At 45.0% G+C, this 70,708-nt stretch overlaps 2 pseudogenes; both read right to left on the reverse strand.

Annotated features, from left to right (window-relative positions):
* Positions 1–24,074: 24,074 nt before the first annotated feature.
* On the reverse strand, positions 24,075–24,157 carry LOC112930118 (U4 spliceosomal RNA; annotated as a pseudogene).
* A 4,042-nt stretch (positions 24,158–28,199) lies between these two features.
* On the reverse strand, positions 28,200–28,655 carry LOC112930018 (large ribosomal subunit protein uL23 pseudogene; annotated as a pseudogene).
* Between the last annotated feature and the right edge of the window lie 42,053 nt (positions 28,656–70,708).

Here is a 70,708-nt window from a genome sequence, read left to right on the forward strand (position 1 = left end):
TTGGTAGGCTTTGTCTCAGCCCCAGCTTATGAGCAGCAGGAGCCGAAAGGCCCCATTTCCGTCTGTCTGCCTGTCCATCTCTTTATTCTGTCATCAGCTTCTCCCCTTTTTCCCTTTTCTTTCCCTCGAGCACCCCCATCATGTCTTCTCTTCAACATCTGTTCCCTGTGGTCCCCACAGCAGAGAGGCCCAGACTGGAAGGAGACCTGGGCCTGGGGCAGTTGAGGCTCTCTGGAGCTGGGAGCCGAGGGAAATGGAATGGAGCCCTTCTTTGTTGTTCCTTCAAGCCTGAAAAGTTCCACTGAGCCTTCATGAAAGGCAGGCAGCCAAAGGCCTCAGGAGAAGGTAGACTCATTTCCTTATAAATGATGTGGTTATGAGGGCGGGAGTTTCACATGTGGCTTTTTGCATAATCAAGTTATCAGGTAGTTAGCCCATTAGAGGGCTCATAAAATCTTTGGCTTCTCTGACTCATGGCACGAAACATCTGTGAGATGAGCCAGCAGAGATGGAGCTCTGAAGATGAGCCTGCCTAGATGGTCTCAGGTGGGGATACTCTCTGGGGTTTATGTCATGAAAACCTAGGCTTTCAAATCAGCCTAAATTCAAGTCCTTACCCTCACTGCTTGCCAGCTGTGTGACCTTGAGCAAATAACTAACCCTCCCTGAACCTTTATTTCATTAGGGCCATGGTATTTTATTTATTTATTTTTTTTTTTATGATAGTCACACAGAGAGAGAGAGAGAGAGAGAGGCAGAGACACAGGCAGAGGGAGAAGCAGGCTCCATACACCGGGAGCCTGACGTGGGATTCGATCCCGGGTCTCCAGGATCGCGCCCTGGGCCAAAGGCAGGCGCCAAACCGCTGCGCCACCCAGGGATCCCGCCATGGTGGTTTTGAGGTAGAAAATTGGCCTGAGCAAGTGCAGCTGGCTGCTTTGACAGATTCCCTAAGGAGGGCAGTACCTGGGTGTGGCCACCAATTTCTGGAATCTGATCCTCAGACTTCCCTCAGAAATTTAGAGGTTGGCACTTTGGCAAGTAGACTCACTGTATCAGGTCCCTAGGGCTGCTATAACAAAGTGCCACAAACTGGGTGGCTTGAAACCAGAGAAAGTTATTCTCACAGTTCTAGAAGCTAGAAGTCTGAAATCAAGGTGTCAGCAAGGTCACGCTCCAAGGCTCTAGGGTGTCCTCTTGGGGGTAGAGTAGTCACCATTGTTCCCTTGCCCAAGGTGCTAACTTCTCTGTGGAGGCCAGGGGCAGGGCACAATGACGCATTTGTTGGTCCTGATGACATATGGAAGGGTTGGGAGCCCTCAGTGCAGGAAGAAAGGAAGGAACACTATAGAGTCTAAGCTAATTAGGGAGGATATTTGGGCATCCTCGCATTCCTTTGTGTCCCCTTGAGATGGCCTGAGTCCTCAGCATCCTGGTGAGAACACCAGGAGTGAGTGGGAGCAGCGCACTCTGGCAAGTGCTGCCCCTTCTGGATCTCTTTCTCTCTTCTGGGGATTCACCCCTCTGCTCATGTCTCTACCACTTCAGGCTAGGGAGGGATTGAGTGCACAGAAGCAGGAGGCAGAGCTGGTGGGGACTGGTGGAAGGTCCCTCAGGACCACAGTGCCTACCTGAAGGGGCTGCTTCGGGAGCTGGCTGAGTGGATGCCAGGTAGTTTGGAAGAGTGGAGCTCTGTCTTGATTCCCAAGAGTTAAGCCTCAGAACAAGTGGGGATTTGGAATATCATAAGTTACCTACAAGGACGGTTAGGTGGTATATAGGGCCATGCCCTTGGACAATGCTGTTGAGTCCTGAGCTGCCCATATCCTACTCTCCTTTCTATGTGTAGAAGTCCAGGCTCCCCAGAGAAATGGACCAATTCAATATACATAGACATACGGAATGGAAGAGGGTGTGGGGGAGAGGTAAGGGGAAGAGGAAAGGACTGGTTCATGAGATTTTGGAGGCTGCTGATAAGGCCAAAATCTGAAGGGTGGGCCACCAGGCTGGAGACCCAGGGAAAAGATAATGTTACAGTTCCAGTACAAAGGCCATCTGCTGGCAGAACTTCCTCTTGTTCAGGGAAGGTCAGATCTTTTCTCCAGTCAGGCCTTCAACTGATTGAACAAGGCCCATCCACATTACCGAAGGTAATCTGCTTTCCTCAAAGCCCACTGATTTGAATGTTCATATCATCTAAGAGCACCCTCACAGAAATATCCAGAATAATGTTTGGCCAAATATCTGGATGCCCTATGGTAAGCCAAGTTGACATATAAAATTAACCTTTCTAAAATGACTTCACCAAGCAATAGGAATGGTAGCTTTTGGTAACTGAGGACTTACTTAGCTTTTATTGGGGGCCTTGTGCTTACTACCCAACACTTACCATGTGTCTGGTAAGTTTTATGTTCCTTTCACAGAGGAGTCAATTGAATCTTGTCCAGTGTAAGAGCAAATGTGGATGATCTGCTTAGATCTCTTCCCTGCCAGGGACCCCTTCCTCCAGCTGCTGCCAGGGAGATAGCTAAAAACTGACACCTAAGAGTCTCTCTGGAGGATGGCTTGTCGCTGATGGGATTGCTTTTTATCAGCACCTTCTGGGAACCTACACCCTCCTCTCCTATTGCCACGGCTCCCAACCTCCAGGGATGGACAATGATTAGTTGATATAGGGGTACAAAAGTGTGGCCTACTTACCTAAAAGGGAGACATTGCTGGACCATTTACCCACCAGAGCTCCCTATGGGATCAGTCAGAGGTTAGACACCAGCTGAGACCCTACTCTTGCTGAACATCTTCTCCTACCTTGTCCTGCCTCCCTCCCTCTCTCCCTTTCTCTTGAGATTGTATCCTCAGTAAATCATGTGCCCAAGAATCCCCATCTCAGGTTCTGATTCTAGAGATTGCAATCTAAGATACCTGATAGTGAGGGATTTAAAGCCAGGTCAAGTCGACTTCAAAGATGGCTCACTAAACTCCTGCGTTGTCCATAGCTGGGAGTGGTAAGCTGGCCGGGGTGAATGCATCCTTGAAGGACTCTGGTCTCATCTGAGAAAAAGAGAAGAATCCTAGCCTTTAGTAGGGTGGTGACTCTGTCACACTCCTTCCCTCATTTGCTTATTGTCCCTTGCTGTTGTCTTATTCCATAAAGCCTGGCACCAGCAATGAGCTGCCCAGTTAGGTACCTCCACCAGGCCAGGGAGGGGCAAGTTGAAGTCTAGGCTTGTGGGTAAAGAGAACATGGGTCTCTGGGTCTCATGCCTAAGGCTTCTCAGAGCAGAGGATCACAGCTTTCAATAGCAGGAGGCCAGATGTGCAGTAATAGGAATGTACTGGAAGTCCTGAGTTACAACTTGGGAGTGGGTGTGAGCCAGACCCGGGTGGGCAAGATGCCTGGTCAGCAGGCTCTGGGACTGGGCTGTGGTCCGAGCCCCCATTCACAGCCCCCTGCCTATGGGAATGCTGAGTCATCACCCTGGGAAGATCTCTGCTGGATTTTTCCATAACTTAGAGGTTTGGGAGTGCTCCAGTCATGCCTGCTCCAGTTAGAATATTGCCTTCAGCTTTCCCAGGAGGCTTCCAGCCCACTCTAAGAGTCAGCTGCTCAAGGATAGCAAATAAGTGAGAACAAGCTGTCCCAGGTAGAGATGAGAGAGTCTGGACCCAAGAAAGTGGAGCCAGAGCCTGGCAGAGAAATTACCGAAGGTACGGTTGGAAAGGGGGGCTCGCTGGCCCCCAAAGAAACTTCCACTCCACCTGGCTGGAGGAGACAACAAAGAAAGGGGTGCTCATTGGCTAAAGGTTGCTGCTGCTTCTTCTTCTTCTTCTTCTTCTTCTTCTTCTTGTTCTTCTTTTTGAGAGAGAATGAGAGAGAGAGAGAGAGAGAGAGAGAGAGCGCGCGCGTATGCATGTGCAGGGAGAGTGGGGGAGGGGAGAAGGAGAGGAAGAGAATCCCAAGCTGACTCCCCGTTGATCTCAGAGTCTGATGTGAGGCTTGATCTCATGACCCTGAGATCATGACCTGAGCCAAAATCAAGAGTCTAGCACTTAACTGACTGAGCCACTCAGATATCCCTGGCTGAAGGCTTCTCTTAACAAAAAGAGACATGTTGGGCTCTTCTCTTTTGTTAAAGACCTTTATTACTGCCTTCTCTATGAAAGAATATAGTGTGGGGGTTTTGGTGTCACGTAGACCTGAATAAAAAGCTCTGTTCTATCCTTATAAATTATGTGATGCTGGGAGGTTCACTTAATGTTTCAGAGCCTCAGTTTCCTCATCCAGGAAATGGGTGGCCATGGTCATCAGACAGGCTTGCTGTCTGAGATGGGGCAAGTCAGAGGAAGGAAGTAGACCATCAAGAGGCAGAGATAGCTGGATGAAGAATGCTAAGGAAAAATTCCTCCAACTTTACCATGAAGGAGATAATTTGCTTCCAGAGCCAGGGTAGTAGACATAAGGCCACCGCTCACTCACTCCAATGCTCAAGGCAGACATCACTAGGTATATCTGTGAACTGTAACCCCAGATAGAGCCTCAGGTAGCTTCTTTTGTTTGATCAGCGGTGGCACTTGAGATACAATGTATGTGTCATCCTTGCCCTAAGGTCAAGATGGCTTGACAGCCATCACGTAGGAGTCCCCGCGTGAGTATGCAAGGAGGAATTTAAAGGGGAGAAAATTTGTCTTTAAGGTTTCTTCTAGCTAAAATGCCTGGGGATGGAGATGGTTCTGATTGAGCAGCCCAAAGGGTCTATTCTTTTCAGGCAGCTTGTGTTACTGGGCAGAGGTCAAGCTTGGTGTGGACCTTCCAGATGACCACTAGTTTGGCAGGACTAGTCTCATCAAAGATGGACTTTTAGGCTTTACTACCCTCAGAAGGAGACCCTGAGACAAAGGAGTGTACAAGTAGTACAAGAGTAAAGTAGCTTATTTGCAAGATGATCCCAGGACCACCTACAGGAAATTCAGGAAGTGAGACAGGGAGGAGAAGGAAGCCTGTGCAAGGTGGATTTTGAAGTAGGTTGTCATTGTAGGTGCCTAGAGCTTAATCCTGCTGAGGAAAGGCTGGGGGACAGTGCAGGGCACACATCTGTGTTACGGCATCCAAGGGGCGAGGGAGCTGGGTTATTTATATGCCAACCCCCACCAGTCATTAGTTGAGAGCTACTTGGGATAGGATGTTAACTCCCTGGTTATAGATGGACAGGGTGGAGTCAAGCAATCAGAGAAAGCTCTCAGGCAAAAAAAAAAAAAAAAAAAAAAAAAGAGAGAGAGAGAGAGAGAGAGAGAGAGAAAGGAAAAAAATCATTGGTACTGGCAGTCAGAAGTGGTAAGAGTCAAAAGCAGTTATCTTCTATTCATGTGGTCTCCAAATCCCACGGAGCTCAAGCGAGTCTATTCATTGCAAATCAGATCAGCCTAACTTTTTCCAGTGTGTGGTTCTCTTTAAAAAGCCAGACTCACCCTGCCCCACTCTGCTCCACCCCCTAGGGGCATAGAATGCATTGTCCCTGGACTGAATGACCAGAACCCTAATGATTAAAATAGTAAATATTTATTTTACATTTACCATAGACCAGGTGCGGTGGTAATTGCTTTATAAAAATGATCTCATTTACTTTCACGACAGCCCCATGAAACAGGTGCTATTGCTTTTTTATTTTTTAGAGAGGAAGCGGGGAGGGGCAAGAGGAGAGGGAGAGAGAATCCTAAGCAGGCTCCATGCCCAGTGTGGAGCCCAATGTGGGGCTTGATCTCACCACTCTGAGATCATGATCTGAGCCGAAATCAAGAGTTGGACACTTAACCGACAGAGCTGCCCTGGCGTCCCCAACCGGTGCTATTATCATCTCTGAAGTTCAGATGTTAAGTAGCTTACCCAAGGTCATATAGACAGTGTTGTGTACTGAATGATTGTGTTCCTCCAAAATTCATATGTTGAAATCCTTACCCCCTATGCGTATCTCACCTAAGTGGCACTACCCCACAACAGCTCATGCTGCCTGCCCACACTCCACCTACACACCCAGGCTGGGCTCCACCTCACCATTTCCCAAAGCCTCATCCAATCCCTGAGCTTTCGCTGGACACGCACAGGCTGTCAGACTGTGGGCCAAAGTGAGCTAGATCACTGAGGTGGGGAGCAGAGAGAGCCCAAACAATGCCCTTAGCAATCTCTTCAAGAATCCAACATGCAGATAATGAGCTCAGGGTAGGAAGATGCCAGACTTGATTCTCATTTTAGTGTGCACCTTATGCCCTTCTGTGTCTCCTGTTTGGTGCCTGTGACAAGGCTGATGATATTGGGGCACTGGGGATGTGCAAACTAACAAAGCCCTACCCTTGTGGAGCTGACATACTGATGATAGACAGACAACAAACACGTCAACCAGTAAACAGACTGTGTCAAACAATGGTAAGTGCTCTAGAGAAAAATAGAGCTGGTGGGGCAGCCCAGGTGGCTCAGCGGTTTAGTGCCACCTTCAGCCCAGGGTGTGATCCTGGAGACCCGGGATCGAGTCCCATGTTGGGCTCCCTGCATGGAGCCTGCTTTTCCCTGTGCCTGTGTCTCTGCCTCTCTGTGTGTGTGTGTGTCTCATGAATAAATAAATAAAATCTTAAAAAAAATATAGAGCTGGTAAAGTTGATAGGGTTGAAGGAAGGTAAAGGAGGGAGTCATGTGGACATGAGAGGAAGAGCTTTGCATTCAGGGGAACAGCCAGTGCAAAAGTCCAGAGGCAGGGGGATCCTTAGTGTATTAAAGGAACATGCATGGTGTGACCGAGGAGAAAGGGAAGGGGTAATGACAGGAGAGAAGTGGCAGGGGGAGATCACTGAAGGGCTTGGCAGACATTAGAAGGATATCTGTGGCTTTTGTTTAGAGTGGGGCAGGAGTCATGGGAGATTTTCAAGCAAAGGCAGAACATGGTCTTGCTTAACCTCCACATGGGGCTCTGTGGTGAAATCACCCAGGGATAGGGATTCGGGGTGGAGAGAGAAACAAGGAGAGGGTTTCTGCACCAAGCCAGGTGATAGGTGATGGTGGTCCAGACTGGCTGGTAGCAGTGGAGGAGATAAGTAGTCAGGTGTTTGGAAGGCACGTATCATGGGATTGCTGATGACTTGGTTGAAGGATATATGATTTTTTTAAAGATTTTTTTAAGACTTATTTATTTATTTATGATAGACATACAGAGAGAGAGAGAGAGAGAGAGAGAGAGAGAGAGGCAGAGACACAGGAGGAGGGAGAAGCAGGCTCCATGCCAGGAGCCTGACATGGGACTCCATCTCGGGACTCCAGGATCGCGCCCTGGGCCAAAGGCAGGCGCTAAACCGCTGAGCCACCCAGGGAGCCCTGATTTTTTTTAAAGATTTATTTATTTATTTGAGAGAGAGAGAAAGAGAGAGAGAGAGAGAATGTATGTGAGTGGGAGGAGTGGCAGAGGGAGAGAGAGAGAATTCTCAAGTAGATTCCTTGCTGAGCAGGGAGCCTGACTTGGGGCTCGATCTCATCAACCTGATACCATGACTTGAGCCAAAATCAAGAGTCAAATGGTTAACTGACTGAGCCACCCAGGCGCCTCTTATGATTCCTTTTATTTTATTTTATTATTATTATTTTTAAAGATTTATTTATTTACTTATTTATGAGAGAGAGAGAGAGAGAGAGAGAGAGAGAGAGAGACAGGAGGAGGGAGAAGCAGGCTCCATGCCAGGAGCCTGATGTGAGACTCGATCCCAGGACTCCAGAATCGCACCCTGGGCCAAAGGCAGTTGCTAAACCGCTGAGCCACCCAGGGATCCCCTTATGATTCCTTTTAAATGAAGTTAAGAACAGGCTAAACTAAGCTAAGATCAGAACAGTCATTTCCTCTGGGGAGGATGTTGGGATTGACCAGGAGGGGCATATAGGACCTTTCTGGGGTGATGGAAATGTTCTATATTTTGATCTGGGTGGTGGTTTCTCAGTATATAAGCAGGCCTTTAAAACTTATTGAGTGGAATCTTTAAGATGCATGCATTTTACTGTGTGTAAATTAAACTTCAATTTAAAAAAAAGGCACAATGAAGAACAAATGACCTTTGAAGTTGGGGTCTATTTGGAACACCCAGCTCCTTATAACAGATCCTAAAAGGATGGAATAGTGTGGGGGTACTTCTCACCTTCTTGTTGCACAATATCGAAGCCTCCCCTTACACTTGGGCACCTCACGCTGCGGACTTGCTTTCTCCAGTGACGAGAGAGTGCAAGTCCAGAAACAAGCTCGGCCTCTCTGGAACACTTCCCAGAGCTCTGAGTCTGAGATGAGGCCACAGAAAGCAGAAAGCGCAGAGAACACGGCCACAGTCGGAGACAGAGGTGCCAAGAGTGGCAGCGCCCAGCTACATTCCTCCAGTGGTCAGTCCTTCTAATCAATCCCATAAGTCACTCTGTAATCTTCTAATAAATCCTTCTTCTGCTTGGGCTACTTTGAGCCATTTTTGTGGTTTGTGATCAAGCGCCCTGCCTGGTAAATGCTGTGTGGAAAGAGCCCAGGGCTGAGTCAGAGAGACCTGGATAGTGTCCTAAGTCACTCTGGTTCATCAAGTCCTGCCACACTGGTGATCAGGCAGCCAGAGGGAGCTTATCCCATGACCAGCCCAATTCACGAGGGAAAGCCAGAGGGCAGGGAGAGCCCCCTGGAAGGGTGGGGAGAGCCGCTGAGGGCAGCTGCAGGCCAAGCTGGCCCAGCCAGGGAGTCCAGTTTCAGCTTGGTAGGTGTAGACTGTGGCCTACCAATCTCGCTGGACGTAGGGGCCTGTCCTGAACTCACAGAGCTGGATCCTGACAATCCAGACGGAGTACTGGGCAGAAGCAGCTTTCAAAGAAGGAGGGGCCCATGTCCCTACCTGCGGAATGTCACCTGGGGCAAAACCGAGCCTGGGTCTCAGCAAGAGAAGGAGACCAAACCCAAGGTGTGAACTGTGCCTTAGAGCGAGCTCACGGGGGCATGCATGTATGCACGCACACACTAGCCTCCTCACACACTGGCCTCCTCACAGTGGAGCACAGGAGGAAAATGAGCACTACGACAGGCCCACTGCTCCGTTTACAATCCTGGCAGTCATGACTAATCCCGCACTGAACTCTTAGCATAACCATTCCCAGAGCTGGGATGTGGGTAGGTGGCCACAGGAGAGAGTCCCGTCTGATGCGGAGCCCCGCACTGGAAGGCACCCGAGGCCGTGGGAGACAGCAGTGTGCATGTGCATCTGAGCCCTGTGGTCCTTGCCACCTCTAGGCTGGGAGACCTTGTCAAGTCCTCTGAAATTTCCTGGGCTCTGTGCCACAAACCAAGGCACAGTACATGGAAGCGTTTCGTCAACTTTTCTGGACTGTTCACTTCTGAGTGGTTTTATGGCTTGGTTTTGTTTTTCATTTGAGAGACATTAGCCACTTAGGGATGGTGTCCCTGAGGGACCTATGGAGGACCTAGGAGGGTGCATGAAGGGAGAAGATGAAGACTTGGGGTTCTGTTTGAGTGGAAGGGTTGCCTAGGAGGTGGAAGGAGTAGAAGGATCCAGAAAGAGAGAGGTCTTGGCCTTCTCGAGTCCCTCCAGCTTGGGAAGGGGAAGGCCTAAGACAGCCTCAGGGCAGGGCATTCATTCATGGCAGCTCCCAGCTCCGTGCTCCCTCAGATATCGGGCTCAGAGAGCCGGAGTCAGTGGGGGGAGTATGGTGGGAAAGGTTAGTCTCCCTGCTTAGCCTTCCAATTGCACACTCCTGGGTGGTCTGGACCTACGTCAACACAGCTCCTCCACTCCTCGCTTCATCCTCTTCCCTGCTGCTCTGAGAAGTCCAGTGGCGTCACTGCTTCCAGATGTGGCCTCCAGATGTGGCTTGGAGTCGGTCAGGCAGATCAGGGATGCAGAGGCAGCCACTAAGCTCCTGGCTTTTCCTCCTCCCTCCTTCTCCAATGGGGCCTGCTCAGTGCACTCCCTCCCCTGCCTTCCTCTCACCACTGGGTCAGGGTACCAGGGACCTAGAGGCACGGATGGATGGATAAATAAATACCAGTTACGAATAAACCTGAGCCAGACAGATGCGTCTTTATTCATGTTGGAAAGAGCTTATAACTAGGGGAGTGGAGAACTCTCAAATATTTCCGTTCTGAGCAGTCCCAGTGGCTCCGGGAGGAGGAAGTGAGCTGTCTCCTTGGCTGGGGACCTGCCAGGGCACTGGGCTCTGGGCCAGCCAAGGCCTGAGAGAAGCTGCTGAAAACCTCCCCCTTAATGGAAACAGCCTGGCCCCTTGTGTCTCACTGGGATGGAGCCCCACTACAGGGGGAAAGGCAGCTGCTTTATTAGTGGCAGGCCATGCAAAACCAGGTGGTGCTGCTGGGAGCGAGTTTTCTGGTTGCATGGACCCGTGTGTATCAAAGTGTGCTGCACTCAAATTCCCTAGGGCTCATGTTCAAATGCAGATTCTGGCTCGGTCCATCTGGGATGGGGCCTGGGATTTCTTATTTCTAACTCGTTCTCAGGTGATTCCAATGCTGGTTGGTCTGTGGGCCACATTTTGAGTAGTAAGGCACTGGACCGGAAGCATAAAAGGGTAAACAGGGAAAAATCTCCTATCCTCGCCTGGCACAATGCAGTGCTCCCTTCCTGTGGCCAACCACTTCTCTTGGTTTTCGTGTACATCCCTCCCAAGATATTTTATGAATATGCAAATAACTCCATATATTCTCTCCTCTCTTCCTGCCCTGTCCTGGGTATTATCTGATACAGTCGTCTTCTGTATTTTGCTTTTTCACTTAACTGCATGCCTCAAAGGTAGGCCCCAGTTATGTCTTTTTTGAAGTTGCACACTTTTATTATATACCATAACTTACTGAGCAAACCTCTTGTCGAAGGACACTTGGTTGTGTCCAGTCTTTTGCCCTTGTGGACAGCAGTGCAATGGATACCCTGGTATCCTGTTACTTCCTCCAGGTGCGAGTCTATCAGGAAGGCAGAGGCTTGCAGGTGGAAATGCAGGGTCAAAGTCAACATGCTTTTATAATTTTGGTGAATATTGCCAAATCAACCTCCCTGCAGAGGTTGTGCTCACAAGGTGTAAGAGGGCCTATTGCCCTATTCTCCCAATGCCATGTATGAACAAATTCCTGATCTTTGCCAACTTGAAATGTAAAAAATATCAACTGCTCTTTTTTTTTTTTTTAAAGGATTTTATTTATTTATTCATGAGAGACACAGAGAAAGGCAGAGACACAGGCAGAGGGAGAAGCACACTTCCCACAGGGAGCCTGGTGCAGGACTGGATCCCAGGACTCCATGATCATGCCCTGAAGGCAGCCAGCTGATCAACCACTGAGTCACCCAGGTGTCCCAGTAACTCTTCTTTTTGAAACTCTCTCCTCAAGGGAATGCCTGCCTGGCTCAGTCAATGGAGCACATGACTCTTGATCTCAGTATGGTGAGTTTGATCCCCACATTGGGTATAGAGAGTACTTAAGAAAATAAATTTTTTGTTTTAAGATTTATTTATTCATGAGAGACAACAGAGAGAAGCAGAGATATAGGCAGAAGGAGAAGGAGGCTCCTGATGTGGGACTCAATCCCAGGACCCCAGGATCACAACCTGAGCCAAAGGCAGATGCTCAACCACTGAGCCACCCAGGTGCCCCCCAAAATAATTTTTTTTTTTAAAAAAAGGAAAAGCTTTCTCTTCCTTTAGCTTCCATGGCTCTCTTCAACTATTTATTTATCAGTGAGTCCATGGGTTGATCGTCTCTGGGCCAGCACCCAGCACTAATCAAGTGCTGGGGACCAGCAGAAAAGTTCAGTCTAATCCCTGTGCTCTCCTCTGGTAGAGGAAGATGCACAATTAGATGGTTGATAATTTCTGATGAGCATGAAGAGTACTGTGAAAAAGGGGTGGATTCTCAAACTTCAGCAGAGAGTACTTCTCTCTAGAGAGTGCTTCTAGAGAGGGCTTCTCAAACTTCAGCAGTGGTTGTTGCATCAACCTGAGGATCTTATTAAAATGCAAATTATCAATTAGGGGGTGGGGTGGAGTCCTGGATTCTGGAGTTCTTTTAAGCTCTTGGCGAAGCTGGGCTGTTGGGCCCTGGGTGATGTTTTGAGTAGCCAGGACCTAACTAAAACAAGATTGACAAACTTTTTCTATCAAGGACCAGATAGTAAATATTTTCAGCTTTGTGAGCCACATGGTCTCTGTTGCAGTTCTTCAGTTTTGCCTTTGAAAGCAGCCTTGGACAATACTTAAATGAGTGGGTGTGGCTGTGTCCCAGTAAAAATTTATTTACAAAATAGGCAGTGGGCTGGATTTGGCCAGTAGGCCATGCTTTGCTGCTCCTTGCCCTAGAACACCAGAAGCATCCAATGTCTGCTTGTTAGAGTGATGAGTAAAGGGTGCTATGTGAGCAGTTGCAGGGGCCTGAGCTTGTCTTGGGGTCAGTGGTGCCTGAAGGAATGGTGTATTAGTCAGAGTTCTACCAGGAAAACAGAAACCAGGTAATTAAATGCAGAGAATTGGTTACATAGGTAATGGAAGAGCTGAGAAATCATCCAGGGACAGTCCAGAGGTAAGCAACAGCAGGAAGCTGCTATGACTCTGGGAAGGAGGAGGAGAGAAGAGGTAGTGTTACTGGGGCTTGGATGACCCAGTGGCAATGGGAACCATGGTGGGTTTACTGGGAGCAGGAACCATAGACGAGATTCAGCTGTGGTTGGAGACCATGGAATATCCTGGCTTCTTCTTTTTTCTTGCCCTCCCATCTCCCACCCATTGGCCAAATCTAGCTGTGATCCAACCTATACAGGAGTCTCTATGGGCCAGCCCCCATCATATAGAGCTGAGTAGGGAAAGTCAAGGCATGGCCTGAGGCCAACAGGCCAATGTTCAGTCATAGGGACACTTAGAATGAGACTTGAAGTGTAGGTAGTTTCCAGGCACATGAGGAAGGAAGGACGGGTATTTCAGGCACAGAGAGAAGTCCTAGGGTGTGCAGGGGTGAGTGTGTGGGAGGAGGTCAGCAGGAATGCCACTCCCTTAAGCGGGCTGAGATTTATGGTTTAGAACAGGATTTGGCAAACATCTTTGTCACATAGCTTTCTTTGTTTTGTTTAAAAACAAAATGTAAAAATGTAAAAGCCATTCTTAGCTCATAGGCCACACCAACACAGGCCACGGACAGCTTTTGGTAGTTGGCTGGCCTGTTTTAGAAAGATCCACTTTAGAAGGATGAATGGGGGTGGATAGGAGGCTGATAGCAGATAGAGAGGTGGGAAAGGAGGTGGTGGAAGATGCCAGGCAGCCCAACGTGGAGTCATCATGGTGGAGAGAAGGGATGAGGTAGAGATTCAGAATGCACAGGATATAGAAGGAAGTTCTGGCCAGGCCTGGAGGAGCTTGCAAACTGACACAGTGAATATCCCCCTGCTTAGCTTGGAACTCCTGGCTCCCTTGCACTTCCCTACTCCACTCCTCAAATCCTCCCCAGTCCTTTGTTTAGGGTGATGATGGAAGAGCAAGTCTTGCTGCTTCTTAGTAAGCCAGGAGTCAGGGCTGCCCAGCTGATGGTGACTCACTGACTGCTCATTCTAGAATATTGGTGCTGAGCATCTGCTATCCTCAGTTTCAGGACTTGGTGGCCATTCCGGGATGACTATGAGTGAGACCTCTCTGTGGCTTTTTGATCCAGAGTGGATCTGGGAAGTCCCTTGCCCAGTTGTGAGTCCAGACACCTGCTGGTAGCCCCTTCCATGATCTTGATCACAGGCTAATTGTGGCATAGACAGGACTGGAATGATGTCTTAGTTTGAGGTCTTCAGGAGGGAGAGACAAAGATTTGAGTGCAGGTAGTTCAAGCACTGAGGGGGAATGGGGAAGTGAGACAGGAAGGAAGCAGTTATGGAGGCAGTTCCACTGTGGGCAGCATGTGCTTAGTCCTGCTGGAGAATTCTGGACTCAGAGTAGAACATGTACCCCAGAGTTATCCTGTCTGAGGGGTGAGGCAGCTGGGGTATTTATCCATCAATTCCTATGAGTTACAGATGGAGGGATCTCCAAGGCATGCTAATTCCCTGGCACTTGCAGTCTGCTACCTGGCTTTCCACAGCTCAGGAAAGAAAACTCTCAGGTGTAGACCTGAGTAGGAAGATAGCTGGAGCTTTCTGAAGTGGTAAGGCCCCGAGGAGATGAGCGTGATGCCTGTAGAAATACATTATAGATAATTATCCTCTGTTTTTGACTGATGGGGAAACAGAAGCAAAGCGACAGCCCACATCACATAGCAGCTTTGTGACAGTTGGGAGGCCAGAGCTCAGAGCATGTGGGTCCAGCCCCTGCCGTCATGGGTCTTCTAAGCATGAAAGGCCCTGCCCTTAGTGTCTTATAGGCCAACTCCAGTTGCCCCACTTGCCCACCTGCTACATTCTCTCCCCCTGAATATTCCCCACATCCTTAGTCTACCCAGAGCCCAGAGCCATATCTAAGGAAAGGAAGAGTTGTAGGACATGCACATGTGTCAAGACTTGGCTTCCTTACCAAGTGCCTATGTGGGGCTTATGGAGCCTAGGAGGAAGGTAAACAACAAAGTGGGGCCAGGAGTTGGGAGGTGGCCAACTGGTCAAGCTGTGGGGGCAGTGTGTGCTGAGCAGAGGCAGAGACAGAATGGAATGGAGTCAGTGTGGAAGGCTCTCAAGGGGAGTGTGAAGTGGGTTGGGCAGGTCTGAGCCCCCTATCCTTTGTCCTGGTTACTTGGGACCCGGGACCCTTTGTATAGTAGGGAGCAGACATCCCGGACTTAGCACAGAAGTCTGTGTGCATTCAGAATTGAGCATGAGTCAACCACTTGGTCATCTGTTCATTCAAGGATCACTTATGGGGGCTCAGTACATCCCAGTCATTGTGCCAACCACTTGGAGAAAACATGGAGGAATCAGGCTATTGGCTGTTCTCAGAACCTGTTGTATCTTGTAGGGGGAGTAGATCAGCTTTCTTTCATCTGAATTCTCTATTCTACATTGAATCCTGAGTTGGATAGTGGAAAACAGTACAGCCCTCAGGGAGCCCTTAGTCTGAGGGGGGGATAAACTTTCAAATCCAGATGTGGAGTTGCTCTTTGCTCAGGGAGGCTTAGAAATAGTTTTGTTCCTGAAGTCTTTGATACCCAACAGGAGGTAGGGGTGATTGGAAGCTCCACCTGAGTAGCCCAGCAGAACCCCCATGAAATCCCATCCTATTCCTAAACCTAGCCTATGATTGATGATTATCAAAGATGGGTGTACCCTTTCCCTCCTTATGCCCTCACCCTTTGCAATGTGGCTTTGCAGCTTCTCCCATTAGTAATCTATTCTTCACTCTTTGAATTTGGGCTGGTGTATCAGGGTTCTCTAGAGAAACAGACCCAAAAGGATCCATCCATTAATTGACCTAGATCTAGATAGAATTATCTAAAATTAGATTATTAGTCTAAAATTAACCACCAGGATTGGCCTGTCACTTGCTTTGGGCTACAGAATGTGGTGAAAGTGAAGAATTCCACTCACTTTCTTGGCATTCTGCCCTGCACCATGTAAACAATCAGACTGACCACTGGAGGACGAGGGACCATGTGGAGCAGAGATGACTCATGTCAGCTGGTGCCAGGTGCCACTCCATCTGGCAGCTGACTGCATATGTACAAGGGAGCCCAGCCAGGATAAAGTTACCCAGCAGAGCCCAGACCAAATTGCTGACCCACAGAACTGTGAGCTAAATAAGTAGTCGTTGTTACCATTTAGTTTCTGGAGTGGTTTGTTACAAAGCAAAAACTAACTGATACACAGTCCAACTTCTGCGGTGCCCTATCAGCCTGTCATCTTGGCTGATGGAGAAGACACAGAGGCAAACAGAGGGCCTGTTTCAGGTTATAATAAGGCTCTGTGGGTGTCTATATCCTTGAGGGCATGCATGCAGACATTCTTCCACCCTGATATTTAAATATAGCTCAGCCAAGCACACTCTGGCCTGGCAGGCTCCTACGGTAATACACCAGCAGAGGGGGTGGGTGGCAACTGGCAGCTGGCAGCCAAGAAAGTGCGTGCTGGGGGTTGAGGGTGACCAAGGGTGGTGTCTGCCCTTGGCAGGGAAGAGCTTCAGGATGCATCATAGGATAGAGCACAGGAATAGGCTTGGAACCAAACCTGGGCCAAATTCTGCTTCTGTTGCTCAGCAGCTGTGTGTACCTGGTAAGGTACACTGTGTGTCCTAGTAAGGTAAGATGCCTTGCCATTCAGAGCCTCAGGTTCTCCAAGGATGAAGTTAGGTGTTGGGGGCCCAAAGCTCATGTAAGTTGGGAGTCCTCTTTAAGCAGAATGATACAAGACTAGGATTACAAAATTGTAGGGCCAGGCAAGTGAGCGTAAGCTTCGTGAGCTTTGCAGTAAATTGCTTCTGGCTTCCTCACTAGTAAAATAGGAGAGTTAATAATAGCAATTGAACAGAATTGTTTTGAAGGTCAGATGAATACACTATATATTCATATATCATATATTCATATTATAGTGGGTGTCCTAGTGGGTGGCATCCAGCAGGAAGACAGCTTTGCATGCAGGAAATGGCTCATGTGGCAGCTGGTGGGTGGGCTACCATGAGGAGAGGTGAGTGGAGATGAGGAGGAGTGGAGTGAGAGAAATGGTGTGGTATCTCTACTCCTACGTGGCCCATGGACTGCCCTGAGGCTTGCAGAGGGGGAATACAGGCAGAGGCAGGAGCTCATTTCATGAGGGCCTTTGGAAGGTCCTGGGGCCTAAGTGAGGTTATAGTGGGTTACTGGACACAAAGTTTCCTTCTCTGGCATAAGAGGCTGAAATGGGAATTCTTGAGCAAGTGATTTATTGAGGATATGCTCTCAGAGAAGCGTAGAAAAGAGGGAGGACAGCAGGACAGGGCAGGAGAAGATGCACAGCAAAGATGGGGTCTCAGCTGGCATCTAGCCTTTCCCTGATCCCACAGAGAGCTATCGGGTGTGAACGGACCAGAGGGTTGTCCCCCCTTGAAGCAAGCAGGGCAGGCTTTTTTCAATCAGTTGTTGGGCAGAGGGTGAGGAGTATGATTTTCTGGGGTTACCATCAGTCAAGGGCAATTCTCAGGAGGGGGGAAAGCCTCATAGCAGCTGGTGGATGAATACAGTGTCTTGGGAAAGGGGATCTGGTCAGGGCACTGACAGAATGTAGTACAAGGATCCTCCCCACATTTCTGCATGATATCCAGATTTATCACAGCATGGGGTTGGCGACTTGGGGAGTGCAAGGGCATGAATGGATGGAATTGAGGAGGGACCACAGTGCTGATCTTTAGGGTACTCTGGCAGGGGCAGTGGTGAGGTGTTGCCCCTCAGCGGCTTCTAAGGACTTGGCTTTCTAGGAGGAGTCACTATGCTAAGTTCATCTGGAATGGCAGAGACTTTCAGAAATAACTGGACCAATTGAGGGGCCCTGAAGCACCTGTGGTCTGCAGATGGGAATAAAAGCCCATGAGATGTGTATCTTTCCTGTTAATGCAACCTCATTTGTGTCCATGTGTTGATCTGGCCTGTAGGAACTCCAGGCACATGTGGGAAAGGTTTTGGCAATTCTAAAGTACAGAATGATCAAGGCCGTGGACGTCATCAGATGGCAGGAAGTTTCCAACTCTGTGGAAGGACCAGAGAGTCACTCCAATTCTGGCAATGGAACATTGGTTGGTTCATAAAGAAAAGGAGCTAGGGAGGAAGGTACAGCAGTTTGGTGTGACTAGGGTCCCACACCTTGCTAGGTCCTATAATCAAAGACAATGTTATTTGTCTTCGGTGAGATGGGTCTTGAAGAAAATCAGCTGGATTGGCATGTGGCGTAGGCTGGAGTATAAAATAGAACAACCACTGAAAAACTGGCAGCTTTTTATGAAGTTAAACATATGCTGTAGGACCTAGCCATTCTACTTGTATTTACCCAAGAGAAATGGAAACATCCCATGTTAGTTATGATGTAGATATTAGTTATCTGTGTATTAAATTATGCCCAAACTTAGCAGCTTAAGAAAACAAAAACCACTTATTATCTTCATAGTGTCTGTGGTTCAGGAATCCAGGAGCATCTTAGCTGGGTGGTTCTGGCTGGAGGTCTTTCATAAAGTTATAGTCAATTTGATGGCCAGCCAACGGGAAAGTTTGATAGGACTGGAAGACCTGTTCCTAAGATATGGCTCACTCATATGGCAAGTTAGTGCTATTAGTGAGAGGCTTCTGTTCTCCACATGGGCCTCTCTGTAGGGCTGTTTGAGTGTTCTTATGACATAGTGGCTAGCCTCTCCCAGAACAAGTGATCCAAAAAAGTGAGGCCAAGCTGCAATGCCTTTCATGACCTAGCTTTGGAAGATACATACTGACATTTCTGTATATCCTACCAACTATTTATCAGTTCTATTCAGTGTTGTAGGGTTCTGCATGAAGTCATGAAGAGTAGGAAGGGAGGGTCATAGGGGCCATTTTGGAGGCTGGTGACCTCAGGGATTAATGCAGTCATCCCTGCTTTGTTCTGCACAGTGCAGCATAAGCACATATTTTGACATCTTGAGATTAATGCATTGAGTCCTGAGTATCCCTGGGGGGGGCTTCATTCCCAGTGGAGCTGTAAAAGCAGCAGCAGCAGCAGAAGAAGAAGAAGAAGAAGAAGAAGAAGAAGAAGAAGAAGAAGAAGAAAAAGACTGCAGTGCTCATCAAGAGGCTGTGCAGAGGGGCCATGGCCAGGCTGGAGTATATGGGTTCTTGAGTGAATGTAGCTCTGCCCCAGGGGGCAGCCACAGTGTACAGTGTGGCTTGGTGTGGGTTAATTAGGCCCAATGGGAGGGACTAAAGGAATCATCTGGTCTTTATACATCCTGAAACAAGGGTTCAGGATCCTCAAGGTAGCCTCTCAGCTGGTGTGTCAAGTTCAAGCACAGTGGATACAGAAACACTTTGATGAAGAATGATTTCCAAAGCCAAGGGGTTATCTTTTTCTCATACTGGAGTCTCCTTGGCAGGGCAGGGAGTGTGTGAGGGATCTGCTTTGTACCATGAAGCCAAGGCAGTGGCAGTCTCCAGAGTGTGGTCCCATGACACTTTTCCTCCTTTCCAGGACAGGAAGCAGGACTCACCCTTCACCTGTTAAGGACCTTTATTATCTGGCCTTAGGCTTTATGAATAGGTCACTTCAACTGAGTTGCAGGGAGTTCTGATTGGTGGGCTCCTCCCCAGGAGTTGAATCCTCGACTGCGCGTAAGGGTCCTTAGACCGCAATCCTTTCCCCCTACCCCACCAGCTCAGTTTCCCGTCCAGGAGCCTGGGGGTTGTGCCCTCTCCCCATGATAGGGACTGTGTTAGAGAATGGAGGTAGGAGAAAATAACAGAGTCCCCAGTTCTTGAGGGCAGCCTGCATTCCCATAATGGATTTCTAAGCCTCCAAAATACATTTTGAATGAATACAGGAACTTAGGGACCCCACAAACAAGACAATTTCTTTTTTTTTTCATCACCAAAGCCCACATTACCTAGGAGTATGGGTGAAGAGATGAGAATGAAATGGAAAAAAAGGCACTAGCCCTTTATAGAAGAATCCAGGGTTTGCAGAGCAGTGGAAATTAACATGCAAATGGTCTGTGAAAGCAGACTTGGGACCCAGGGCAGTGGACTTGGATGAACCAAAGGGTTCTCGTGCCAGTTTGCCTAGCCCTGAATCATGGTTCCCTGCTGGATGTGAGAAGAGGCACTACAGCTCCAGAATTTCTATAAAGGAAGCACTGGGGTGGGGGTGCAATCTGGCTGGGGAGGTGGGAGGCTATAGAGAGTCCCTGAACTGAACCTGGGAGCCACACACTTTTTAAATGATTCTACATTTATTAGAGGATGGCTTTGATTCTTAGTTTCTGTCTCTAATCTGTTAATGTGATGGCAGGAAACAATGCCACTTTAATAACTCCCATACCCAGTTCTTGGGCTACCTTTTGCCAACTTGATGGGCTATTTCAGAATTTTGTGAACTACTCCTCTCTTCGTGTTCCTTTACTGCCTGGATTCAGCCATTCTTTTCATGACTGATGGAATTCGACATTCTTTTCATGTGCTTGCCTGGTGCTAAGGTTATTCCAATGACCTATGTGGACCTCTTCCTGGAGCTCTGAACTCAAGTAGCACAGTGTTTCCTAAATAACTCTCCCAACTCTCCCTGGATGTCTGTCTCCCAGGGACTTCAAGCTGAGAAGATTGGAGATAGGACCCAGAGTCTTCCAAAATCCAGTTTTGGGGAGTATTCCACACACTACTCCATGTCCTGGTAAAATGGCTGCCTCATCCAACTAGTGTACAAGCCAGAAGGCTAAGGTCAGCCTGGGCATGTCTCCTACTCTCATATCTCCTCTTCCCCACTTCCCCACCCCATGCAATCTCTAAGTTCTGAATCCTCTTGTCTGATCCCTTTACTATTTCAGTGGCTCTTAGCTGGTCTCCCCACAGCCTCTTTTACTACCCTGCTACCTCACTACCAAACTCCTTCAATCTTTGCTCAGATGTCAGAGTTATTCATGTCCTCACTCTGGTGCAATAATCTAACTGTGTAATATTTGGAAAGTTGCTGCTCTTCTCTGAGTCTTAGCTCCCTGGTCACAGAAGTTGGTCCAGAGGCTTGCCAAGGACCAAAACAGATCTGTTTCTGGGGTGTCATGGCTCTGAGAGGCTGGCTGCCTTCTGGACAGAGTAACCCCATGGTGAGGTAAAAGCCACCCCCCCGCCAAGCTCCAGGAAATGCTATGTAAGAAGTCCTTAGAGCCTTTACTTTCTAGGTCTTTACAGCCTGCCTGCCACTTTCTCCCACCAAGATGGAAGATGTGTAAGCCACAGCTGAAACTCATATGTCTGTTCTGTTCTTCTCCCCCTCTCCCACATACCAAAAATATATGCTTGCTTTTCTCCCATTCCGGAACTTCAAAGCCAACACAGTCTAACCCAGGCTGTCATCACTATGAACTATCCTATATTGATTAAAAAAAAAAAAAACCTTTTTATTGTGAAATTATTATAGATTCACAGAGAGTTACAAAGATGGTACAGAAATGTCTCATGTGCCCTGTAACCCTCATCCTGCCCCCCCCCAATGGTTACATCTGACATAACTGTGGTACTGTATCAAAACTGGAGAATTAACATTGATATAATGTATGTATAGTTCTGTGTTATTTTGACACTTGTATAGATTTGCACAACCCATGTCAAGAATCAGAAGTATTTCATCAACACAAAGATCTCCCTCCCGCTACTCCTTTGTAATCACATTGGCTCCTCTATCATCCCTAATCCCTGGCAGCCACTAATGTGTCCTCTATCTCTATATTTTTGTCATTTTGAGAATATTATGCAAGTGGAAGCATACAGTGATGTGATCCTTTGTACCCTGCCCCATCCTAGAGATCCTTCCAGGTTGCTGAATATATCAATTGTTTCATTTTTAAAAAATTTTATTTACTTATTTATGATAGACATAGAGAGAGAGAGGCAGAGACAAAGGCAGAGGGAGAAGCAGGTCCATGCAGGGAGCACATGGGACTTGATCTCGGGTCTCCAGGATCACACCCTGGACCGAAGGCAGCGCTAAACCACTGAGCCACCTGGGATGCCCCAATTGTTTCATTTTTGAGTAGTGTATGTACCAGTTTGTTTAACCATTCACTTGTTGTAGGATTTTTTGGTGGTTTCTTGTTTTTGCTACTATAATGAAAACTGCGATGATCAACTTTTGACAGGCTTTTGTGTGGATGTAACTCTTTATTTCTTTGGGATAAATGTCCAGGAGTACAATGACTGGGCTGTACAATAAATGTATGCTTCATTTTTTGAGAAATTGCCAAGCTATTTTCTGGAGTGGCTCTGTAATTTTATATTCCTATCAGCAGTGCATGAGAGATCCAGATTCTCTGCATCCTCTCAAGAATCTGGTATTATCACTATTTAAATTTTTTTAGCTATTCTAATAGGTGTGTGGTGATATCTTATATGGCCTTTTTTTTTTTTTTTTTAGGATTTTGTTTATTTATTCATGAGAGACACACACACACACAGAGAAGCAGAGACACAGGCAGAGGGAAAAGCAGGCTCCATACAAGGAGCCTGACATGGGACTTGATCCCGGGACTCCAGGATCATGCCCTGAGCTGAAGGCAGACGCTCAACCACTGAGCCACCCAGGGGCCCCTATAAGGCCTTTTTTTTTTTTTAATTATTTATTTATTTGACATAGATATCTCTATCTCTATTCATCTTTCCATGGGCTTCTTTACCATAATGTATATCTTCTTTGGTGAAACATCTCTTCATGTCTTTTACTCAGTTAAAATAATATTTTATGTATTTATTTGAGAGAAAGAGAGAGAGAGCGAGAGAGAGAGAGAGCAAGCATCATGAGCATGTGAATAGGGGGAGAGGTGGCGGGGAGGGAGAGGGTGAGAATCTCGAGCAGTCTCTAAATGGAGTGTGGAGCCTGATAGGGGCTGGATCTCATGACCCTGAGATCATGACCTGAGCCAAAACCAGGAGTCACTTGTTTAACCCACTGAGCCACCCAGGTGCCCCTTTTTGCTTATTTTCAAATTGGATTGTTTGTTTTTTTAATCATTAAGTTTTGAGAGTTCCTTATATATACTGATTTGCATTCTCTGTTAGATATGTGGTCTGCAAATATTTTCTATCACAGTGTAGCTTGTATTTTCATCCTTTTAACAGTATCTTCTGCGAAGCAAAAGTTGTTAGTTTTGATGATATCCAGCTTATTGATTTTATGAATTAAGATTTTGGTGTCATATCTAGAAACTCTTAGATCACCAGCCCTAGATCCTGATGGTTTTCTCCTCTAAAAGTTTTATAGTTCTACATTTAACTCTGTGATCCATTTTGAGGAACTCTTTTGTATAAGGTGTGAGGTTTAGGACTAGGTTCATATTTTTGCCCATGGATATCCAATTATTCTACCACCATTTTTTGAAAATTTCTCTACTTGATTGCTTTTCTACTTTCATCAAAGATCAGTTGGCTAGAGGTGCCTTGGTGGCTAAGTCGTTAACCAACCAACTCTTGATTTCAGCTCAGGTCTTGATCTCAGGGTCTGGGATTGAGCCCTGCATTGGGCTCTGAGCTCAGCTTAGAATCTGCTTGTCTCTTTCCCTCTGCTCCTCTGCTCTCTATCTCTAAAACAAACAGACAAACAAATAAATAAATAAAATTAAATCTTAAAAGAAAAAAGATAGGTTGGCTGTGCTTGTGTGGGGCTATTTCTGCATTATCTATTCTGTTTCATTGATCTATGTGTATATCTCTCCACCAATAATATACTGTCTCGATGATTATAGCTATATATTAGGCTTTATCATCGAATAGAATTAACTCTTCCCACCATATTATTACTTTTCAAAGTCTTAGTTCCTTTCCATACAAATATGAGAATAATCTTGTCTATATAAAAGATCTTGATAGGAATTATATTGAACTTGCGTATCAGTTTGGGAAGAATTGACTTTTTTACTGTAGTGAATACAATCCATGGAAATATGATCTCTCTCCATTTATTTAGATTTTAAAAATTTCTGGGGCTGCTGGCTGGTTCAGTCAGTAAAGCACGTAATTCTTGATCTTGGGGTTGTAAGTTCAAGCCCAAGATTGAGTGTAGAGATAACTTAAAAAATAAAATCTAAAAAAATCTCTTTAATCTAGTATTGTAGTTTTAAGTATACAAGTTCTATACATGATTTCTTAAATTTACATGTAAATGTCTCATTTATTATAAACAAATAAATTATACCAACTGTAAATTGTATTGCCTTTTTTCCAGTTTTATTGAGGTATAATTAACACATAAAAATTATAGGTGTTTAGATTGTATAATTCCTTTTAAAGGTGTACAACATGATGTTTTAATACATGTGAAATGATTACCACAATCAAGTTAGTTAACACATCCATCACCTCACATAGTTACTGGGTTTGTGTGTGGTAGACCATGTATAATCTACTCTTTTAACATATAATATACAGTTTTCAACTAGCAGTAATCCCACCTTGGATAAACCTCTTTGGCTAGGATACTGCCACTGTGCAAAGCTTAGCATATAGTATACAATATAATATTACTATAATCATCATGCTATAAATTAGATCTCCAGAACTTATTTATCTTTTTTTTTTTAATTTTTTTTTTTTAGAGAACTTATTTATCTTAAAATTGAAAGTTTGTACCCTTTGAGCAACATTTCCCAGTATTGCCCCTGACCCCCTTCCCCAGTTTTTGGTAAACACCATTCTATTCTCTGGTTCTACGAGTTAGACTTTTTTGGACTCCACACGTAAGTAAGACTGAACAGTATTTGTCTTTCTGTGTGTGGCTTATTTCACGTAGCATAAAGTCCCCTAGGTTTACCATGTTGTGAATGACAAGATGTCCAATAATATTTCATTGTATATAAATACGACATTAAAAAAAAAGATTTATTTATTTATTTTAGGGAGAGAGACAAAGAGAGTGCACAAGCAGGAGAGGGGAAGAAGGAGAAGGAGGGAGAGAGAATCCTCAACTAGACTCCCTGCTGAAAGTGGAGCCAGACGTGGGGCTCGATCCAAGGACCATGAGATCATGACCTGAGCCAAAATTAAGAGTTGGTCACTTAATGGACTGAGCCACCCAGCCTCCCCTATACCACATTTTCTTTATCCATTCATCTGTAGATAGACACTTAGGTTGTTTCTATATCTTGGCTATCGTAGGCAATGCTGCAACGAGCACAGGAGTGCACATATCTCTTTGGGATATTGATTTCACTTTCTTTGGATATGTACCCAGAAAGGAGATTTCCAGGTCATACAGTGGTTCTATTTTTAACTTTTTGAGGAACCTCCATACTATTTTCCATAGTGGCTATACCAATTTACATTTCTACTGACACTGCAGAAGGGTTCCCTTTTCTCCACACCCTGGCCAACACTTGTTAGTTCATGTGTTTTTGATAATTGCCATACTGAAAGAAGTGAGATGATCTCTCATTGTGATTTTGATTTGCATTTTCCCAATAATTAGCAATGTTAAGTATCTTTTCATGTATCTGTTGGCCATTTGCATGACTTATTTGGGAAAATATCCCTTTACTCTCCAGGCCTTTTGCCTGATTTTTAAATCAGGTTATTTGTTTTTGTTTTTGCTATTGAGTTGCATGAGTTCCTTATATATTTTGGATATTAACCACTATTTGGATAGGTCAGATATAGGTTTGTGAATATTTTCTCCCATTTTCTAGGTTGTCTTTTCATTCTGATTGATTCCTTTGGTGTGCAGAAGTTTTTTAGTTTTATGTAGTCACACTGTTTATTTTCGCTTTTGTTGCCTGTGCTTTCAGTGTCATACCCAAAAAACCCAGTTCACAAGCTCACTTGCTCTCTAAAGACATTTTTGTATCTTCAGGATAGGTTCCAAGAGTATCAGGTCATGGAATTACCTCCCTACTAGGCCCCCTTGGTCTGGCCTAACCCTCACTCTTTTGCCTCTTCCACTCTGTATATTCTTTGCCAGCCTGCCGTGAGGACTCCCACCAGACCCCTGCTGGTGTTGTTTTTCCAATACATTTTCTGAGTGCATGGAGATAGAAAAAAATACAATTGATTTTTTTATGTTGGTCTTGTATGCTACGACTTTGCTGAGCTCACTTATTACTTCCAGAAGTTTTTTTTTTTTTTTGGGGGGGGGGTGTTTTGTTTGTTTGTTTTTGGTAAATCCCTTTGGATTTTCTAGATAGGTGATCAAGTAATCTGCAAACAGAGGACTTTTACTTCTTTCTTTTCAATCTGTATGTTTTATTTATTTATTTTGCTTGCCTTTTTGCATGGTTTAATTCTTCCAGTACTATGTTGGATGGCACTGGTGAGAGCGGACATCCTTGCCTTGTCCCTCTTCATAGTGGAAGAGCAATCAGTCACCATTAATTGTGGTATTAGTGGTACCTTTCTGTAGATATGCTTTGTCAAGTTGGGGAAATTTCTCTCTATTCGCAGTTTTCTGAGAGTTTTTTTTTTTTTTTTAAGATTTGTTTATTTGATAGAAAGAGAGACAATGAGTGAGTGGGAGGAGGGACGAAGGGAGAGAGAGAATCTCAAGCAGATTCCCTGCTGAGTGAGCATAGAGCCCCTGTGGGACTTAATTCAAGAACCCTGAGATCAAGGCAGCCCAGGTGGCTCAGTGGTTTAGTGCCGCCTTCAGCTCAGGGCATGATCTTGGAGTCCCAGGATCAAGTCCCACATTGAGCTCCCTGCATGGAGCCTGCTCCTCTCTCTGCTTATGTCTCTGTCTTTCTCTCTGGGTCTCTCATGAATAAATAAATAAAAAATCTTAAAAAAAAAAGAACCCTGAGATCATGATGTGAGCCAGGTGGGATGCTTAACCGACTGAGTCACCCATGTGCCCCTGAGAGTTTTTATTATGAACAGATGTTGGGTTTTGTCAAACACCTTTCTGCATCAATTGATATTTTCCTTCTTTTTTTTTTAAAGGATTTTTAGGGATGCCTGTGGGGCTCAGTGGTTGAGTGTCTGCCTTTGGCTCAGGTCCTGATCCTGAAGTCCTAGAATTGAGTCCCACATCAGGCTCCCAGTGGGCAGCCTACTTCTCTCTCTGCCTGTCTCTCTGCCTCTCTCTCTCTGTCTCTCATAAATAAACAAAATCTTAAAAAAACATAAAAATGATTTTTAAAAAAAATTATTTATTTCAGAGAGGGAGAGAGCATGAGTGGGAGAGGCAAAGGGAGAGGGAGAGAATCTCAAGCAGACTCCTCGCTGAACACAGAGCCTGATGTGGGACCCGATCCCATGACTGTGAGATCATGACCTGAGCTGAAACCAAGAGCCTGATGCTCAATTGACTGTGCCACCCAGGTGCCCTGATATCATTTTTCTTATTGGTAATATGGTGAATTACATTGATTTTCAAGAACCAAAGCAAGCTTTCTACCTGGATTAAGCCCCACCTGGTCATGATATACATATATATGTCTTTTAAAATATGTTTTACATTCTGTTTAAATATTAAATTTAAAAATTAAATATCTGTCTTAATATTTAGTTAAGGACATTAGCACCTATATTCATGAAGGATATTGGTCTATAGTTTTCTTTTTTTGTCCTGTCTTTGCTTATTTTTGATATTAGGGTAATACTGAATCCACAAAATGAATTGGGAAATGTTCCTTTTCTACTTTCTGGAAAAGATTGTCTAGAATTGATGTTGCTTCTTCTTTAAACATTGGATAGAATTCTCCAGTGAAATCATCTGGGTCCAGATAGTTCTTTTTTGGGGGAGGAGTTTTAAAATGATGAATTCGGGATGCCTGGGTGGCTCAGCAGTTTAATGCCTGCTTTTGGCCCAGGACGTGATCCTGGAGTCCCAGGATCAAGTCCTGCATTGGGATCCCTGCATGGGGCCTGCTTCTCCTTTTGCCTGTGTCTCTGCTTCTCTCTCTCTCTGTCTCTCATGAATAAATAAATAAAATCTTTTAAAAAATAAAATTGAGATATAATTCACATAACAAAAAATTCACTAAAAAATAAAATTATGAATTCAATGTTCTTACTAGTTAAAGGTCTGCTTAAATTATCCATTTCATATTGGGAAGGGGAATTGTGATAGCTTGTGGTTTTTGAGAATATGGCCCATTTTATCTCAGTTGTCAATTTTCTCTGTGTAGAGTTCATGGTGTTTTTTTTATTATTCTTTCAATGTCTTCAGAGTCCATAATGACAGCACACGTTCCTTCCCAAATATTGGTAGTTTGTCTTTTCCTTCTTTCTTCTTTTGTCTGTCTTGCTAGTGGTTTATCTATCAATTATTTTTAAGGAAGCAACATTTTGATTTATTGCTTTTATCACTCAGATTTTCTTGCTTTCAATTTTATTGATATCTGCTCTTGTCTTTATTATTTCCTTCTTTCTACTGGATTTTTTTCCCCTTTTCTTTTTCTTGTTTCTCTTTTCTAATGTAAGCATTTCGTGCTACAAAATCCCTCTTCTCATTGCTGGTCAAAGAATGCACCCTATTGTGATTTTATTTTTATTTATTTATTTATGGTGAAAACAATTTATATTTTGATTTAGGCAGTTGGACTCAGTTTAGATGATCCCAACTTTGTTGGCAACATCCAAAGCATCACAGTCAAGAGCGAGTTGAACATTCATCTTCTCCCCTTCCAGCCTGATCAGGGTGTTGACCTTGGCCACATCAAGTCACAGAGCTTCTTCACAGCCTGTTTGATCTGGTGCTTGTTGGCCTTGACAACCACGATGAACACAAGTGTGCTGTTGTCTTCTTTCTTCATGGCTGACTCAGTGGTCAGGGGGAACTTGAAGATGGCATAGTGGTCAAGCTTGTTTCTCCTGGGGGCGCTTTTTCTAAGATATTTGGGCTGACTTTGGAGACAGTATCTTGGGCTGTCAGAAGGCAGGTGGATCTTCTTTTCTGATGTGGCTATGGATGCCTTTCAGTGCTGCTTTCTTGGCCTTCAAAGCCTTTGCTTTAGCTTTGGCTTTGGGAGGGGCAGGGGCTTCTTTCTTTGCTTTTGGCATCATCTTCGCGAAAGGGCTCATGAATAAATGAGGGACTGCATTGGGTTTAGAGGGGCAGTCTGAGGTCAGGGATAACCAAGGCCACATTATTATAGCATTGGTTTTCATTTTTAGTGCTGAAACTTGGTTGGGTTAGTTAGGGGTCTGCCTATTGGGACAAAGGTTTCTTGGAGGGCATCTCACTCCTCCCAACCTGGGGATACCTCATGGGGTCAGTGGAGTACTGGCTGTTTTTTTTTTTTTTTTTTTTTTTACGATTTTATTTATTCGAGAGAGAGCACAAGTGTGGGGGGAGGGGCAAAGGGAGAGAGAAAGCAGACACCCGCTGAGCAGGGAGCCCAGCGCAGAGCTCAGTCCCAGGATGCCGAGATCGTGCCCTGAGCTAAGGCGGACGCTTAACCCACTGAGCCACCCAGGCGCCCTGGCTGGAATTTTAAAGCAAGGTCTCAGCCAGCCAGGGCCTGGCTTGCTTTCCCTGGGGAGGAGCTGTGCAGGTTGGCAAGACTGTGGGGCTCACAGCTGCCCCCTGGTGGCCAGCCTCAGCCCCTTCCAGCTCTCTGATAAACTGTCTTCCCAGGCTCAGGAGGCAACCACACATCCCAAGGATGGGTCTTTCCAGTTCTTAGATGGGAACAGGAATGAGGGCTCACCAGCTCTTCTGCTCTGCCCTCCTTTCTGCAGCATCTTCATCACGGAAGACCTCAGTGGAGGACTTGAGCCATGTCTCCCTTTAGCATCCTTGGAGATACCGCCAGTTCCCCAGCCCTCATTACTGTCCAAGTCCACTTCTGTATGATCAGGACAGATTCCAAGAGTATCAAGTCATGCAATGACCTTCCTCAGCCCCTCTTCGTCTGGCCTGACCTTCACCCTTTTGCCTCCTCCTCTCGGCATGGTCTTTGCCAGACTATAGATTCTATCAATGAGGGAGCCCCCAGAAGTCCCCTGCTTCTGCAAGTGCCTGCCCAGAATTGTAAGCATAGAGCCTCATGAGAGTCAGATGAGCACACACTTTGAACTGGTGAGTGTGGCAGGGTCTTGCCAGTTCCCATTGCTCCCCCTTCTCTCCCCAAGGCTCTGTGCCTCTCAGCAAGGCTTCCCTAGAAGATCCCTCAGGCATCCTTTCCCTGTGTCTGTAGCTGGTGCTGGCCCTTACCTCCCGGCAGATAAAGTAGACAGAGAGGTCCTGAGCCCCCATATTCTGGATCAATGATGGATTTATCCATCCCCCAACATGTTCTGACATTGTTTGACAGAAAGCCCAGGATGAGCTGCCTCCACGGTGGGGACACCTGAGGTAGGTGGGGTGGGGATGAAGAGGTGCGTGGGAAGATAGATTTTTTTTTTTATGCCAGAAAGGATAGGCATCCCAGATAACTAGGTTGAAGTGTGAGGTCTTCATGCATTCAAGTCTACCTGCTTTATCTATAGCCTCTCCCTAACCACTCCCCCACCCTGGAAAGAAGACATGGGGCAGGTTCTGCCTAGGTCTTGGGAAAAGTCTTCACTTCCTCTTCTCCTCCCTCCCATTAGAATAGTTCAGAATAGACAGAGGATAATTATGTGTCCATCAGGCCTAGATGCCTCTGCCAACCAAAGATGCAAAATGAAGATGTGAAAATTATGTCAGTTGATGAAGTTTTGCCCAATAAGCTGTCCTTTTTCACTGTGTTCTGGGGTATCTTTATTCACAGGAGGCAAAACAGAGGTCCCAGGTCAGTTCCCAGCTCCCCAGATCCACCAGCCACCTGGGGGTCTTTGAGTTGGTGCAATGAAGTGGTTTCTGGGGATCCACACAGGTTGAGCCACTACATCACCAAGGCCATTTGATTTCACCTTTAAAGCTCCATTCAACTTTTCCCACTGCCACTGCCTGAGCCCAAGGAGCCCTAAATGTTGCTCTAACTGGTTTACTCCCATTTGCCCTCTCTTGTGCTTGGATTTCTTCAAAGTGCAAGTCAGATCAAATCAAGATCCTATCACCTTTCCTTGCCCAACCCTTCAAAGACCCTGTATCAGTCAGGTCAGAGTTGCAAGCAGCGGAAAAAGGCTGAGTGACTAAAGCAGAAAAGGAGTCTAATCAAAGGGTATTGATGACCTCACAGGACCCCTGGACAACTAGACCCAGAGATGACACAGGGACAAGGGGTGAGGGCTGAACAGCCAGCACTACCATCAAAACCACAATGCTGGAGCATCTGGGGGGTGAGTGGGGGAGAGACACCATGGCCACCACTAACCACCTATGATGCCCCTAACCCCTGCACATTGCTGCCAACACCACCACCAGTGTGAATCCTCTATAGTTCTTCCTTCCTTGCATCATTTGCTATGGACTCAAAGACCTAGGTGGAAACATCCAAAGCCGCTAATTTTGGAAATGGGAGTGAAAAAAATCTCACGTAATTTCTGTGCTGACCCAGTGAGTGGGGGTTTCCTCAATCACAGGCAGGAGATTCAGAATGCAGACATTTATTTTCTCAAACTTTATGGTGCTTAGCTGGCTCCCAAAGCCACTAGGGGTGGGGTAGGAGGAATGATATTTTAGCTGGTGTGAGGTATTCCTGCTGTTACAAGCATTCTTTTAGTTAAAAGCCACAAACCCCTTTTGGTTTAAGTGATAAAGTAGTGAGGATGGGACTCTTCTTAAAAAACTTATTATTATATTTTTTTTACAAAGCTATAAAAAGGAAAAAGTTAGTCTGGTCCTCTGGAGAAAAAGAAATAGGTCAAAAGCTAAAAGTATGACCTAATCCTTCTGTAGTCAGGCAGGAAATAGGAGACCAGCAAATGTTGTGCAAGAGAGATTCCCCTGGGCTTGGCAAGAGGATCCGTGCAGGAGGCCTGGTCTCAGGACCCATTAGAGTCCCACAGACTTTGTCCAGCTGCTATGAAAATTCTCTCCCGGTGTCTGGGTCCGCATGAGGATAGGCTCCCCAGTTCCTACCCTGGAAAGAGCGAGAGAGGCTGGCAGGGGACAGGAGTAAACTGGAAAGGGGACTAAAGAGGCCACTTATTGGTACCACCCCAGATTCCTTTACAAGCTGGTGCATCGCCCGCAGCTGCTGTGCTCGGTGCAGGCCGCTGGGTCACGGCTGCCTTCTTCCCTGGAGAATTTGCCCAAATCCAGCTCCGGGCTCCGTCGGCTCTGCGTCCCCACCCCATAGCCCGCAGCCAATGGCTGACTGAGTCGCTTAGGCCCCGCCCCCTTGCCCAGGTGAGTCCCGGTGCTGAGGCTGGACTCCGGCCCCAGCCACGCTCGGCCTACCGGTGGGGGGGACAGAGGGCCTTCCCACCGTGGATAGGAGGGCCAGGCGAGCAGTTGCCGTACTCCTGGGACCCCCTCCCCTCGGCCCCTGCATACGCAAACCAGCCCAGAGCTGGGCCTCCGATCCGCTCTGCATTCCACTTCCTCCGGGGGTTGGGAGCCAGGAAAGGATGGCAGCCCGTCCGTTGGCTCTCTTTCGCCCCCTCGTGCATCTGGTGAGAACTTCGGTGACTCCTAAATCGATTTTTTTTTTCTCCCCTAGCCTACTTTTTTACCCCCAAAGTGGAACGAACATTGGGACTGAGGAGAGCTGAGATTGGGGTCAGGATAAACACTTGTTGCTGGCAAAGTTGGGGGTTGTTTTCCGAGCAAAGGACTTGGTGGGTTTAAAATCCCCCATTAAATGCATGGTAATTGGCTCAGAAAACCTTGGGGTTCATGAGGGCCCAGGCATGGAAACTGGGGTGAAGGAGCTGGTTCATTCTGTGAGTGATTTCTGTGGTCTTGAGCCAGGCATCACCTCTTTGGATCACAGATTTTCCTCTTCTCTCAAGTGGAGAGAATCAGACAGTTCCTCTAATCTGACGTCATTGGTGGATTTAGTGTACTTACAGATTTTTAATAAAAGATTTATTTATTTTAGAGAGAGAGCCCTGGCAAGTGAGTGGAGGGAGGGGCAGAAGGAGAGAATTTTTAGCAGACTACCGTCGGAATGTGGAGCCCCTCTGGCCCGATCTTAGCCCTGAGGTCATGACCTGAGCCGAAATCAAAAATCTGAGCTTAATTGACTGAGCTATCCAGGCATCCCAGTATAATTACAGATTTGAGAGAGCGTTGGTGTCTCAAGGTGCATCCATCTTGCTGCCTATGAATTTCCATCTTATGTCCCATCTTAGATATGTAACTTCATATGTGATTTTCTATTTTATTTCTTCTGTATGCCTCATTCTCTTCCTACTGGTCTTCCAGCTTCCACATTGCACCTAGAATTCTCTTACTTAACACCATGTATGGCACAAAAGCCCTCAAGACTTTCCTGTTGCACTGAAGGTCCCAATTATGTCCTGTGGCCCCCTGAAACCCTTCATGATCTGGGGCTTGCCTGTTTCTCCAGCCTCACCCTTTTACTCTCTTCCTTTTTTTTTTTTTTTTTTTAAATGATGACTTTTAAAATTGTATTTATTCACGAGAGTGAGAGAGAAGCAGGCTCCCTGTAGGGAGCCTGCTACGGGACTCAATCCTGGGACTCCAGGATCAAGCCCTGAGCTGAAGGCAGATGCTCAACCACTCAGCCACCCCCTTTTACTCTCTTCCTTGCTTCCTCTTGTTCCATGTCTTCCTTCAGTTCCTTAACCAGCCAAGCTCTTTTCCATCTCAGAGTGTTATCACCTGCTATTCCCTCTGCCTGGTAAATCCTTTTTTCATGTGTGTGTGGCTAGCTCTTTTTTCAGTTCTTCATAGCTCAGTTTAACTATTTTATCGCAAAGGAGCTGAGGCACCTGCGTGGCTCAGTAGTTGAGCATCTGCCTTTGGCTCTAGTCGTGACGCAGAGTCCTGGGATCGAGTCCTACATCAGGCTCTCCTACACCCCAGGAGCCTGCTTCTCCCCCTCTCTCTGTGTGTCTCATGAATAAATACATTAAAATATAATAAAAAACCAAAGAAGCTACAGTCAGCTTCCCTCTATTTATTTCCTTCATAGAAATTATCACAATCTTACATTATCTTGTTTACACATTGACCCCCCCACCCCTTATAAATGAATCTTCCCAGGGCACCTGGGTGGCTCAGTCTGTTAAGCATCTGCCTTTGGCTCAGGTCATGATCCCGGGGTCTTGGGATCGAGCTCCACATCAGGCTCAGCGGTGAGTCTGCTTCTCGCTCTCCCTCCTCCCCTTCCCCTGTTTGCACTCTCTCTCTAGCTCTCTGTCTCAAATAAATAAATAAAACCTTTAAAAATAAATAAAATAAGTCTTCCCATCCTAAGGATATTATTTACTGTTGCAATGCCTAATGCCTAAAATAATGCCTACTATTCTTCTAAAATCAGTTAGGAATATGTTTGGCTGCCAGTAACAACAACAAAATAGGACAAACAGTGAACTTAATAAATAGGAGTTTATTTTAGCCACCTAAGAAGAAGTCCAAATGCAAGCCAATTGCTGGTATTGTTTTAGTGAACCAAAATACCATTAGGCACTCAGGCTCTTTCCATATTTCTGCTTCATTATTCTTACCACGTTGATGGCTCTCCCCTTATTTGTTACCTCATGTTCATAAGATGGCTACTCCAGATGTAAGCATCACATCCACATGTAAGCTGGGGAGATATAAAGAAGGTGGTAATTGTGTCTCCTTCTATGGGAGCAAAAGTTTTTCTAGGACTCCCTGAGCAGATTTCCCTTCACATCTCATTACTCATAACTGGGTCACTGGTTCTAGCTTCAAGGGAGGCTGGAAAAATGGATCATATGATGCTTAATTTTATGGTCAACTTGACTTGGCCATGGGGTGCCCAGATATTTGGTCAAATATTATTCTAGGTGCTTCTGTGAGGTTTTGGATTTTTGTTTTGTTTTTGTTTTTTAGGAGATAAACATTTAAATTGGTTGGCTCAGTAGAGCACATTGCCCTCCTTAATATAAGCTTCATTTAGTTGAAGATCTGAATAGAACAGAAAGGCTGGCTGTCACTCAAGTGAAGGAGAATTCTTCCTAGCTAGCTGCTTTCAAATTTGGACATGGACTTTTTCCTGCTTTCAGGTTTGAACCAAAACATCAGCTTCTTGGGTCTGGAGCCTGCCAGTCTTTGGATGGGAACCACACCATCAGCGATCCTGGTTATCAGGCCTCTGGACTTGGATTGGAACAAAACCACTGTCTCTTTTAGGTCTCTAGCTTTCTGATTCATGCTGTAGTACTTGGGACTTGCCTTCTTCCATAATCACGTGAGCTGGGCAGCCCTGGTGGTGCAGCGGTTTAGCACTGCCTTTGGCTCAGGGTGTGATCCTGGAGACCTGGGATCGAGTCCTGCGTTGGGCTCCCTGCAGGGAGCCTGCTTCTCTCTGCCTCTCTTTCTCCCTCTGAGTAAATAAATAAGTAAATCTTAAAAAAAAAATCACATGAGCCAATTCCTTATAATCAATCAATTCTATTGGTTCTAGTTCTTTTTTTATTGGTTCTGTTTCTATGGAGAACCCTAATATAGAATAATATTGTTATGATTGGTTCAAGGTACTGTACAGCAGTCATTTGTGTAATTCAAAGTCTTCTAGTAGCCACATTTAAAACATAGAAATGAAATCACTTGTAATAATATATTTTATTTAACCCAAGCTACTCAAAACATTATTATTTTGACATGAAATCAATATACAAATTAATTAAGGAGATATTTTACAATATTTGGGCACCAAATCTTCAAAATCTGCTGTGCATTTTATACTTATAATAACAAATCTCAATTCAGATCAGTCACATTTCCAGTGCCCAATAGCTGCATATGGCTAGGGTCTACCATATTGGCCAGGTAGGTTTAGACCATCAAGATACATTACTCATGGGTAGCCTAGGTGGCTCAGCAGTTTAGCACCGCCTTCGGCCCAGGGCATGATCCTGGAGACCCGGGGATCAAGTCCCATGTTGGGCTCCCTGCATGGAGCCTGCTTATCCCTCTGCCTGTGTCTCTTCCTATCTCTCTCTCTCTCTCTGTGTCTCTCATAAATAAATAAATAAAATCTTTAAAAAATACATTACTCATTCAGAACACATAAAAGACTCTTAAAATTAATTAGAAAACCAGCAATTCAACAAAATATGGGAAAAGATTTGAACTGATACTTCACCAAAGAAAGGATACAGGTAGCAAATAAATGTACAAAAAAAGCTCAGCATTCAACCTAGTGAGTCATTAGGGAAATGTAAAATAAAACACAATGAATTCTTACTTTACAGTTACTAAAATAATTCAAATAAAGAGAAAGACCACAACATGTGTCACTGAGGGTGAAGGTCAACTGGGACTATCACATAGTACTGTTGGGAATGAAAATTATACAACCATTTTGAAAAAGAGTTTGGCATTCCTTAAAAAGTTAAACATACACCTATCATGTGACCAAGGCATTTCATTCCTATGCATTTACCAACAGAAAGAAAATGTTCATACAAAGACTTGATGTGAATGTTCATAGCAGCTTTGTTTGTAATAGGCAAAAATTGTAAACAGCCCAAATGTTTGCCAACAGATGAATAGGTAAACAAATTATGGTATACAAGGGAACAGTGCCCAGGAATAAAAGTAAATTATTAATATCTGCAACAACCTAGATGAATCTCAAAATAATTATGCTGAGTGAAAGAAGTCATATTAAGAAGGGTATTTTAGGGACACCGGGGTGGCTCAGTAGTTGGACATCTATCTGCCTTGGGCTCAGGGTGTGATCCTGAGGTTATGGGATCGAGTCCTGCATCGCTTCTCCCTCTGCCTATGTCTCTGCCTCTTTCCTTGTGTCTCTCATGAATAAATAAATAAAATCTTTACCAAAAAAAAAAAAAAAAAAGAAGGGCATTTTAGGTGGGTTCCAACGTGGCCAGGCTGTATTAGGTGAAGAAGGAGGTAAAGAACGAGTTTTGAAGGAATAGCTTTGGGTCAGTGCCTTGAGGGGGCCATGGTGTCTTTTCCTCTTAAAGCTGAGCCATCTGCTTTTAGAGGTGTGAACCTCAGCAGGCCACATGACAACTGCAAGTCCCTTGCAACTGCTTAGCCACACACCCAATGGTCACAGAGTAAGAGTTGTTCCTCTGAGCCTGGTATCAGTCATGGTTTGTGCTGAAATTGAAACATGATGCAATGAGACACATAGACAGATCTAGGCCAAGGTACATGACCCAGGGCCACATTAAGGAGGGCCCCAATCCCATACTCCTGTTCCTGAATGCTAACTATTAAAAATTCCAACTTTGTTTGGAAAAACCTATTACTTTTTAAAATTTTATTTAAATTCAATTTGCCAACATATAGTATAACACCCAGTGTTCATCTTATCATGTACCCTCTTTAATGCCCGCCTGTCACCTAGTTACCCTATATAGAAAAATCTATTATTGATGTTCACTAGGGCTCAGCAAATCCAGCACAAAGCAGCACAGCTCAAAAGCAGGGAGCAGAACCAGTTAATAAGCCAAAGCAAGAGAAGAGAGACTTCCAGTGGTTGTGGTCATCACCTAGACACTCACTGGGCATGACAGCTGTTGGGGTCCATCCTGCCTAGCTTGGGAGAAAGTATTGTGAGGTGTTAAGGGAAGTATTGCAGGATGATGTGTCATGATCTCTGAAAGTGGCTTTGAAAAGCTGCATCCCGAAGGCAGTTGGGAGCCATTGAGTGCTTTAGACAGAGCAGGGACAACATTGATTTGGGTCAGAAAAAAATCCTTGGGGTGAAGGGTGTGTGTGTGCGGATGGTGCAGTAGGAAAGAAGGAATGGGAGGAGGATTCAAGGAGATGAGTTTTAGGTGATCTTCTTAAAAGTCCAATGGGAGTTGCAAAAATGTCTGCCCTGTAGTTGGGGGAGGGGATGAGGGCAAAGGGAGCATAGTACCTAGTGGCTCGGAAAGGAAAGAGCATGGCTTGGAGCCAGACTCCTTGGGCTCAGGTAGCTGTTGGCACATTAATTAGTCTTGGTGTGCTTCAGTTTTTCCTTTTCTATAAAATGAAAGTGCTATTAGTCTGCAAGGGCTGCCATAACAAAGTATCACAAACTGAATGGCTTAGACAACAGAAATCTATTTTCTCATAGTTCTGGTCTGAGATCAAGGTTTTGACAGGCTTGGTTTCTTCCCAGAACTCTGCTTGGCTTGTATATGGTCCTCTGTTCGTCTGTGACCATATTCTAATTTCCTCCTCTAATAAGGACACCAGTTATATTGGATTCAGACCCACCTGAATGACCTCATTGTAACTTAGTTACATCTTTAAAGACTATCTCCAAGCGCAGCCACATTGTGAGGTCTTTGCAGTTAGAATATCAAATAGGAATTTTGGAGAGATATAACTCAGCCCCTACAGGAGGCTAATGAGAGAATTTACTTACCTCACAGATTTGTGAGGATTGATTGAATTAGTACGTGTAAAGTGCTTAGAACAGAGATAAAAAATATTTTCCTATTACTAAAAATGACATAGGATAATTTCTTTTCTTTTTTTTTTTTAAGATTTTATTTATTCATGAGAAACACACAGAGCAAGGCAGAGACATAGGCAGAGGGAGAAGCAGGCTCCCTGCAGGGAGCTCCATGAGGGACTCCATCCCAGGACCCCGGGTCACCACCTGAGCCCAAGGCAGACGCTCAGCCACTGAGTCACCCTGGTTCCCGGAGACAGCTATTTCACAGGTATCCTGAAGCTCCTGCTTCTTCCAGGAGTGGGATCCTTTGAGTCCTAACTATTCTCTGAGCCCAACACCCTCAGAAGCCCTCCCCACCTGCTTCCGGCGTCGCCCACCTGAGGTCACAGTTCTTAAAGGTCAGGAGCCTCTTTACCCCCTGTCTCCCCGCGGGACAGCTTCATCAGATGGTCCCTTGCAAACAGCTAAGCCTGTACTTGTCAAGTGTGGTCTCCAGACCGCCTTCATCACCTGGAAACTTGCTAGGAAGGCAAAGGAAGCAATTCTACTGGCTTCCCACCTGGGGGCAGCACAGGACCACCGGTAAGCATGGACTCGGACCAGAACCCACAAACCCAAAAGCCTTTCATGGCCCTTTCTGCCTCCAGTCTGGCCCCAATCCCCTCTGCTCACCCTACATGGCTGGAGGGACCTCTTGAGACTCCAGACCCAATTGTGGTACTGGTTCAGAAATGAGCGGCTCCCTACAGCAAGGAAGGCCCTCTTCAGCAGCATCTCCTGCCTCCTGCATCTTGCATGTCCTCACCTTCTCATTGTACCTTTCCTGGAGTCAGACTGACTCAGGTTTGAATTTCAGCTCTGCTATTTGCCATCTGGGTGTGACCTGGGCCAAAAAAACCATCATTCCAAGCCTCGGTTTCCTCATTCCTGAAATGTTCTGATGATTGTCCACATCATCAATCATTAGTAAGACTTTTTATCATGGGTTGTTAGGAGAGAGAGCTTGTTGATAAAGGGATTTTAGCCTAGGGTCTCACACACAGTAGGTACTTAGTATGCGGTGACCCTGCTCCCCCTTCTGCCCCGCCTGGCACGACATCCGGTCAGGGTGCACAGGCCCACATTCTTGCCAGGTGCAGTGGATGCGGCTGAGCCCCACCTATCTCCTCAACGTCATGACTTCCAGTGGTCAGCACCTACATCTCTTTGCCTGGGGCTTCCTCTGGCTGCTGGTACCCAGTGTGCACAAAACTCTGTGCAACAGGGAATGATAATAGTGCCTATTTCATGGCACTGCTGAAAGGGCCTGGTTAGTGCCCTGTGGAGAACAGATCTTCAGACTTTTGCTGTTGGGGTGACCTAGCATTTGCCCATCTCTATGACTCCCCCTACCCACAAGAGTGGCTGTGTCAGAATATCGGGCAGTGGATGAAGGATGGGGGAGACCTGAAGGTGCCTGGCTCACTGGTAGCTTCCTGTTTTAACACTCCCGACCTCCTACCTTTAGGCCACACAGGCTGGCTCCAGCTCACTCCTTCTCAGACACCTAAGATGCCCCAGTTGATGTCATAGGATGTAAGAGGACACCAGGCGCCCGGGGGACTGCCAGGCAACCCTGGCTCCTTGGCAGGGCAGCTGGGGCTGTGTGGGCTCTCAGAACCTAGACCATCTCAGGCTGGGGAATTGGAGGTGACACAGCCCCTCAGTCTCCAGCCTGCCAGGGCCAGGGGCACAGGCGTAGATCAATAGTCACTGACACCAGGACTCCAATGTTTTTTGTGGCTGCCTCTTGGGGATGGTTTGCCTTTGGTCTCCACGTTCCGTGTGGGACTGGTTCTGCCCCTGCAAACAGTGGGCTTTCATCTACGTGACTGGATGTGAGGGACTCCAAAAGCACACCCCCTGTCCCACAGCTTAAGTCTCTCCCCTACCTGGTCTGTGCTACTGTTTGTGCAGGAAACCTGGGGCAGAGCATTGCCCTCTGCTAGGTAGGTTTCGCCAAATTTAGCAAACTGTAGCCAGGACCAGCTATACAGTTTGCAGGGCTCTGTGCAACAACAAAATGCAGGTAATGAGTTTATGAAGAGTTTCCAGACAGTGACAACAGAGCAAAAGCCAAATGTGGGCCTTCCGTGCACACAGGTTGCACGCCCCTAAAGCCCGGTTCTGTCAGGGTGATTAGGTTTGTCACAAGTTCCCTTGCACCAAAGAGGGGCCCTGGAGCTGCTCAGAGATGATGCCAAAATGTACTCTGTCCCCAACTTAGGACATCTGTTGTCTCAGAGATACTTGGAGCCAGTGTTCCCTGCACAGCTAGCCTTTCTCACCGGTGCCGCCCCCCCAACCCCCCAGGTTCCTGGAGTCATGGCAGCCTGGGTGGGGGGGGCTGTTTCTGATCCAGGAGTCCTGACTCATTCACCCCTGCTGCTGTGTTTGTTGTGTCTGCTCTGGGGTAGGAGGTGGATCCCTGGAGGTCCCTTTCTTCAGGGACAATCATCAGACCTTTGGATTTAGATTTTAGCAGCCCCTGGAGAGCCCCCAGACATATTCCTTGTCACAGGGTTGCTCTAGGCTCTCTCTGGGCCCACCCTCCTGGCTTCTTCACCCAGCTCTGTGCCCCAGGAGGCTGGGCTGTATAATTGCCCCAGTGGGCTGCCTGCATTCTGGCTTCCCCGTTGAGTGTGACTAATGGTAGCAAGAGCAAGAAATTGGAGGGAGGGGGGAATGAGACAAGTGGGGCATTTATTTCACCAGCTCCCTCCCAGAACCTCCTATCCTGGTGGGGGTCCCTGTCCCAGGTCACACACAGCTCCTAGTCAGGCAGCTTCCTCTATACTTACAGCCCTTTCTGCCTCTAGGGTCTGACTCTCCCAGCTTAATAGTTCCCTTCCCTTGGCTCAGAGTCCAGTTGTCACTACTGTTTTTTTTCCCCCTTGAGTTGTCCTGATACCCTGCCCCAAGCCTCTGTAAATAGTCCCTTTATCCAACTCTCCCAGGATTTTCCCCATTTGAATTTGCATCTATTTCTTTCTGGAACCCCGACTGGTACAAGGATCTTTGTTCTCTGTTGCACTCCCAAATCTTTGTAGCTTCCAGTCCCTAGGAACAGCCAGGTCCAGGGCTGAGTATCCCGGAACTCATGTCAGGGCCTACTCCATGGCTACTTGAAGAATTGGGGGCCCCCCCGCCCTCTCATGTTTTCCCAGTGATGTCCACCAAGCCTTGATCTTCAGCTAATTAGGAATCAGGGACCTAGAGGTTGTGTTTTTTTCCTTCTTCAGCGTCTGAGCCTGATGGAGGCAAGTTGGTTTTCTCAATCAGCACCTCAGCCCCAGGCAGATCCCCTTTGATCAGGTGACCAGGTAATCAGACAAGCAGAGACTCAGATAACTACACAGTCAGGTGACCAGGTGGCCAGGCAGGCAGACATGTAGACAGCACTTGCTGAAGGGCTTTCCTTTTGCTGGTAGCAGATTTTTCCTTTACTTCATCTTCTCGTCCTCTCAGTCCCCAAGCTTACTTTTTGACCTAAATCAATCAGCCAATCTGGCTTAATCAAAACTGATTCCAGAACCTTCATAACCAGAAAGAGGTTCTTTCTTGGTAGACCTGCTGAGAGATATTGGGGTCTGGAGCTTCTGACCTTAAATCCAGGACAGGTGCCGACCAGAAAGAAGGCAGGGCTGAGAGGCTGACATTGTTTGAGCCCTGATTAAACCATTCCTGAGGTTAGCTATCCTGGAACCTTTCAGTTATATGAGTAAATGAATTTTCTTCTTGCTTAAAGCTAGTTTGTGTGGAGTTTTATAAGAAATAAAAGTATTCCGTGTTTCTCTCCATTCCTGGCCCAGAGCACCTCAACACTCTTGTGATTTCTTAGGTGATAGAAGTGTCTTTTGTTATTCATAACAAGTCCTTTGGATCACACTTGAGTTTATGCTAATGAGGTGATTTAGGATCTGGTCCCTACATAGTCTCTAGATGGGGTGGAACCCTTCCCAAACTCCTATGAACCTCTTCATCTGGTTGCTAATCTGTATCCTTTATTTTAACTTGGTAAGGTAGGTACAAGTAAACATTTTCCTGAGTTTGGGAGGTATCCTAGCAAATTACTGAAGTTGACAAGGGGGTGTGGGAAGACCTGATTTATAGCTAGTCAGTCAGAAGTACAGGTGCCTTGGACTTGGGATTGGCACTTGAGTCCAGGACCAGGCTGTTTGCCTCTAGCTGTTTGGGATGTCATTTACGTATAACATTGTTCATGTTTAATTGGTGTACAATGTGTTGATATGATACACTTATATTCAGCAAAATTATTACCACCCTAGTGTTGATTTCCACTTCCATCTTGCCACATAGTTATCATTTCTTTTTTTGTGATCAGGATATTTAAGATTTACTTTCTTAGCAACATACATGAAGTTATATAGTATTTGTTTTTGTCTGGCTTATTTCACTTAGTGTAATGCCCTCAAGTTTCATCCAAGTTGTTGCAAATGGCAGGATTTCCTTCTTTCTCATGGTTGAACAATATTCCATTTTACAAACACACACACCATCTTTATCTAGTTACCTGTTGACAGACACTCTTATTATCCCCATATCTTGGCTATTGTGAATAACACTGCAGTGAAATCAGGGGTGCAGATATCTCTTCGAGATCCTATTTTCATTTCCTTTGGCTACATCTCCAGAAGTGGGATTGCTGAATCAGATGATAGTTCCCTTGTAAATTTTTCAAGGAACCTCCATCCTTTTTTCCACTGTGGCTGCACCAGTTTACATTCTGAAGTCGGGGATACTTTTAACCTGTGGGGTCTGATGCTACCTCCAGGTAGGTAACTGTCAAAATTGAGTTAAATTATAGGACACCTAGCTGGTGGCCATCAGAGAAATGAATGGCATTGCCGTGGGGAAAACCCCACACATCTGATGTCTGAAATATTTTATGTGGGAATGTAGAGACAGTTTCCCAGACCCAGCAAAGGGAAGATCACTGTCTGGGATGGGAGCCACTGATGCTTTGCTCTATTGGTCTGCTGTTTAGTGAGGGGGATTAGGATGGAACTGTACACACATGAGGCCATTCTCTGGTTCCCAGAGTCACTTGGGAGACCTGCGATCCAACCTGGGTTTGTTTCTAGTGAGTTAAGTCAATGGATGTGCCCCTTCTGCTCTCAAGCCTTGGCTTCTCATGGGTGGCTGTGGGGAGACCATCTTGCCCTGCTTTGCCACCGAATGTGAGCATCACTCCCTGGGAGCCGTTGGTGGGGTGTGAAGGCCGGGAGCAGAGCCGACTCAAATCTGGCTCTCAGAGCCCAAGTCCTTGTGGCCTCCAGGAGAGGAGCCAGGGCTCTCCTGCCCCCATTCTTCATTCAGAAAGCTCAGGCTCCCAGCCAGGGTAAGAGCCTCATGCTGTGGCAGCTAAACCTTCTCTGCTCTTGCCTCTCCCTCTTTCTCTTTGTTCTTCCCCCAAACCCTGCCCCAAATTGGTGTTGCACAGGAAGCTGAGCACATGATGTTAATGACCATTTTATTAGGAAAGCCCATCTGCTCTCATAACTCAGCCTTTACTTTCTTGGAATTGCTTGTTTCAAATGCTTAGAGCTGTGATTCTTAAAGAATGGACTTCAGATCAGCAGTGTGAGCATCACCAGGGCACTGGTTAGAAATGCACATTCTCAGGCCCCATGCCACACCTAGGGTAGAACCCAGCAATATGTGTTTGAAGGAGGCCCCCCAGGGCCTCAGGGGTGATGCTCAATCAAGTGTGAGAACAGCATGGAGCTGTTGCTGGTACAACATGTGCAGGGGGATGATCTGGTGCCTGCCTAGATCTCCCGTAGCTGCAGATACCCCATTCCCCCACTCCTAGGAGTGAGTGTTGGCTACTAACAGTCTTCAGCTAACCCTTGAGCATTGCCCTATGCTGAATCTCTATGCCCAGAAATGCCAGAGAGATTATGTGCACACCCGCCTCCCCTGCCCCCACCAGTGGGCCACGGACGATGACGGATGGATGGGGTGGAACAGGCTGGCCGCCTGTCTCAAGGTGGGACATATTGGTGTCAATTACTCTCTAGATCCCCTCTGTGAATTAGGTCAAGGCTTTAATTGTTAGACTTTCATTGCTCCAAGTTGCTGCTTATTCCAAATGCCTAGAGCTGTTATTGGTGCAACAGGTATGAATTACCACACAACAGCCTGGTGTAAAACAGAAAATGTCATTTGGCTTGCTTGTGAAAAATAAAAATAAACCTGGCTCTGAGGCCTTGCCTACCACAATGACTCTGCTGGGTTACTGTCCTCTGTAAGCTGGTTCGAAGGCAGTCAGGAGGGCCTTGTGCAGTCCAGGAAGCTGAGGAGGCCCTGGATCTCAGGTGAGCACCATTGCAATGAGGCCCTTTCCTTCTGGGTCTCAAAGACTTAGGCTGTCTGCCCTCGGTCAAGACATCACATGGACATGTTTCACGGGGAAATAAATAAAACCCTTTTGATGATTCTCCTCCTCAACTGCCCTTCTTGGGAGGGGAGAGAGGAAAAATGTTTACTTTCTGTCTCCAATGAGGGGAACTAAACCAAACCAAACCAAACCAAACCAAACCAAAGGCAAGGCACGAATTAGTTTCCCTAGTAGTTCCAAGCTGGTATCAGAGCAGATGGTGTGTGTGTGTATGTGTGTGTGTTTCTGTAGAGGTATGCATATGTGTGCATAGGGGAGTGTTTGCACGGGTATACTTAGAGGTGTGTGAGCTTGGGGCTTGGGTTCCATTACAGAGAGATAGTAACCAAGGCCAGAGGCCCCATCACCGGCAACCCCCAAAGGTGTCACTTGCTCCCTCAGTGTCAGTTTTCTGCCCCAGGCCTTACAACTGATACGACGCTCACCTGCTACCCTTTGGGAGCCCACTGGAGGCATGGCATGGCAGGTGTTGCTGGACGGGACAGTGCAATGACCTGTCTGAACTCCAGTCCTCTTTGCTTTGGCACATCAGGTGTCTAAAATTCTGGGAGTTGGGAGAAAAAAAGGAAAACCCCGAGTAATTTTGGCTGTAAACATATCCAGAGGCCTGGAACTGGGGGAGGAGGATGAAGGAGAAGGGGAATCTAGTTAAATAAAAATATAAAAAGACCAGACAGAAATATAGGAAAGCATTTATAACCTCTTTCCCCCTGGATCTGTGCCTATGGGTGCTGTCTGTTCATGTCTTTGCTTTTGTTTGAATTTCTGAAACTTTCTAAAATCAACAAGAATTGTGTGTACAATTAAAAATGAAACCACAGAATAATGATAAACACCCCCACATCTCTTCCTTGAGTGCCAGCTTCCTTTCCTTCCCCCGTGATCAGAGGAAAGCTTTCATTTCCTCAACTTTGCCTTACGAAAATCTCTCAGCACACAGAAAGAAATGGAAAGAACAGTACAGCAAATACCCATACAATATACAATGCACCCATCCGCCTAGGTTCAAAAGTGGTAATATTTTTTTTATCGTGGCTTTATTTATACATATATATTTTTTCCTGAAACATTTGAAAGTCAGTTGTGATATGCTTCACTTCTAAACACATCTGAATACATCAAGATTCCAAAGACTCCAGGTGCTAGTTTCTTGTGAAATGTCCTTTGATCTGGTATAGTGACAGTCAGCCCTCCCGCCCCAGGCCATTTGCCTCCACACAATGTTTCTCTGGGCTGCTTTCTCAGCCCAGATCAGCTGTGGATTCAGCATCTATCGAAAGCTCTACCTCGTCCACGAAACCTTCCCTGGCATTATCAGATATACCCTGTTTTGTTATTTGCCTCTCCATTCAACATTTCACGAGTAGAACAACTCAGGCCCAAACCCAGTCTTGCTTTCTGGAAGCCTGTGGTCCAAGCATCCCGCAGGAAACAGGTAATTCGGCGGAGGGCTGGGGATGCAGTGGGAGGCATTAGGACTTGTTGGCAGAGGCTTGGGCTGGGAGCAGTCAGAGAGGGTATTTCAGAAAGGCTGAGGGCAACTGAGCTGAGTCGTAAGGATACATGGCCAGGGCCAGGTCAGGATTCACGGAAGGCATCCTGGTTAGATGTTCATGTTAGAAAAATTTCTCTGCCCACCTAATCAAAAATACTGTTTTTGAATGAATGAACTATGGAATAGAGAATGGATGGGGAAAGGATGGAACTGGAGGCACAGTGTCTATCTGGGAGTATTACCAGTGGATGGATAATCACAGTGTCGACCTGAGTAGATGGTTTTAGAGAGGTCCACGCGGCATGGTTTGGCTTTGACTAAATGTGAGAGGATGAACAGGGAGATAAGCCAAATTGGACAAAGCATACACACTTCTGGCTTGAGCAGCTGGACTGATACGGTGTCTTTGATGACTCAGGTAATTTAAAAAAAGAAATAGGATTTTATGGGTGGGTGGGTGGGGAAATGAGCTTCCTTTCGTGTGTGTTTTGTTTTAAGTTCCTGAGGCTCATCCAAGCAGAGACATCTGATAGTTGGGAGTTTATACAAAAGGTCAGGGGATTCATCCAGACTACGGATACAGATTTGTAGGGTGTTTGCTAGTGCATGGCAAATGAAGCCCACCTAGGAAGAGAGTGTGCCTTGAGAGAAGCAGGCTGAGCCCCAAACTCAGAGGAACTGCCACATTTAAGAGTTTGAAGGAGGGGACCGAAAAGGAGTGGCCACAAAGGTAAGGAGGAAAACCAGGCCCTGGTGCCAAAGAAACCAAGAAGACTGCCAATGAAGGAGGAAATGGCTAGTGAGTTGGATGATCCCAAGAGGGTAAGTCAGAGGAGGATGTATAAAGGTCCTCTGAGGATGTTATCATTGAAGAACAGTTTCTATGGAGCAATAAGAGAAGTAAAAGCTCCAGGGGTTGGAATGATAAGGACAACTAAGGCAGGGAGATGCCGATAAGGGTTTGCTCCTTGAGTGATAGGGAGGAATTGAGAGTGGGGGATGGGGGATGGAAGAAAGGATCTCCCATTCTCTGTTGTTCCTCAGTCATCCGCTGGGGAGGAGGAAAGCTCTGGTGGGACATGGGGGTGGAGGAAGAATGTGGCAACTGCCAAATAAACACACCATCCAGGGAAGCCAGCCAAGGCTGAGCCCAGAATATCTGGAACGGAACCCATCTTCCTTCTGAAGCAGGAAGTGGTGCTGGGAGCTGAGTTGACCGTGGAATTTCCGAGCTCTGAGGATATTCCCGGTGAATGCTTTTTATTTATTTATTTTTTCATTCATGAAAAAGAGTTGGAATGAAGTGACAGCCCCCCCACCCTCCAAACATTCCCTCCCACAGAGGAAGCGCTTAATTTAGCCTAATGTTCCCAGTTGAAAAATATCCTTGAGATCTGGAGTCTGCTGCTGGGTTGTTTGTCACCCTTGAATATGGCAGGATGTTAATGCATATGGCAGGATCGGGCTCTTTGTGTCTTGATTTCAGTGGAGAGAAGAGGTGGCTCCATCCCAACCTCAGTACCAAGGGGAAGTCCTGTTAGTTCACCTACACAGGATGTGGGAAGAGGTGCGGAATACCACTTGGGGGAACCTTGGATGACCCTCTCCACGCTGGCCCATCAAAGAGGTTGGTGAGGCAGAGAGAGAGAAAGAGTAGAAAATTAGAATTTCTTTGCAGAAATAAAGACCCCTGCCCTGGGATGAGGTAGAGTGGTTCTTCCCTCTTATCTAGGGTCAAATGAGAGAAGCCTCCATGATACCACTCAGAAAGTTTAATATATGCCCCTGGAACTGGGAGGGGATAGTAGACTGGCCTTAGAACCACCCAAGAACTTTGATTTGTGAAAGGACTGTGCCTAGAGCTGACTATCTGGGATCTAAGTGGAAATGTGACTATGTTTGGGAAGCAGCCATAGCCCCAGAAGTGGTGGGTCAAAGGGGCTAGTCTTCTTGTACCAGATGTGGGCATACATAAGGAGCAAAGAGAATTGTTTAGATACTTCTGCAAAGTGTTACCTGGCATGAGGGGGGGACCCCAGCATGAAGACCCTGGAGGTGGACCATCCCGAATACCTATAAAAACTATTTTATTTATTTATGGTTTAGACTGAAGCCTTCTAGGGGTTTGAAGAGGTTGGACTGCTAAAAAAGAAACTCCAAGCCTGGTCTAAACCCCTTAGTGACCCCAGAACTGAACCAGGAGAAACCAGCGTGAAAGCTCTGTAGAACCCTGGTCTTCATGCACATGCTTCAAAGTCCATTTTAAACTGAGAAGAATTCATCTCAAGTGGGCAATGTCAAGGCAAAAGAGGAAATGAGTAGAATCAAATGGGCCAACAAAAGATCTCACTCCATCGTCAGGGCGATGAGTTCCATGACTTCTCCCCTTTGGCTCTCTGCTATATGGGGCTTGATTGTAGCTTGAATCATCGACTGCTGGGCAGGTTCCCCACATTTTTCAAATAAGAGCTTTTGTTACTCTTACTCTGTTTCCACTCCAGCGTTGTACATATCCTCATGTGTGGTAGGGAACAGATAACTTTTATTTTTTAATTAATTAATTAATTAATTAATTAATTAAAGATTTTATTTATTTATGAGAGAGAGAGAGAAAGAGAGAGAGGCAGAGACACAGGCAGAGGGAGAAGCAGGCTCCATGCAGGGAGCCGATGTGGGACTCGATCCGGGGACTCTGGGATCACGCACTAGGCCGAAGGCGGCGCTAAACCACTGAGACACCCAGGGATCCCCAGATAACTTTTATTTTATTGGTCATTGAATACAGAGAAGTTTATCCAGACCTGGTGGAGAGAGCAGCATGTCTTGTGTAGACCCTGACTTTTGAGCTGGTGTCATTCATTGGATGGGATTTTGGGGTCATCTCCCTTGGGAAGGGTAAAGAGATTTTCTATGTGTGGGTACAAGGGTTTGCATGGCAAAAGTGGTGAACTGTTTGAAAGATTATCAATGTACCCCATCTTCTCTATTTTCCTTTTATTCTATGGCAGTGGTTACCAGCCAGGACCCCATTTCCCAGATTCCTCTGCAGCTAGATGTAGCTATGTATCCAAGCCTATGAAATATGAATGGAAGTGATATATACAATTCCCAGGTTGTACCCTTAAAAGGAAGCTTACTTGTGTTCATTTTAGCTTAGTCTTCATTTCTGAAATGATTTTTTATTTTACTCAAAATTCTCTAAGTGCTGCACCTTATTTCTAATTTTTTTCTATTCTGATTTATGCTGCTATTTCATATCTTATAGATCTCATTATCTTTTAGCTCATTTTGGTATAGAAGACTACATTTTAAAATCTATTTTGTGGGCACATCTTTCTGACTCACATTCATCTGTAGGGAGGTTATTTTGTTTGGCCTTGATAATTTTCTGTTGCTTATTTCTATGTCAAGTTAGTTTTCCTGAACTCTTAGAAGGTTAGCTAGGACTTCCAGTACAAATAGAAGCAAATGATAGTGTGTTTCCTTGTCTTATTATAGATTTTTAAAAGTAAAAATGTAACATTCTTCTTTTAAGTTTTTTTTTAATCTTTTAAGCATTTTTTTAAAGTATTTTTTTTTTAAAGGATGTTGGTAGAGATCATTTACCTGGTTTAGGAAGTTCCATTCTGTTTCTAGACACTTAAGAATTTTAATTTTTAATGGGTGTGATTTAAAAAAGTTCTTTTTCCACTTGAGGTAATCTTGTGTATTTTTGCAATTTGATAATGAGGTGAATAACATATTCTAATGTTGAACTATTCCTGAATTCTGGCAATAAAGCTAATGAAGGTATAATGTGTTGTTGCTTTAAATACATTATTGTACATAGTTTGTAGAATTTTGTCTTGAATTTTTACATCTATGCTTATAAGTGATATTGGTTTGTGATATTTCTTTCTCATTTTATTATTGTTTGGTTTAGGTATCAAACCCAAAAGGTTTTTCTAACCTCATAAAATGATTTGGAACATATTCTTTTTTATTTTCTGGAACAGTTTGCGTGAGTTTGGAATGATCTATTCCTTGAATGCTTTGAAGAAACTACCTATAAAACCACCCTAGCCCCATTCTAAATGGGTAGGTTTTTTAAGCATTTGATTAAGTTTTTCAAATGGTTATGGAATTGTTTATCTTTTCTATTTATTCTTAGTTTTGGATAGATATATTTTCTAGGATGTTACGCATTTCATCTGTTTTTAAGTTTAGTAGCAAAAACTCCGTAGTTTATGGTTGTTAATAGTTCAAATTCCTGTATTTTCTTTTTTTAAAAGATTTTATTTATTTATTCATGAGAGAGAGAGAGAGAGAGAGAGAGAGAGAGGCAGAGACACAGGCAGAGGGAGAAGCAGGCCCCATGCCTGGAGCGGACTCGGGACTCCATCACCGGTCTCCAGGATCGCGCCCTTGGGCAAAGGCAGGCGCTAAACTGCTGAGCCACCTAGGGATCCCTGTGTATTTTCTATCATTATGCATCTTTCCATTTTTAATATTGTTAGGTTGTGTTTTCTTATATATTATGTGTATTCTTTTTATATATAATATATTCCTTTTAAAAATATATTTTATTTATTCATGAGAGACACAGAAAGAGAAAGAGGCAGAGACACAGGCAGAAGGAGAAGCAGGCCCCATGTAGGGAACCCGACATGGGACTCGATCCCAGGTCTACAGGATCATGCCCTGGGCTGAAAGCGGTGCTAAACCATGAGCCACCCGGGTTGCCCCTAGTATATTCTTTTTTTAATTTTTTTTTAATTTATGATAGTCACATAGAGAGAGAGAGGCAGAGACACAGGCAGAGGGAGAAGCAGGCTCCATGCTCCGGGAGCCCGACGTGGGATTCGATCCTGGGTCTCCAGGATCGCGCCCTGGGCCAAAGGCAGGCGCTAAACCGCTGCGCCACCCAGGGATCCCGCCTGTAATATATTCTTATAATATATAGGACACACACACATATATATGTATACACATACATGTATATATACATGTCCTTAATTCCCAAATTTTATTATTTCACCTCTTCTGTTTTTTTCCAGATTTATTCTGTAATTTTTCCCCTCATGTTTAATGTTGATTGATAAGTTCAATAATTTTCAACGTTTCTTCTTTTCTAATATTATCATTTATAGTTATATGACAATCACATGTCATGTTTCCTATAAGTAGAGACTAAGATGGGGATTCTTGTGTATGTGACTTATTGAGAGAGGGCTCTCAGAATAAGGGAGCTGAGAGTAGCTGGGTAAGGTAGGGGAAGGAGCTAAGCAAGGATGCGGTCTCTGATGGAATCCATCCAGGCCTGATCCATGGGGAGCTCTGGAATATGAATGGCCACAGAATTGGTCCCACTCTGAGGCAAGGGGGCTGAACTTTTGTATTCCTACTCAATCAATAATTGACTACAGACAGCTGTTAGGAGTGGGGGGGGGGCGGCGGCGGGGAGTGGGGGGGTGGGGTGGGGTGGGGTGGAGGTGGGGGTGGGGGTAGGGATGGTTGCAAATCTTCCAGATGAAATGGCTCCCATCAGTTGAGGGCAATTCTCTGTAGAAGGGGCAGCCGTGAGCTGCTGGCAGGCACACTCATCATTAAGTGTGAAAAAGCATTATGTCTAAAAAATGTACATACCTTAATTAAAAAATATTTTATTGTTAAAAAGTGCTAACTATCATCTGAGCTTTCAGCAAGTCATAATCTTTGCTGGAAGAGGGTCTTACCTTGATGTTAATGACTGCTGAGTGATCAAGATGGTGTTTGCCGAAGGTTGGGGTGGGTGTGGCATTTTCTTTCTTTTTTTTAAAATTGTAGTATAATTGACATACAATGCTGTATTAGTTTCAGGTGTACAACACAGTGATTTGACAATTTTATACATTATGATCACCATGATAAGTGTAGGCAATTTCTTAAAATAAGACAACATTGAAGATTGCTAGATTGATTGACTCTTCCTTTCATGAACATCATGTGATGCTGTTTGATACATTTCACAGACAGTAGAACTTCTTTCAAAATTGGAGTTAATCATCTCAAACCCTGCTGCTCCTGTATCAGCTAAGTTTATGTAATATTCTAAATCCTTTGCTGTCATTTCAACAATCTTCACAACATCTTCACCAGGAGTAGGTTCCATCTCAAGAAACCATGTTCTTTGCTCATCCATAAGAAGCAACTCTTTATCCATTAAAGTTTTATCATGAGGTTGCAGCAATTGAATCACATCTTCAGGTTTTACTTCTACTTCTAATTCTCACTCTACTTCTGCCAGGTCTGCAGTTACTTCCTCCACTGAAGTCTTGAATCCCTCAAAATCATCCATAAGTCATCCATCAACTTCTTCCAAACTTCCATTAATGTTGATATTTTGACCTCTTCCTGTGAATCATGAATGTTCTTTATGGTATCTAGAATGGTAAATCCTTTCTAGAATGTTTTCATCTACTTTGTCCAGATCCATCAGAGGAATCACTATTCTATGGTGGTTATAGTCTTACAAAATGTATTCCCCCCCCCCCCCCCCGCTTTTTTTAGAGAGAGAGAGAAAGAGTGAGTCAGAGGGCAGGGGGAGAGTGAGAGAATTTTTTTTTCTTTAAGATTTTATTTATTTATTCACAAGAGACACACACAGAGAGAGGCAGAGACATAGGCAGAGGGAGAAGCAGGCTCCATGCAGGAAGCCTGATGCGGGACTTGACCCCGGGATTCCAGGATCACGCCCTGAGCCAAAGGCTAATGCTCAACTGCTCAGCCACCCAGGCATCCTGAGAGAGAATTTTAAGAAGATTCCATGCTGAGCACAGAGACTGATATGGGGCTCAATCTCACGACTCTGAGATCTCATGACCTGAGTCAAAATCAAGAGTCAGACGCTTAACTAACTGAGCCACCCAGGTATCTCCAAAACATATTTCTTAAATAATAAGACTTGAAAGTCAGAATTACTCCCTGATCAATGGGCTGCAGAAGGATGCTGTATGAGCAGGCATGAAAAGGACATTAATCTTGGGTATCTCCCTCAGAGCTCTTGGGTGGCCAGGTGTGTTGTCAATATTTTGAAAGGAGCCTTTTTTCCTCTGAGCAGTAGTTCTAAACAGTGGGCTTAAAATACTCAGTAAACTATGTCATAAACAGATTTGATATCATCTAGATTTTGATGTTCCATTTATAGAGCACAGGCAGGGTAGATTTAATATAATTCTCATGGGCCCTAGGATTTTTGGAACGGTAATGATTATTGGCTTCAACCTCAAGTCACCAGTTACATTAGCCCCTAAGAAGAGAGTCAGCCTATCCTTTCAAACTTTGAAGCCAAAGCCAAACTTTGAACTTCTCTTCTCTAGCTATGAAAGTCTGACATGGCATCCTCTTCCAATATAGGGCCATTTCATCTACACTGAGAATCTGATGTTTAGTGTAGCCATCTTCATTCTTAGCTAGGTCTTCTGGATAACTTGCTACAGCTTCTACATCTGGCATTTGCTATGTCACTTTGTGCTTTTATGTTATGGCAATGCTTCTTTCCTTAAACCTCACAAACCAACCTCTTCTAGCTTCATTATTTTCTGCTGCAGCTTCCTCATTTCTCTCAACTTCCACAGGATTGAAGAGAGTTAGGGCCTTGCTCTGGATTAGCCTTTGGCTTCAGGGAATATTGTGGCTGTTTTGATCTTCTATCCAGACTAATCAAATTTTCTTCATATCAGCACCAAGGCTGTTTCCCGTTCTTATTATTTGTGTGTCCGCTACAGTAGCACTTTTAATTTCCTTCAGGAACTTTTCTTTTGTAATCACATCTTGGCTAACTCTTTGGCCCAAGAGACCTGACTTTCAGCCTACCTTGGCCCTTGACATGCCTTCCTCACTAAAGCTTAATCATTTCTGTATTTTTTAATTTATTATTTATTTATTATTTTATTTTATTTTTTTGCTTTTGATTTAAAGTGAGAGGTGTGCTGTTCTTCCTTTCACTTGAGCACGTAGAGGCCATTTTAGGGTTAGGAATTGACCTACTTTCAATATTATTGTGTTTCAGGGACTAGGGAGGCCTGAGGAGAGGAAGAGAGAGAGGGAAATGGCTGGTGGGTGGAGTATTGAGAAAATACAACATTTATTAAGCTTGCAGTCTTATATGGGCATGGTTTGGGGTGTTCCTAAACAGCAATAGTTTAACATCAGTGATAACTGATTGTGTCATGTCATATTATATTACATTATACATATAATAATAAAAATGTTTGAAATATTGCAGGAATAATTAAAAGGTGACATAGGGACATGAAGTGAGCAAATGCTGTTGGAAAAGTGGCACTGACAGACTTGCCCAATTCAGGGTTGTCACAAACTGTCAATCTGCAAAAGACAAAATATCTGTGAAGTGAAATAAAACAAAGTATGCCTGTGCATGATGTTGAAGGAATTTCTGTAATTCAATTTTTTTCTCACAGAACAACAACCAGGGATTTTATGAAATAAAGATATTTATAAGTAGATAAAGCCATACTGTGGCCAAAGAGCTTGCCTATCACTCACCATGCAATGTAACTCAAAGTAGGAGAAATTCCTAAACCTCTCAAGTTGCACAAAAGATGTTTTATTTTTTAAAGATTTATTTACTTATTCATGAGAGACAAAGACTGAGAGAGAGGTACAGAAACACAGACAGAGGGAGAAACAGGCTCCTCACAGGGAGCCTGATGCGGGACTCCATCCCAGGTCCTGGGATCAGGATGTGAGCCGAACGCAGGTGCTCAACCGCTGAGCTACCCAGGTGTCCCACAAAAGATGCTTTAAAACAGTGAGGGAGACCCCTGGGTGGCTCAGCGGTTTAGCGCCTCCCTTTGGCCCAGGGCGCGATCCTGGAGTCCCGGGATCAAGTGCCACGAGTGCCACGTTGGGCTCCCAGCATGGAGCCTGCTTTTCCCTCTGCCTGTGTCTCTGCCTCTCTCTCTCTCCTATGTCTATCATAAATAAATAAATAAATATAAAAACAACAAAACAAAACAAAACAAAACAAAACAAAACAAAAAAACAGTGAGAGAGGGCAGCCCAGGTGGCTCAGCGGTTTAGCGCAGCCTCCAGCCCAGGGCCTGATCCTCGAGGCCTCGGAATGAGTCCTACGTCCGGCTCCCTGCATGGAGCCTGCTTCTCCCTCTGCTTGTGTCTCTGCTTCTCTCTCTCTCTCTTTCTCTGTCCCTCATGAATAAATAAATAAAATCTGAAAAAAACAAAAACAAAAACAAAAACAGCGAGAGACTGGTGTGACTGATGTATCATGTAGCAACTACTGCTGAAGCTTTGAAAATCAGTTTCCCAGAAGCTTTTTGCTGACTTTGAACAGAGGCAGTTTAATTTCTAATGATGTGATTCAATCAGGGAAAAATGAAACTGTGATTTTAGGCAAATAGGGAAGGATGACAATATCACATATTCTTTAAAAACCTCAAAATTGTACTGTCAATTCTGAAAGCACTAAAGAAATTAATATCATAAGCACAGGTTTCTAAAATAAGCCAATCACTGTGATGTTACATGTAACTGCCACTAACCCAAAGATGCCATGATTTTTAAAGTGAATAAGGTGTTCATGTAGTTTAATTTTCAAAACAGAATACTTATGAGAGTAAAAGAGGGAGTATGGTTAGTTATGTAAGGATAGTAGGGAATGTCCCAAGTAAACTGGGTCGCCCTGATTTTAAATAATAAAGCACTTTCTGAGGGTGGTATTTTCCTCAAAGATGTTATTGTGGCTGCATACAATAATGGATGGATGCTAACTGAACCAATGGAGGATTACCTAACAGGCATCAGATGTACAGGAGGCATTAGCAGCCAGTCTACCCAGTACATTACTCTTGATGTATGTTGTGGGCATTTATTTGGACAGCAAGATAATAAGCTCAAAAGGCACAAAGACGGAAAATACAAACAGAGGGCCAGAGACTGAGAGCACACGGTGAGCGGTTCTAATATACATATACATACGTATATATATACATATATATATCTTTTAAATATTTTATTTATTTCTTCATGAGAGACACACAGAGAGGCAGAGATATATAGGCAGAGGGAGAAGCAGGCTCCCTACGGGAAGCCTGATGTGGGACTCAATCCCAGGACTCCAGGATCACTACTCGAGCTGAAGGCAGTTGCTCAACCACTGAGCCACCCAGGTGTCCCAGTTCTAATATATATTTAATCAAAATTCTAGAAATTGAAGATCTAGAGAGACAGGAACGGAGGCAATATTTGAAGAGATAACAGCTGAAAATTTTCTGAAATTATTGGAATATCGACCCACAGATTCAAGAAACTCAATTCCAGACACTATATAAGAAATCTATACCTAGATACCGAGGACCAAAGACACAGAAAAAAATCTTAAGTGTAGCCAGAGGGGGTGAGAAAAAGATATAACTTTTAGTTAGGTGGCAATAGAAGTTAGAAGAAAGTGAAATGATATTTTCACCTTGTTGGGGCATAAAGAATCCATATAATTCTATACCCAGCTAAAACATCTTTTAAGAAAGGTGAAATAAAAAAGTCTCAATTATGAGTTTATTGCCAGCTGAACTTTACTAATGATTGTTCAATAAATGATTTAGATAGAAGGAAAATGAACTCAGTTGAAAGGGCTGAGAAGCAAAAAATAGGTTAAGAGAAAAAAGGAAGGAAGGAAGGAAGGAAGGAAGGAAGAAGGAAGAAAGAAAGAAAGAAAGAAAGAAAGAAAGAAAGAAAGAAAGAAAAATGTGTTTATGTATTTTTCTATTGTATTTGCTTCACATTACCAGAAACATTCCTTTTTGTGGCTCTGCCACTTGCCCAATTCTCAGGAGCTTCTGACTGGGAAAAAAAAAAAAAAAAAAAAAAAAAAGCATTGCTACCAAATGCTTTAAGAGGATGAGAAAATTAATTTCAAGGCCAGAGTATTTGCTGACATTAGAAAGACTATGACTACCTTCATTTTGAAATATGTGATGGAAACTACAGAGAGAAAAATACGGCTTAAGGAAACACATGATGGAATCATTTCAAGGCTCTTCTCCTATTTAAAAATTGCAATATAAAAAGAAGTCTCAATTCAATGATGAAACAAACAATTCAATAAAATACAGGCAAGGATTTGAAAAGACACTTCACAAAAGAAGATACACAGATGACAAAAAAGCACATGACAAGATGCTCAACATTATTAGCCACTGTGGAAAAGTAGGTTAAAATTACTATTGAGATGTCATGACACCCCTACCATATGACCCAGTGATCCGACTATTTACCCAAGTGAAATAAAAACTTATGTCCACACATAAATCTATATGCAAATGTTTATAGCAGTTTTATTCATAATCTACCAACAAGAAATCTACCAACAAGGACCCTTATGTCCTTCAACTAGTGAACAATAAAATCTGGTATATCCATATAATGGAATACTACTCAGCAATAAAAAGAATAAACTACTAATATACATGACATAGATGAATTTCCACTAGGCTAAGTTAAAGAAGCCAGAATCAAAAGGCTACATAGGGATCCCTGGGTGGCGCAGCGGTTTGGCGCCTGCCTTTGGCCCAGGGTGCGATCCTGGAGACCCGGGATCGAATCCCACGTCGGGCTCCCGGTGCATGGAGCCTGCTTCTCCCTCTGCCTGTGTCTCTGCCTCTCTCTCTATCTCTCTGTGACTATCATAAATAAATAAAAATTAAAAAAAAAAAAAAAAACAAAAGGCTACATACTATATGATTCCATTTATTCCAGAAGAGGCAAAATTGTGGGAACAAAAAAAAACAGATCAATGGTTTCCAGAGGCTGGAGAAGGGGGAGGGATTAATTATCAAGGGGCATGAGGGAATATTTTGGAGGTAATAGAACTGTTTTATACATCAATTGTGGTAGTGATAACACAACTTACATGTTTCTTAAAAGTTGCAGAACTGTATACTAACAAGGGTGAGCATTCCTGGATGTACTTTATAACTAAAAAAAAAAAAAAAAAAAAAGAAGAAGAAGAAGAAGAAGAAGAAAAAGAAATGAGGCATCCTTATAGGCTATTTTACAGTCTCACATTCTTTGACATGGAACTAAATGCTATTCATTACACACTTGTGTGCAATCTCCCACCCCCAACACACACCAAAAACATTGGTTGTTGTCATGTCAAGTTTCTAGAACCATTTCTCCCAGCCTTCTCTCTCCTTTTGGCAGATGGCTTTTCTACCTAATTCAGTAAGAAGGACTGGATTAGGTGAATACATCTGACCTTTCCTCCTCAAATGCTCTCTCTTTATTCATATGAGGATCAAAACAATCTCTAAAAACCTCAGGGCATTTGCATTCTAGAATGGAAAATAATTTTCAAATTATTAAAAATACAGGGGCACCTAAGTGGCTCAGTTGGTTAAGTGTCCAACTCTTGATCTCAGCTCAGGTCTTGATCTCAGGGTCATTAGTTCAAGCCTTGCATTGGGCTCCATGTTGGGCATGGAGCCTACTTAAAAAAAAAAAAAAAAGGTAGAAAAAATTCACCAGAAAGTATCATGATTTGGTGGTATGACCAGACTCATCCTTAATATTTCGAGACAATTTGAGGACCAGTTAACCATTTAGGTTAAGTGAAAAAAGACAGTCTGAAAGGCTACATACTGTATGATTCTGACTGTATGACATTCCAGAAAAGGCAAAACTATAAAGACTATAAAAAGATCAGTGGTTGCCAGGGGTGTGGCAGGGAGAGAGAGGAAGGTGGAACACAGGGAATTTTAGGACAGTGAGACTATTTTTCTGATAGTATAATGGTGGATACATGTCATTATGTATTTGTCAAACTATAAAATATACAACACCAAGAGTGAACTTTATTGTAAACTATTGGATTTAGTTAATAGTAATGCATCAATATTGGCTCATCAATGAAAACAAATGTACCACAATAATGCAAGATATTCAAAATAGGGGAAATTGAGAGGAAAGATGTAGGGGGGTATGAAAACTCTATGTTTTGTTCAATTTTTCCTTTAAGCCTAAAACTGCTAAAAAGTCCACTAATTTTTAAAAAAAGTAATGCAGAAGAGTGAAACTTTAGATGTGAAATTTTAGGAATACGTAACTAATTTTATGTTCCTTGTAATGTCCTTCTTACTTGTGCACAAAAGTGATAAGCCATAATTCATTGACCCTGAGACGCCTTTAAATAAAGCCTCTGAATAAAATTGACAGTATTTTAGGTTAAATGAAATATGGTCTGATAAAATATATTTCTAGAGATGTCTAAAGGAGGTCAAAATAAGTATTAAATAAAAATCTAATGCTCAACATCACTCATCATCAGGGAAATATAAATCAAAACCACAATGAGATACCATCTCATACCTGTCAGAATGGCTAAAATTAACACAGGAAACAACAAATGTTGGGGAGGTTGTGGAGAAAGGGGAACCCTCTTACACCATTGGTGGGAATGTAAACTGGTGTAGCCACTCTGGAGAACAGTATGGAGGTTCCTCAAAAAGTTAAAAATAGAGCTACCCTATGACCCAGCAATTGCACTACTAGGTATTTACCCAAAGGAAACAAAAATATAGATTTGAAGGAATAAATGTGCCCCAAAGTTTGTAGCAGTATTTATCAACAATAGCCAAATTTTGGAAAGAGCCCAAGTGTCCAATGACTGATGAATGGATAAAGAAGATGTGAAATATATGTGTGTATATATACATGTATATATGATGGAATATTACTCAACCACTGAAAAGAATGAAATCTTGTCATTTGCAATAATGTAGATCGATCTAGAGTGTATGATGCTTAGTGAAATAAGTGAAAGATAAATACCATATGATTTCACTCATATGTGGAATTTAAGAAACAAAATAGTTGAACATAGGGAAAGGGAAAAAAAAGAGAGGGAAACAAGCCATTAGAGACTCTTTTTTTTTTTTTTTTGAGAAAGAGAGTGTAAGTAGGGGGGAGGGGCAAAGGGAGAGAGAGAGAGAGAATCTTAAGTGGACTCCACAGTCAGGCTCAGTTGGGAGGCAGGGCCAAATCCCAGGATCCTGAGAACATGACTGAGCTGAAATCAAGAGTCCGACGTATGATGGTTTGAGCCACGCAGGTGCCCCCATAGGAGACTCTTTTTTTTTTTTTTTTTAAATTTTTTACCCATAGGAGACTCTTAAGCATAGTGAGCAAACTGAGTGTTGATGGAGGGAGGTGGGTGGGGGAAGGGCTAGATGGGGTGATAGGTAGTAAGAGGGGTACTTGTTATGAGCACTGGGTGTTATATGTAAGTGATGAATAAAATAATTACAGATTAGAAATAAAAATCTAGGATTAGAAAGTATTGTGTCATAGTTTAATTGGCAGTGTTTTTCTTTTTAAGTGGGGCTTAAAATAATAGTGCATCTTACAACTGATGGGTCTTAGATCAGATGAGGTATAGATTAAGTGTGCACTACAAAAATCAACTAGATGATGTATATTTAATTTATTTATTGTTGCCTCTGGTGGTGGGAGTTAAAAGGAGATTATAATTTGAATTATAATGCTTTATTTCTCATATTTGAAAATGACAAAGCAACTGACATAAAATGTCAACAATGATAAATCTGAGACATTGGAACATGGTGTTATGTCATTCTCAACTACTTTATTTTATATATTTAAAAATCTTAAACAGAAAAACAAATACCTGAAAAAAAAAAGGAAGAACACCTCAGAAACCTTCTTAGAGCCGGCCAACCTCCAATTTATTTGTTGGGGAGTTTTCTTGGGCAATTGGGTGATGGCAGAAACTGAGAGATGAAATAGCAGGCAGACACAAAAAGACAAATATTCCACTCACTTCTTTGAGGTACCTACCATCGTCAAATTCCTAGAGACAAAAATAGAATAGTGGTTACCAGGGAATGAGGGAGTAATATTAGCGGTTAAAGTGGTGGTGATGGCTGTATAGCACTGTGAATGTACCTAAAGCCGTTGAACTGCACACTTAAAAATGGTACATTTTCTCTTATGTATCCCCTCACCCCTGAAACTAGGCAGGGGAAATCAAGAGTTTTGTTTTGGGGTGCATTGTGTTTGAGATGCTCAAAGGTAGTTGAATAAAATCCAAACTCAGGGGAGTGAGTGATCATGCGCTGTGGATGCGCATTTAGCAGACACCATGTTGAAGCCATGAAGCAAGATAGAGAGGAGGGGAGAAGAGGCCAGGCCAGGTGGTCACTTCCAAGACAAGAGCCCTCCAACACCTGGAGAAGTGGGGCCAGAGAAGCCAAGAGCCGAAGGTCTTCCCAGCAGGAGGCAGCAGTCCACAGTCCCGATTGTTTTTGAGAGCCTGACTGAGGTGAGGCCCTGGATGTGGCAACGTGGGAGTTGTTGGGGTTCCAGCGGAGTGCTAAGAAAGGGAGGCGGTCTGAAGTGGGTTGGGAAGGAGGAAGTGGTGATGGGAACTATCCCTGTTACTTTGAAGAAATTTTGTTGTGAATATTAGGTGGGGAATGTGGAGGATAGCTAGAGGCAAAAGAGGGGGTCTAAAGTAGCCCACCACCCCCTCTCTTAAAAATTTATTTATTTATTTATTTATTTATTTATTTATTTATTTATTTATTTATTTATTTATTTAAGAGAGAGAGAGATATTGAGAGGGCATGAGCAGGTGGGGCAGAGGGAGAGGGAGAGAGAATCTCAAGCAGACTCCATGCTGAGCTGGAAGTGGGGTTCCATCCCACCATACTGAGATCATGACCTGAGGAGAAACCAAGAGTTGGTTGCTCACTTGACTGGGCAACCCAGGAGCCTCTTACCCCCAATCCCTCCCCGCTTTTTAAAACATGAGAGTTGCTGGAGAATGTTTGTATGCTTATGGGTATGATCCAGTCTTCCTGTAAGAGAGGGGGTGAGGAAAGACATAGGAGAGAGCAGAAGGAGGAGGGACACAGGTGGTGTGATGGCCTTAGGTGGGGGCAGATGCCTCTGCCATTTCTGAGGAGCATGGGTGAGGGATTGGGGGGTGGGGGTCTGAAGATTTGGTGGTGGGAAGGCAATGGAGCCTGCTTCCTGAGCTGAGCTGGGCACATGAGGGGCTGTTGGAGGTTTGGGGACAAAGAAGAGAACTTGTGAACAAGTCACGGCAGCGGTGGGAAAGGCAACACCGTCCCTCAGGAAGTGTGAAGGGTCTGCACCCCACAAGGCAGAGTACCCTGAGGAGCCCTGTGGCCCTGACCTAAGAGGAGACCAGCAACCAGGTTGAGTGATGTTCCCCTGGCAGTGAGCACAGGCAGGTGGGCCTCACCTACCTGTGATTCTCAAAGTGTGTTTCCGGGACTAGCAGCATGAGCATCACCTGGGAGCCTGTTAAAATGCAAATAAGCAGGCACCACCCCAACCCTACTGAATCAGAAACACTGGGGGTGGGGCCCACCCACTGTGTTTTTCACAAGCTCTGCAGGTAATTCTGAGGGATTGAGAAGCTCTGAACTAGCATGAAGGAGCCCGGGGCAACTGGGGACGGTCTGCATCTTGCAGGTGAGGAATGGCAGGAGGCCCCAGGGCTGTGAGCTCCCTGACAGATCCGCAAGCAAACCCTGGAAACTGCCAAGGATGGAATGCCCTTTAAAGGAACTCTGGGCTAATGAATGATTATTTCGCAAGACAAACATCTTTCAAGTGTACTTTTTTTTTTTTTTTAGATTTTATTTATTTATTTGAGAGTGAGCATGATCGAGCAAGGGAGCAAGAGAGAATGAGCAGGGGGAGGGGCAGAGGGGGAAGCAGACTCCCTGCTGAGCGGGGAGCCTGATGAGGGGGGCTCAAACCCAGGACCCTGGGATCATGACCTGAGCTGAAGGCAAATGCTTAACCAACTGAGCCACCCAGGAGCCCCTCAAGTGTACTTTTCTTTCAGTCTAAATTTGAATATTGAATTTTCCTGCCCAGGGTGTTTTGAAAGGACCCCAGATTCTCCTTTCTCTCCCCATGTCACGTCTTCTAGGACCTTCTTGAGGCCTGCTCCATCTTTCTGCAAGGCTCCATTACAGTTTTCAATTCTGTCTGAAATGACGATGAACTGGCCATTCTCCTATGTGTGAGGCCTTTTTCTTCCCCAACGAAATAGAGACAACGATGAGTCAGCCTCTCCCAACCTCCAGGATCTCTCAGTCGTCCCAGTGACTCAGAGGATGGTCTGTTTCATGGGTAAGTGCTCCTCCCAGGAAGTTGGCAGCCCTAACCACCCCCTACCTCAGCCAACCCCCCTCCCTGCTTCCATCAAAGCCACATTGCTAGCGCAAGACCCAGCGCAGGGGGGGCGGGGTGGGGGGCAGACCAAGAAAGGTCAGCAATAAGCGGACCAGGAAAGATGGTAGGAGTTGAAAGCCTGAGTTGCAGGAGGCTCAATTTGTTCCTCATTTAGGGGTGGCCCTGGGTGGACCCACAAAGGACTCAGTGTTTCTATTTGAAAATGGGAAAGAGTCTTATATCCTACAATATGAGACTTAGGAGTGGCCCAAAAGGAGAGAAGTTGAGTCTCTTGGAATACATCTGGCTGGAGACATGCTTTGGAACTTTTCTGTGCAAAAGAGGGGGAGCCCTGGGGGTGGTTTATTCTTGAGGATTTCTAGGACGAGCTGTAGGCTGAGCAGGGCCTGAAGGAGGGTGGCGAGGCTTCCAAGGGAGGAGGGTGGGAAGTCAGATGTGGGAAGACTGGCCTAAGGCAGGGGAGCCTGGCAAGTAGGGTACCTTGGTGGGGACAGAGCTGCTGTGTGGACAACCTTGGGTTTGGTGCTTCCCGTGCTATTGGGTCTGACTCTTCTCTACTCTTGTGTCCATCTGTTTTTCTCTCTCTGTCTCCTCCCCCTTCTCTCCTGCATCACAGAGAATAGCAAAGGCCCCTCTCCCCCCATGGGTTCTGTGTTTTCTTTCCTGTTTAGATGGTGACTGGCATCTATCTGTTTATGGAGTCAGCAATCAATCCATCCTGTTTACTTGTCACTGACACAGTGCGTTGTGGTCAGTAAGGCCGTCCACAGCCCCCCAGGGTGGGGTGGGGACCAGGATGCTGACACACACCTTGGCATACACACTCAGCCATGACCAGGTCACTCTGCCTCACCGGTGCCGGGAGGTCCTGGGCTGTGCCGCTCTGATGTCCGGGATGCTGCAGGGCAGTCAGCTGGGCTAAGGTCACCTCCTCCACTGCTGAGGTCCATGACCCAGCACGCTTGGCACAAAAGGGCTCAGGAAAGGTCTCCTGACTGTAACCAAGTGCCCAGGGCACAGTTCCTCAGGGGTGGGGAAGTCTCAGAAGCAGGAAAGGCAGTGCCTGGAGGAATAGTGTCAGAAGGCAGCTTGCTCGGTGGGCCCAGTTTTACACGAGGGAGTTAGGAGCAGAGAAGGCAAAGGACTTACAGAATGGGTCACCATTTACCACATCCCCTCTGCTCCCCTTTCCTGATTGGGCCCTTCCTCCCTAATTCATGTGACTTGAGACATACACACTTTGGTTTGTATTTTCTTGGTTTCCTCAAATCCTGTGCCATGGCACTGGTCAGGGTTAGACTGGAGATCCAAAAGGTTTCAAAAGGGGGAGGAGTCAGGACAGACCTGTGGGGAGACAGGTGGTGGTGATGGGTATTTAAATAGAGGTATGGAGGACCCAAGACCAAGAAGATGATGCTCTGTGTTTTCAAGGTGCTTGCCCAGGGCCTGACTTCTAAACTCAAGCATGCAAAGATTGTCAAACAAAAAAACCAAGGAACAAACAAAATCCACATAAGTGGAGAGCCTAGGCGGATGCCCTTTGATGCTTCTAGAGTATTCTTGGAATTCCTGAGGTCATCTGGAGCTCACCAGGGTCAGCCTTGTGGCCTGACTGTATACGTACTGTTATGGTGAAGAGCCAGACAGATCTAGCCTTGGGGGGCTCGACTGTGCCACTCTCTGCTGTGTGATGGGAGCCCACGCTTCTGTGCACAAATTATTGTTTGAGATTCAGATTGAACAGAGTGCCCTGCATTTTTATTTGCTAAATCTGGCAACGCTTCTAAGCCCTCCAAAGGTTGGTCCCCACCCTCAACCCCCACCTAGAGGCCATTAGTAGCAAACCCTGCATTATTCTGAAGTCTGGGATTTCACCTCCAAAATTCATGTACAGTTTAAGCCCTTCTCTGTGTTTCTACTTTGTTTTGCTATAAAACAGCTATTAATTTATCCTAGTTAAAAAGCAAACATTTCCTGTGTATTTACACTTGGTTGTGGATCAGTTGAGGCCCTGCTCATCCTGATGGCCAGCTTTCCCTTCCAGTGGATGGAAGGAGCACTAGGAGGCGTTTGCACTGGGCAACAGTTAACGAGGAAAAGAAGGGCAGGAGAGTAAGATTTTCAAATGGTCACATTTGTTCAATTTAAAGGACTCCATTTTTGCCTTTCTAGTCTGCCTTTTTGATATGTCTTTCACAACGTGGGAATCACTTTAGTTAAAAACATTTAACTCCCTTGCCTGGTAGAATAAAGGGTGGGCAAGCAGAGAGCCAGAGCCTCCAAAAAAGTGGAGAGGAGGCATGATAGTACACGTTCCCTGAAAACAGTGAAGGGTGATTTTAGAACAGTGGCTCCACCCTCCTCCCTCCAGGTGCTCCCCTGGCCCCCTATTTCAGAGCCTTTTAGGGCATGACACAGGCATCAGTGCTTTTAAAAGCTTCCCAAGTTATACCAGTGTGCAGTTGAGACTGATACCATTGCTTTGGAGCTTTGCTGCTCAAAGTCTGGCCTAAGGACCAGTGGCATCAATCTCGGGTCTCAGGCCCCACCCTCAGACCTGCTGAATCACAACCTGTGTTTTCGCGAGGTCTCCAAGGTGCTTTGCATGCAGTCTGAGAAGACCTGCTTTAGCAGACCTGTTGGGAACCTCATCTTGATGGGGTGGCTGCAGCAGCAGCTGGCTTCCTTCAGTGGAGACCCAAAGGCCATGGGTGCTAGTCTGTCCATCAGAGCCCACTGCACTATCTCCCATTCCAGGGTACACAAATTTGTAGGCTTACCCACAGTGACCGAACTCATGTTCTTTGCCTGGGTCTGTTAGTGCCTCTTCATCAAGACATCATTGTTCCATTAGGAAAGCCATAGAGTAGCCAAAAATGTTGGCTAAAGAGCAGGGACTCCTGTCCTGGAAGAGAACCTAAGGACACACCAGTCAGGATATTTGGAGAGGACAAGCAGAAGTGTAGAGTGTGGCCTTGACTTCAGAAGCAGTATTCTCTTACTGTATGTCTATGCAGGTCAGGTTTTGAGCCATGTAGTCTCTTGTTTTCTAATTCTTTCTTTAGTCAGATGGAATTGATGTAATTGATGAAAAGCCTGGGTAGGCAAAGTTGCTCTTTGTCTTTCTCTACCAGGTGGCTATTGCCACAACAGTGCTGTGTAACAAGACCACAAGACCTCAATAGCATACAACAATTAGTATTCATTTCTTACGGGTGTGTGTGTTGCCTGGGATGACTCTGCTGATCTCCTGCATCTACAGGTCGGCTGGGCATTAGCTGATCTAGGCTTGGATCAGATTGGTGCTTCAAGATACAGCCTGGGTGACTCTGGCTCTTGGTTCTGGGTTGAGCCCTGGTTTGCTCTTGTGTGTTCATTCTGCAGTCCCAGCCTGAAGGGCAGTAGCTATGCAGGGGAATATTTTTAATGGAGGTGGAGAAAGCACTAAAAGGAAGTGGAATCATGCAGGAACTCTTAAAGTTGAGGCTCGAAATAGACATACTACCACTTCTACTCTATTTCATTCAAACCTAATGTCAGCAGGTGGGAAAATATACTCCACCTGAGTTGTGGCAAGAATATGGATGCAAAATACTACACAGGGAAGTGAAGAATTGTGGACAGTAAGTCAACCCACTGTGTCCTCCAAACCGGAATGATACTTCCTCACTTCCCTAGAAGGGATACATGAGCCATCCCTTCTAGAACTTTAAAAAACTCCCTGATAGCAGAGACTGCTGGTTGTTCACCCAAAATCACTTTTCTACCCTTCCAGGATTCACAGCTGGAGCATAATTCCCACCCTCCTTTGTTGTTAGGTGTGACCTTGTGACTGGTTTTGGCCAATGGTATGTGAGTAGAACTAATGTTCATTTTCAAGGTAGGGCTTTCTTCTGCTGCTAGCTTTGTGCAGATGACTACAAGACCCTGCTGGTTGCTAAAGACAGACGTTGGAGTGAGCCTAGATCTCTGAATCACAATGTGGAGGAAAGCCATTATGATATGGGAATACCTCTTTATTGTGTAGGTAAGATATGAATTTCTGTTATGTTTGAACCACTGTATTCTTGGGCCTCTTTTTTTTATAGAAGCCAGCATTACTTATAACAATGCACTTCCTGCAGCCCTTCTTTGCCACTCTGATGTCTCCCTGTGGTGGTGGCTATGGGAGTGCTTTGTAAACTATAAAGTACTCCACACATGTGAAGCATGTGATCAGTGCTTTACTAATGTTTCAACACAAAGCAGAGTCTAAATCAGTTGTATGGATGTAGCAGAGACTGATGCTTATAACTACTGACATCTGGAGGGGGCCTGATGGCTTGGACACCAATTTTTATATCCCTTATCCAGTTATCCCTACAGCCAGATGTCTCCAATTTTTATATCCCTTATTCTTTTTAATCCTTACACAACCCTGAGTGACAGGCTCCTAGCTTGACCCCCGTTTTAAGGGCGACAAAAGAGAGTTTGCCAAAGTTGCTTCAGGCCTTACAGCTAGCTGTTCAGGTGCCTAAGCCTGACCTCCTTTTCCTCGCTGTTCTGGGAGGAAATGATGAAGTACCTTCTTAGCTCCAATCCACTTTGCACCAATCAGGCTCCAAAGACCCCCTTGGTGTATGTGGGGGAGATAGTAAAACAGGTTGTACCCAAGGCTGCTGGTGGTGGTTGTATGGTTTGTAAGGAACATTTAAAATTCCAGGCCTTAATCACAACTATATACCCCAGAAATCCATTCTAAAGACAAGAGAGAGGTATTCTTTGGGCCTCTACTTTGTGGTGGATTATCTGTAGCGTGGTTACCAAGGAACCCTTCCATTCCTGTGTGCTCATTTGCTACGGTTGAATTATGTCTCCCCCATAGATATATTGGGCATGTTGGAGTTCTAATCCCCTGTACCTCAGGACATGATCTTATCTGGGGACAGTATCTTTATAGAGGTAATCAAGTAAAAATGAAGTTATTAGGATGTGTCCTAATTCACTGGTGTCCTTGTAAGGAGGGGAAATTTGGACACAGAATAGGGACAGGCACATCATGGGAACTTGTGTGAAGATAAAGGAATGAGGACAGAATTTTGGGTGGTGGATGTATAAGCCACAGAGCACCAGAGATTGCCAGTAAAACACAAGAAACCAGGGGACAGCAATGGAACAGATTCTCCCTAGTTGAAGGAACCAACCCTGCTGACACCTTGACTTTGGACTTCTGGCCTCCCGAACTGTGAGACAATGAATTTCTGTTGAGTAAGCCATCTACTCTGTAGGACTTCATTGTGGCAGTCCTAGCAAATACAACACTGCACTCTTTCTATCAAGATGTGGAGTCCAGGGGTGCCTGGGTGGCTTAGTTGGTTAAGCATCTGCCTTTGGCTCAGGTCATGATCTTGGGGTCCTGGGATCAAGTCCCGCTGCATTGGGCTCCCTGCTCAGTGGAGAGTCAGCTTCTCCCTTTTCCTCTGCCCCCAACCCTCCAGTCGTGCTCTCTATCTCAAGTAAATAAAGAAAATCTTAAAAAAAAAAAAAAAAAAGAGGTGGAGTCCATTTATTCTCCCCTTGAGTCTGGGCTGACTTTGTGACTTTCCTTAGCCAATAAAATGTGGTAGAAATAATGAAATGGCACTTCTAGGCCTAGGTCTTCAGATGCCTGGCAGCTTCTATTTCACCTCAGAGAAAAGCCAGGGTGCCATGTTGTAAGGAAGCCCAGGTTATCCTGAAGGAGAGGTCTCATGGAGAGAGAAACCATTTGGGTTGTTCTAGACCCAGTCAAGCTTCCAAATGATGTCCTTAATCAACAAAACATGCAGCAGAAGAACTGTCTCGCTGAGCCCAGTCAACCTAAAAAGTTGGGAAATAAGAAATCGTTGTTTAAAGACACTAAGTTTCAAGGGTGGTTTGTTATGGAGCAATAGCAACTGAAACATACTCTGGCAGGTCTTCTGGCACCTCTGCCACAGTTATCCCTACAGCCAGATGTCTCCAGTGCCTCCTGAACGGATTCTGGGTGACGCCTGTCACATAAAAATCTTCAGCACTGCATCTGGTTGCAGGGCCTGGGTGATGCCAGCACCCCTGCTGCAGAGGAGGCTGGGAAAGAGCATTTTTGGCTTTGGAGGAGGGGGTGCAGAATCTGTGACATGGAAAGTTCCCCAAACACAGAAGGATGTTCAAAACGTACTGGACACCCCTGAAATATGATGAAGGCTCTCAACGATGGCCAAATGTTTTTTGGTGAACTCTCTGTGTGCTTGGCACACAGTGCTGGGCCCATCCACCTTCTAATTGTAAACAGTGCCCTGACATCACCCTCCCTCACTCCGCATCCCTGTGGTTTGGAATGGACCAACTCCAGGGCTGGGCATGTGATTCAGGCCCAAACAATGATATGTGACCCAAGCAGAGCCAACTTGGTGTAACCTTGGCTTTTTGCTGGGACAGCTGAAAGAAATGAGGACTTGAGCCGAGAGGGTGGAACTGAGAGTTGCTGGCAGCCATCTTGCCGCAGCAAGGAACAGAGGAAGACCGAGTCTTGATATTTTTGAAGCCTCTTGGTACCCGGATCAGGATGACCATTGGCGTCCTCCGTTATGTGAGTATATACATGTCCTCTTTGCTTATACCAAGCCAATCTGAGTAGTTTTCCATTATTTGCCAAGTCCATATTAACATTCTTATTTAATACAATACAATCACTCTTCAGAGTAATTTATATAATTTAATTTAATATAGGCACTCTTTGGAGTAGGTATTATTTATTGATCCTGTTTTACAGATGAGGAAACTGAAGCAGAGGGAGGCAAAATTCAAATCCAGGGTATCTAATTCTGAGAGCCCACTCAGAAACATTCTGCTTCCTGGGTGACAGGGAAAGATTCACAGAGGAAGGTGTGACCTTTAACTTGACCTTTAACTCCAAGGGGACACAGAGGTTGGTTGGGAGGGGGCAGAAAGGTTTTCTAGGTGAGGGGACTAGCTTGGGCAATGATAAGGACTTTTCTGCTGAGAAGAAACTTCATCTAAAATTCACCGTGTCCCTGCCCTGAAGCTTGTGCTCACATGGGTCCCTCCTGCAGGGAGGCAACAAACCCCATTACTGTAGGGACACCTCTGCTCTGCTGGCCCCCACCCATGCAGACCTATGCTGTGCAATGGGGCCTGGTGGGTCCCCTGTAGGGTCTAGGTTAGGTGAGGCACCCTCCTCAGCCTGAAAGACAGTTTAAGGCAGGGGCCTGGTTTCTACCCAAGGCTTCCACCCCTTGGACTGGGTCTCTGTCAGCTCCTGGAGGCCCTGGAGATGCTCACAGAGTTAAACAGGATGAAATTGTACCAAACCAAGTGACCTGACCCCTTAAAAGAGCACAAATGAAAAACTGTACAAGGGACCAGAGCAGTGCCTGCAAAATCTCAAATAGCCAATAAATATAATTTCCAAATAACTATGATTTTTATTTTTATT

Source organism: Vulpes vulpes, chromosome 14, assembly GCF_048418805.1.
Source record: "Vulpes vulpes isolate BD-2025 chromosome 14, VulVul3, whole genome shotgun sequence".
Taxonomy (NCBI): Eukaryota; Metazoa; Chordata; class Mammalia; order Carnivora; family Canidae; genus Vulpes; species Vulpes vulpes.